The sequence below is a fragment of the Equus przewalskii genome, chromosome 2 (assembly GCF_037783145.1).
Source record: "Equus przewalskii isolate Varuska chromosome 2, EquPr2, whole genome shotgun sequence".
Taxonomy (NCBI): Eukaryota; Metazoa; Chordata; class Mammalia; order Perissodactyla; family Equidae; genus Equus; species Equus przewalskii.
Genome location: NC_091832.1, coordinates 108628085 through 108700173, shown reverse-complemented (window position 1 = coordinate 108700173; position 72089 = coordinate 108628085). Strand labels below are relative to the sequence as shown.

At 37.2% G+C, this 72089-nt stretch overlaps 1 protein-coding gene across 2 annotated transcripts; it reads left to right on the top strand.

The window, feature by feature from the left end:
- The first annotated feature begins 44732 nt into the window (after positions 1–44732).
- On the top strand, positions 44733–71587 carry METTL14 (methyltransferase 14, N6-adenosine-methyltransferase non-catalytic subunit). Of its 2 annotated transcripts, XM_070609234.1 has the most exons (12): positions 44743–45520; positions 48266–48362; positions 48755–48843; positions 49500–49587; positions 50952–51032; positions 51940–52027; positions 56145–56235; positions 57727–57868; positions 61449–61541; positions 63743–63859; positions 64992–65202; positions 70043–71587. In XM_070609234.1, the coding sequence occupies exons 2-12, from the start codon at positions 48321–48323 to the stop codon at positions 70345–70347; spliced, it is 1347 nt and encodes a 448-aa protein (XP_070465335.1). In that variant the 5' UTR covers positions 44743–45520; positions 48266–48320; the 3' UTR covers positions 70348–71587. The 2 variants fall into 2 exon arrangements, with proteins under 2 accessions (XP_008532749.1, XP_070465335.1); XM_008534527.2 differs by lacking the exon at positions 48266–48362 and having other exon boundaries at positions 44733–44972.
- The last annotated feature ends 502 nt before the right edge of the window (positions 71588–72089 follow it).

Genomic DNA, 72089 nt, shown 5'->3' with positions numbered 1-72089 from the left:
AGCGCCGGAGTTCGGCCCGGGCAGCAGACAAAACTCTCTGTCTGCCATTAGCAGAGGGGCCACACCGAGCATTCACGGCTCCGGGAGAGGCCTGGAGAGAATCCCAGAGGGCGGGGTGACCCCCAGCTGCCGTTGCCCGCCCCGTGGGACTAGGGATAGCCGGAGATCTCGGAGAGGACTGGGGCTGGGGGGAGTTCCAGAGACCCAGCTTCGTAGCCTAGGGGGAAACCCTACAGGCTCACAGCAGCCTTAGGGAAAGCCTCTGCACAGCACCAGTAGAAGGCACCCAGCCACCAGCCACAAGGCTGGAAGACCCCAGGGCAAAAGCAGCATAGCTAGGTGTACTAACCACAGACTGTAGAAGATGCCAATAGCTCTCCTGCGACCCATAGAGGACAAGTGAGATTTTGTGGGTGCCGACAGCAACGGAGCGACAAATGTAAGTGATCCCACCCCTGGCCACTGGAAAAGCCCATAATACCGTTGCAGACCCCAAGGAGAGAGAACATCTAGGTGGGCTGCAACAGTAGGCACCAGCAGCCTGAAGCCCCCCTGTGACGGCCCCCACAGCAGAGGAGGGAATCCAAAGGGCCACTGTGGCTACGAGGAGGGGCCCAGGCCCAGTTAGCAACTGCGGACAGGGTTCCTGGTTGGTGCAGTATAAACAGCTGCTTCCCCACCGCAGCACTGAAACAAGTGAAAGGAGCAACTAAACTCTATCTCCATGCGGAGGCACAAATCAACAACATCAAGCAATATGAAAAAATACATTAAATCTCCAGAACAGAAAGAAAGTAACAAATACACAGAAAACAATCCCAAAGAAAATGAGATATATAACCTAAATGATGACTTCAAAACAGCCATCATTAAAATTCTCAATGAGTTAAGAGAGAGTTCTGACCGTCAACTCAACGAGTTCAGGAGCTATGTCACAAAAGAGTTTGATACGATAAAGAAGAACCAAACAGAAATATTGGAAATGAAGAACACAATAGAGGAGATTAAGAAAAATCTAGATGCTCTGAACAGTAGGGCCGATAACATGGAGGAAAGAATTAGCAATTTGGAAGATGGCAATATAGAATTGCTGCAGGCAGAGGAGGAGAGAGAAGCAAGGCTAAAAAGAAATGAAGAAACTCTCCGAGAATTATCAGACACAATTAGGAGATGCAACGTAAGGATTACAGGTATACCAGAGGGAGAAGAGAAGGAGAAAGGGGCAGAAAGCCTATTCAAAGAAATAATGGCTGAGAACTTCCCAAATCTGGTGAGGGAGATGGATCTTCAGGTGACAGAAGCTAATAGATCTCCAAACTTTATCAATGCAGGAAGACCAACTCCACGCCATATAGTAGTGAAGCTAGCAAAAGTCAACGACAAGGAGAAAATACTAAGGACAGCCAGGCAAAAGAAACTAACCTACAAAGGAACCCCCATCAGGCTATCAGCAGATTTCTCAGCAGAAACTTTACAGGCTAGAAGAGAGTGGAATGATATATTCAAAAATCTGAAGGACAAAAATCTACAGCTGAGAATTCTCTACCCCGCAAAAATATCCTTCAAATACGATGGAGAAATAAAAACTTTCGCAGATAGACAAAAATTAAGGGAGTTCATTGCCACAAAACCTCCTCTTCAGGAAATCCTCAAGAAAACCCTCATTCCTGAAAAATCCAAAAAAGGAAAGGGGCTACAAAACCAAGAGCAGAGGAGATAAGTAGAAGGACAACAACAGAGAGTAGCAGCTCTACATCAGAACAGATTAAACCATGGGACGAGAAACAAAGGAAACTGAAGAAAAGCGGAAAACAAGACACAAAATGGTAGTGGTAGGCCCCCACATCTCAATAATCACTCTAAATGTAAATGGATTGAACTCCCCAATCAAAAGACACAGAGTGGCAGGATGGATCAAAGAACAAGATCCAACAATATGCTGCCTCCAGGAAACACACCTCAGCCCCAAAGACAAACACAGACTCAGAGTGAAGGGATGGAGAACAATACTCCAAGCTAATAATGAACAAAAGAAAGCAGGTGTCGCTATACTAATATCAGACAAGGTAGATTTTAAAGCAAAACAGATAAAGAAAGATAAAGAGGGACAGTACATAATGATAAAAGGGACTCTCCACCAAGAAGACATAACACTTATAAATATATACGCACCCAACACAGGAGCACCAAAATTTGTAAAGCAACTCTTAATAGAACTAAAAGAAGACATCAACAACAATACAATAATAGTAGGGGACCTCAACACACCATTAACACCAATGGACAGAACATCCAGACAGAAAATCAACAAGGAAATAATAGAATTAAATGAAAAATTAGACCAGATGGACTTAATAGATATATATAGAACACGTCATCCAAAAACAGCAGGTTACACATTCTTCTCAAGTGCACATGGAACATTCTCAAGGATTGACCATATTTTGGGAACCAAAGCAAACATCAATAAATACAAGAGAGTTGAAATAATATCAAGCATCTTTTCTGATCATAATGCTATTAAACTAGAAATCAACTACAAGAAAAAAGCAGAGAAAGGTGCAAAAATGTGGAGACTAAACAACACGCTTCTCAACAAACAATGGATCATTGAAGAAATTAAAGAAGAAATCAAATTTTATCTGGAGACTAATGAAAATGAGAACACGACATACCAAAACATTTGGGATGCAGCAAAAGCAGTCCTAAGAGGGAAATTCATCGCAATACAGGCCCACCTCACTAAACAAGAAAAAGCTCACATAAGCAACCTCAAACGACACCTAACAGAACTAGAAAAAGAAGAACAAACAAAGCCCAGAGTCAGTAGAAGGAGGGAAATAATAAAAATAAGAGCAGAAATAAACGATATTGAAACAAAAAAGACAATAGAAAGGATCAATGAAACAAAGAGTTGGTTCTTCAAAAGAATTAACAAAATTGACAAACCCCTAGCCAGACTCACCAAGAAAAGAAGAGAGAAATCGCAAATTAATAAAATTAGGAATGATAGAGGAGAAATCACAACAGATACCAATGAAATACAAGAGATCATAAGAGAATACTATGAAAAACTATATGCCAACAAATTGAACAACCTGGAAGAAATGGACAAATTCCTAGACTCCTACAATCTCCCCAAACTGAATCAGGAAGAAATGGAGAATCTGAATAGGCCAATCACAAGTAAGGAAATAGAAACGGTAATCAAAAACCTCCCCAAAAATAAGAGTCCAGGACCAGACGGCTTCTCTGGAGAATTCTACCAAACACTCAAAGAAGACTTAATACCTATTCTCCTCAAACTGTTCCAGAAAATTGAGAAAGATGGAGAACTCCCTAACACATTCTATGAAGCCAACATCACCCTGATCCCCAAACCTGACAAGGACAACACAAAGAAGGAGAACTACAGGCCGATATCACTGATGAACATAGATGCAAAAATCCTCAACAAAATTTTGGCAAACCGATTACAGCAATACATCAAAAAGATTATACACCATGATCAAGTGGGATTTATACCAGGGACACAGGGATGGTTCAACATCCGCAAGTCAATCAACATGATACACTACATCAACAAAATGAAAAGCAAAAACCACATGATCATCTCAATAGATGCAGAGAAAGCATTCGACAAGATCCAACACCCATTTATGATAAAAACCCTCAGTAAAATGGGTATAGAAGGAAAGTACCTCAACATAATAAAGGCCATATATGATAGACCCACAGCCAACATCATACTCAATGGACAAAAACTGAAAGCCATCCCTCTGAGGACAGGAACAAGACAAGGGTGCCCACTTTCACCACTCCTATTCAACATAGTACTGGAGGTGCTGGCCAGAGCAATTCGGCAGGAAAAAGAAATAAAAGGAATCCAAATAGGTAACGAAGAAGTAAAACTCTCGTTGTTTGCAGACGACATGATCTTATATATAGAAAACCCCAAAGAATCCACAGAAAAACTATTAGAAATAATCAACAACTACAGCAAAGTAGCAGGGTATAAAATTAACGTGCATAAATCAGTAGCATTTCTATACACTAACAATGAACTAACAGAAAAAGAACTCAAGAACTCAATCCCATTCACAATCACAACGAAAATAATAAAATACCTTGGGATAAACTTAACCAAGGAAGTGAAGGATCTATACAATGAAAACTACAAGACTTTCTTGAAAGAAATTGACGATGACAGAAAGAGATGGAAAGACATCCTTGCACATGGATTGGAAGAATAAACATAGTTAAAATGTCCATACTACCTAAAGCAATCTACAGATTCAATGCTATCCCAATCAGAATCCTAAGAACATTCTTCACAGATATTGAACAAACAATCCTAAAATTCATATGGGGCAACAAAAGACCGCGAATTGCTAAAGCAATCCTGAGCAAGAAAAACAAAGCCGGCGGAATCACAATCCCCGATTTCAAAACATACTACAAAGCTACAGTGATCAAAACAGCATGGAACTGGTACAAAAACAGGTCCACAGATCAATGGAACAAAATTGAAAGCCCAGAGATAAAACCACACATCTATGGACAGCTAATCTTCGACAAAGGAGCAGAGGGCCTACAATGGAGAAAAGAAAGTCTCTTCAACAAATGGTGCTGGGAAAACTGGACAGCCACATGCAAAAGATTGAAAATTGACCAGTCTTTTTCACCACACACCAAAATAAACTCAAAATGGATCAAAGACCTAAAGATTAGGCCTGAGACAATAAGTCTTTTGGAAGAGAATATAGGCAGTACACTCTTTGACATCAGTTTCAAAAGAATCTTTTCGGACACTGTAACTCCTCAGTTGAGGGAAACAATAGAAAGAATAAACAAATGGGACTTCATCAGACTAAAGAGCTTCTTCAAGGCAAGGGAAAACAGGATTGAAACAAAAAAAACAGCTCACTAATTGGGAAAAAATATTTACAAGCCACTTATCCGACAAAGGGTTAATCTCCATAATATACAAAGAACTCACACGGCTTAACAACAAAAAAACAAACAACCCGATCAAAAAATGGGCAGAGGACATGAACAGACATTTCTCAAAAGAAGATATGAATATGGCCAATAGGCACATGAAAAGATGTTCATCATCGCTAATCATCAGGGAAATGCAAATCAAAACTACACTAAGATATCACCTTACACCCATTAGATTGGCAAAAACATCCAAAGCCAAGAGTGACAAATGTTGGAGAGGTTGTGGAGAAAAAGGAACCCTCATACACTGTTGGTGGGAATGCAAACTGGTACAGCCACTATGGAAAACAGTATGGAGATTTCTCAAAAAGTTAAAAATAGAAATACCCTATGACCCAGCCATCCCATTACTGGGTATCTATCCTAAGAACCTGATATCAGAAATCTCAAGAGTCTGTTGCACCCCTATGTTCATCGCAGCATTATTTACAATAGCCAAGATGTGGAACCAGCCTACATGCCCAGAAACTGATGACTGGATAAAGAAGATGTGGTATATATACACAATGGAATACTACTCAGCCATAAAAAAAGACAAAATTGGCCCATTCACAACAACGTGGATGGACCTCGAGGGTATTATGTTAAGCGAAATAAGCCAGTCAGAGAAAGACGAACTCTATATGACTCCACTCACAGGTGGAATTTAGTATATTGATAAGGAGATCTGATCGGTGGTTACCAGGGAAAAGGGGGGGTGGGGGGAGGGCACAGAGGGGGAAGTGGTGTACCCACAACATGACTAACAAAAATGTACAACTGAAATCTCACAAGGTTGTAATCTATCATAACATTAATTAAAAAAAAAAAAAAGAGGAGGATTGGCAGCAGACGTTAGCTCAGGGGTAATCTTCCTCAAAAAAATAAATAAATAAATAAATTTTAAAAATGAGTGAAGATTATGGAGGTCAACTTCCATTTGTTGTAATACGTCACACTATGACCTTAAAACCTTCGTGCTACAAAACATTAAGACATTCTGGTTAAATGTCTTTTAACTCTTTTAAATGCATAGATAAGCTCAGAAGAATTTTTTAAAAATCTCCAAGGATCAAAAATTAAAGAAGAAATTGCAAATCAGAGGGATAAACACATGAATTTTTGAAACTGCTGCTTTGAAGGCTTTGCTGGATTTAGTAATGAAAGGGCTTGAGTTTTAACATCCAAGTGGGATCATAAGACAAGATTTTGGGTAAATGTTGTAATTCCTGCCCATAACTAAGGCTAAACTTCAATAAAAGGATAAACTAGGAAAAGCCACCCTGCCAGGTAAGGAAGAACAAAACCTACCCAGGGAATTCATAAAAACTCATGAAAAGGAAATCAGGTTGTGTGGAGAAAGTGGAGAAAGGGCAGCAACAACCCCCCTTTGTCTTGGTAACTGTCGGTGTGATTATGGGCTAACTTCATGAGAACAGCTTCAGGGTTATAAAAATTCTTCCAAGGAAACGTGTCATAATTTACGTAATTTCTTACCACTACTTAGGTTGCTTCTACTTTCTTATTAGGATAAATAACAATACGGCAACAAATGACTTTGTATCAGCTGACTATTGCTGCATAACAAACCAGCCCAAAATTATTGGTTAAAACAAAAACCACTTAATTAAATTACAATTGTTGATCAGGTGGGTGGTTCTCTTAGCCTGGGCCAGACTCAACTGATCTTAGCCGGGACACTCATGGGTCTGTGGTCAGCAGCAGTTTGGGTAGATAGCTTTGCTGATCTCTTGAATATCAGCTGAGCAAACTTGCCTCTGGTCCATGTGGTCACATTTTCTAGCAGACTAACCCATTTGTTTACATGGCACCTAGACAGGGTTGCACAGCCAGCAAAGAAGTGTGCAAGGGCTCTTGAGGCCTATGCTCAGAACTGGCTAGCACAGCGTCGCTTTCTTTGCATTGGTCAAAAGCTTATCACAAATACAGCCCTAATTCAAGGAGGGGTAAAGCAGACTCTGTTTCTTACTGAAAGGAGCTGCAATTTCACAGGGTGAAGGGTGTAGACACGGGGAGATGAAAAGTTATGGGAATTTGCAATATAGCACAGCTATCTCCATGTTTGTAAGGAACATTTATTTTTTTCAGGCCATTTATTTTTTTACCATATATTCATCCTACTTTCATCAGTAGTATTCCACTTCCTTTTGGGGGAAATATTTCTTACCCAATGTGTGTATTCTTGGTAGGACTATAAATTAAGGTGTCCTGTGCTCCTAATAATCTAAACTAGATGTGGCAGAGACCGCTAACTGTCCCGGCAGGACTAGAGCTAAGGTGAGGCAATGAGGTGCTTAGGGTACAAAATGTAAGGAGCACATGCATTTGCATAATCCCACGAGTGACTGCCTCCTGAAACTCTGCACCCTAGGCAACTTACTTGTCTCATTGTAATCTCTACTCTGGTCTCCAGCATCCATTCTCTTCTTCCTTCTTTTAACAATAGAATATTCCCAAATTTTACTTTGGCACAAGAGACAACATTTCCTAACCTCACTTCCAGCTCTGTGTATTTGTGGCTAACTTCTACTAAATGGGAAATGAACACAAGTGTAATGTGCAACTTCAGGGTCCTGTCCTTTCAAAAAGGAAGCTGCTGGTCCCCTTTGCTCTCTATCCCCCTTTCTGCAGGCTTGGATGTGGTGGTGTGACCCACCTATGATCACGCGGTTAAGGTCCATACCTCCTAGGGGATGGTGGCACAATAAAACAAAGGGAACCGGGGTCCTTGCATGACATGGAACAGACGGCCCATCTGCCTTGAGTTGTAATCTGGCCCGTTAGATGAGAGAGAAATAAATTTCTCTTTATTTTTGATCCACTGTGTTTTGGGGTGTTGGTTGCTCTAACTACCACACAAAACCAATCAGAAATTCTCTCTCTTAATCTCTCTCTGGATTTTGAATCTTAAGCAGACTGAAACTGAGACAGGAAAAGCAGCTGGAGCTGACCAATTCCAGTAGTAGCACAATGACAAGAGAGTCTAGGAATTCCTATAGCTGGGACCACCCACTCTAGGGCTGTTTTTTAGCTCCTTTCTATTCTTGAACCTATTTTACAAATGTGCCATTAATTCTGTGACTTGTCTGTTATCTTTCCAACAAATTTCTCTATTTGCTTAATTTTGCCAGAGTTAATTTTATGTGCAGAGTTTATTTATGTTACTTGTTACTTGCATCCATACTTTTCTGTATTTTAGAATACTTTCTTAGAATAGATTTGATATCATTGGGATTACTGAGTAAAATTTCTTGATGGTTTTTGTGGCCTTTGATATAAATGTCTTTCTATGTGATTCCAGAGGCCAAACAAAACAGAAAAATTCTTCTTCCTGCTCCTTCAGTAATAGGAACATTCCCATCCCTGCAGGAAATGGCGAAAGTACTTGCTTTCTTTACAAGGTAGGCATTTTAGAAAAGAAAAGGGAATTATTTTTTATTCAAATGCCCTTCTGTGGTTATGAGCAGCTACTTTTGTAATTGTCCTAATGAAATAATTGTCACTAGGACCTTTAGTAAAGATACCTTGTCAACAGTAAACTTAAGAGAATAGCTTATACCAAAGACAGACCTGTGCATGTGCAAGAGGCGTGGTGTGGCAGTGTTGGGGGAGGTGGGAAGGGGTCTGGAAAGGGAAGGCTAGAGGGAAAAAGAGATGGAAGAAAAGAGATACAATGAGAACGTGCAGGGCATTGGGATATGAACTGGTTCCCCTCTCAGAGATGCATAAAGCAAACCCCTCAGTTGTAAGGCTGATCAATCTTGATGATTCCTTTTCTATTGTTTCCAACCTAATTTGTAGTTCCTTTTATAAATTAACAAAAAATTACCCTGTTATTGTGTATTTAAATTCATTACTCTGCTTTGAAGGCCCAGTTACCAACAATGAACACAGTTATGGATTTCAATAAACATTTGTTTAAAATCTATTCTAATTCCATTCCCTCATTTAATTTTGGGAACTTCTGTTAAACACTGTGACAAATGCATGCCTATGCCCAAGAGTTGTTGGAAAATAAAGCCAGACTAGGCTTGACCCTGGCCATCTTATTAATTCTTTGTAGCCTTGTCTCTCCAAAAAAAAAGACTAAACAGTTTGTCTTTGTATTGTTGAGAATTCTTACTTTCAGGAGATTTGAATTACATATTATTCATTGTCTAGGGGTAATTTTTTATGGTGTGGGAGGTTTAACTTACTTATTAAGAATATAGCAAATGAAGTCTGTATTAAATGGAAAACATACTTGTGACTTTCCATGAAGGTCAGGGCAACCACATTCTAAAGTCATTAGCAATGCTACTTGGTTTAAAGAGTTATGTCTCTTTCATAGTTTTTAAGACAAAACTCTCTAATTCACTTGGAAAGAAAAAATACATATTATTTTTTTCTGTAGGCTTTGAGATTCATATTTCTTTCCTATACGGATTTAGCTAAAGATTTGACACTTTCAATTTTTTAAGAGATAATAAAAATATGACACTTGCAAGTTTTAAACTCGGGCTTATTTACAGAATTTTCAATACTTTGTTACACATTTTTTCTATTATATCAAATCCGTAAACAAAGACTCTTTACTATTTATTCACTCAATAGTCATTCATTCACACAAGACATTTCTTGAGCTCCTACTATGTGAATAGGCAGTGAATATAGCAGAGAATGAAAGAAATGTTCTGTTCTCATGGTGCTTCCAGTCTAGTGAAAGATGGCATACAATAAACATAAAAACATATAAATATATTATAAGCCAGATGGGGATAAATGTTATGAAAAAAACTTAAGCAGGACATGGGGACAGAGGTGACTATGCTATTTTAGCTTGCTCACGATCTTCATTATTACAGTTTCTAATCTCTTCTTGGAGATCAACATAATTTAAGGGTCATGCTAATAATTCCAATGCCCACATCCTTCAAAGAATCTACCATATCTAATATCTAATACGCACATACACATATCTCTTAGAAAAGACACTTATTCATGTCTGACCTGATGATGAACTACATATCTAAGTACAACATTATCTGGTAATATATGGATTATGAAATATGTGGTTAATTAAATATGGTTTACTTTTTGAAATACTGGAAGTCCTTTATTTATAAGCAAATTGTGTTGTTAAAAGTTCGTTTGTAAATATGCATTTGGATCTCTGAATACATTTTCCCACAGAAACAATATTAAGTATAAGGATTTTATCCAAGTTTATTATTTAGCTGAACTGCAATTTATTAAAATTGAAGAAACAGTACAAAATAATATTGTCTCTAAATAAAGTATTAAATAAAGTGGAAAATCTATACAAAAAGATCAGATATTTTTTCTTAAAGGATCATATTGTAGAAAATAAGGTTCATTGAAAGGAAAGCAAAAAGAGAAAATGAAGACAACATTGAGGGGACTAATGGGCATTTTCAAGGTCTTTAGAGGTTGCTGGAATTGATTATTTGTTATATATAAATGTATTTTAAAGTTATAATTTTCCTTTTTATTATTATTATTATTATTATTTACTTGAGGAAGATTCGCCCTGAGCTAGCATCTGTGCCAATCTTCCTCTATTTTGTATGTGGGTCACTGCCACAGCATGGCTGCTGACGAGTGGTGCAGGTCTGTGCCTGGGAACTGAGCCTGGGCTGCTGAAGCAGAGTACACGAAACTTAACTGCTAGGCCATGGGGCCAGCCCAAATTTTCCTTTACTTTTAAGAAGCCATGCCATTTAGCACTACTAACACTAAGTCATGAATAGAGCCGATTTTTTCCTCTCACAAATCTAATTAAGAAGAGACAAAAAGAGGCTAAGACTTTTCTTAGGTTTGGAAATAATCAAAGAGGCAGAAAAAAAAGCCTATTTATAAGGATATTACATGTTAGCTTTATTTGAAATAACATAGTTTGAAATAAACTCAATGTCCAGTAGTAGGAAAATAGGAAAGAAATTTAGACTTGTAGGGCTGGCCTGGTGGTGCAGCGGTTAAGTTCACACCTTCTGCTTAGGTGGCCTGGGGTCCACCAGTTCAGATCCCAGGGTGCAGACCTAGCACCACTTGTCAAACCATGCTGTGGCAGGTGTCCTACATAAAACAGAGGAAGATGAGCATGGATGTTAGCTCAGGCCAGTCTTCCTCAGCAAAAAGAGGAGGATTGGTGGCAGCTGTTAGCTCAGGGCTAATCTTCCTCAAAAAGAAAAAAAAAAGGAAGAAAGAAATTTAGATTTGAAATATACTGAAGCCACCAAAGGAAAAGTTTCTGAAGAATATTTAATGAAGTCAGAAGAAAACAAAATAAGTTCACTGGAAAAAAAATAAAAAGCTAGTAAGAAGACTGTATGATCTTAGACAGATTTTTCTATAACTTTTTCAACCAAAACTTGGAAAGTATTATCTCTGGGTGGTAGAATAACTGGTATTTTAAGTTTTTTTTCTTTACATTTTTTATCTCTGAAATGTGCATTATTGATTTTTATAATTTTAAAGGTATTTTTTGGAGTATGAGTTGCATAATAGGAAAAATAAATAAGGAAAGGGTTTTAGAATAATTGTTAAATGTATTTTGAAAAATTTATGTGGAAAATGATATTCCTAAGAAAGAAACAACTGAAAAACATCTGTGTTTACTTCATTCTTCCCTAAATGAAAGAAACAGCCTGATGGCAAGGACACTGTGGACAGAAACTCACGATGGCCCCAGATTTCAGGACCTTCGTAACAGGTTCCTATATTAAACTCCTTCTATTGAACTACCTGGTGTGGGCTCTATTTTCCTGACTGGATCATGATGAATAGTGGTACTTTTCTTCTAAGAAGCAGTCCTCCCTGAATAAGAAAACTTAGATGTGCACACATCCACAATGACTTATTGAGCATTTTTCTGTCTCTCTCTTCCTTTGCACCCAAACAGCTTGCACCCTCCTTTGTGCAATGCTGTCTCCCTTGCATCTGCTACCAGCTTTCTTCAGCTAGCAACCATGGCCCTGCGCCAAGGGTGAAATCTGGTCTGGGATCAAAAAAGATTTGAATCTGTCTCAGAAAGAAGGTTATGGAGAAAGAACCCTCACTTAAAAATTGTCCAGGGGCTGGCCCGGTGGCATGGCAGTTAAGTTCGCACGTTCTGCTTCTCGGCGGCCCCAGGTTCACCAGTTCAGATCCCAGGTGCGGACATGGCACCGCTTGGCAAAAGCCATGCTGTGGTAGGAGTCCCACATATGAAGTAGAGGAAGAAGGGCATGGATGTTAGCTCAGGGCCAGTCTTCCTCAGCAAAAAGAGGAGGATTGGCAGTAGTTAGCTCAGGGCTAATCTTCCTCAAAAAAAAAAAAAAAAATTGCCCAAAAATTCAAAATAGGAGCAGTTTGTTCCAGATGTGGTGCCTGTTCCCACATGCTGTTGCCAGTGTTATAGGCAATCAGGACCTTCTGATTTAGGTTCTGTCATTTCTGCTGGGTGGCAAAAATTTTTAATGGCACTCTCACCTTAAATGAGTCCTACCAAATTGCAGGAATCATAGGATAATTGTCATGCATTTCCTGGTATTTTGAAGTTTCTTTAAATGAGCCTTAAGAAGCAGCAGACTTTTTTTTTTAATCATGTGGGTGGTTTCTAAAAAATGTCAAAGATTCAACAGATTGCCTTGTTCAAAATATCAACAGAAACAGTTTCCCCTGTAATTCTTTCTCTTATTATCTTTCTAAATTGAAAAGAAAGGCAATTTAATAGTAAAACTTAGTTACAGTAAAGATAAAAGTTTTAAAGCACTGTCCTTCTTTTTGTTCCTCCAGCACACAGAGAACTAAATGTTTCACTTGGTGCACCAGCATAAGAGAGGCGGGGATCAAAGCTACTCTTGCATCTAAAACGTTGCTGCCTCAAGGTTGTATATTTTCTTTTATGCCCTGGTGGTGGAACTTCAACAATAATAATGATCTTAAAATGGTGTAGAAGCAGATAGGATAATTTCTGAAACCAAAAGCAAAAAAGCAACCTTGTATTTTGAACTTAAGTGGAACAATAGTAGGCCTTGTCTCGGTGGACACAAGCAGTAGAACTTCCATCGTCCCAGATTGTTGATCTATGTAAAATGCAGACACACATCAGAAAGAGGCAGACCTGACATCCATTGTCTTATCAGAGATCCTGTGGATTATTTCACAATTTTCACTCTTTACAGTTTCCCTCAAGATTTCCCAAATTTTAATTCACTGAAGATTGAACTGACTGTATTAGAAGCAAAACATGGCTTTATTTGTATAATTATGTTACCATAAATTTGGAGATTTTCAAAGAACGTTACTTTTCCTGTAGACGGTCACATCTTTAGTTTAGCCATCCAGAAAGCAGTATTTTCCTATTTTAAATTCCTGTGAGGTAGGCACATTACTGTTCCAGTCTTATGGAAGAGTCTGGAGTGGGTGAGTGACTTGTCTAAGGTCCCCGAGTAGGTGATGGGATCTACGGACTGTAGGACCTGTGGGGACTCACCATCTAGGCTTTGCTGCCTCACTTTGGATGCTTACCAGTTGTTCACCACTGTAATCCAGGTGGCAATAAAAATCATTTTAGAATAAATTCCTGAAAACGGAAGTATGATTCAGAGGGCCCTCACCTCTGACTACACAGAGAGACAGATGAAAGCTCACATAGGGGTGCATTTAAAGCCTCATTCTGCTTCTCACTGATGCACGTTCTTGGACGAGTTACTTCAGCTCACAGCTCCCCATCTGTATGATGGAGTCAATGTTACTACCAAACCCTGGACCACTGAGAGAAGAAAATGAGCGAATTCATTTAAAGACTGGCACATAGCTGGTTATTAGCACAGGACCAAATTACTCTTGAGACAGTGTGTGTGAATTTGCACTCCCTAGAAGCAAGTATTTTTATTATGTTAAGTCACTAAAATTTTGAGTTTGAATTTACTTTTCTGACTCAGATAACCTCATGGATGCATACCTAATTCCTGACCTGTTTCTGGTTGTCAGGTCCCTAACTGTCCCCTCTTTTAAGGTTCTCAGAGCAAAACTGTCACCTCCACCCACAGTAGTCCACCACAGTTGTACATATTATCTGCACTAAGGACACAAATGATTTGCAGACTTTTGATCAGTTCTCACCCTCCAAAGCACTTAAAGCAATCTGCTTCCTCAAATCAGAGATAACCTCTGAATGTTCCACACGTGACCGAGTACACGAGGCTTCATTTGGCATTTATTTAGCGTGTGTTCACTGAGCACCTGCTGTGTGCAGCACTATGCTGTGCTGTGATAGAAGATGACACAGGTACAGTCCCAGCTTCCAGGAGCTTGCAAGGCAGTCTTCTAACCAGGCCCCCAACATTGTCTCAAATACATCAATGAATTCTGCGGGAGGGAGTAGTCTTTGAAGCACATAGACAATGCACTAGGCTATCATGTTCTTCCACAAGCCCCCAAAATGTACCTGGGTGCCTTCAAGCCATTCCGGTCCGGAGGTGGAACAACAGGTTCACAATAACATTCCTCAATACTCAATTGTGGGGCCTGCTGTCCCCCTTTAAAAGCCCCAAACATTTCTGCACATTCCCAGAGGTCATCTCACGTGTGTTCAAGAACACAGATTTTACTGTATCTTAATCAGTCCTCTCATTGACCAATTCTTGCCTTCTCCTATTCCTCCCTCCATGTGTTACCGTCCTAGGAAGCTGTTCCCATGTCCTTAACGTAGAAGTCCCACTGAATTCATTGCTGAAGTTGCAGGAATCACTCTTCTCTCACTTTAGCGATAAACTTTGATACCCGGGTCTCACACAGTAATGAGATTGGGTTTTCATTGGCTTGTTGGTTGGTTGGTGACAGGGGTTTTTATATTTATTCACAGCCCTTTCTCCCTAGCACTCATCAGTGGCTCAGCGGGGCTGGAGGGAATCCCATCTGACAGTCCCACCTCCTCATGCTCTCCTGGCAGGTCTCGGCAGGACCTAGAAGTGTGCCCAGATGCGTCTGAGTTCCGCTGTGAGCACAGTTTATTCTGAAGCTGGGAACTTATAAAAACAACTATACATACAAAATTTTACAGGAATAATTATACCAAACTTCTTAAGAAGATTGTGTTGGGGTAGTGGTATTGTATAAAAAATTTGTCCTTATTTTCTATGGTTCTGTCATGTAATTATATGGCTTTTATAATGAAAAAGCAAAGTTCATAGCCATACTGAAGAAAGGCGTGGTGGTTCTGGATTACCATGTGTGATCCTCAGTTACCCAGTGTTGCTGGTATGTTTATTGGCTAGCTTATGTTGAGTTTGTAGTCATTATGTATTATTTATATCAATTTTGTTAATTATATCCTTTGTTATTTAAGCCTTTGTTATTGTTATCAATTTTATATGTGTCACTTCACTTATTTCTTTTCTGTTTGTTCATAACTTTCATAGTCTATGGAGATTGAAGATTCAGAAAGATTAATTATTTTCATACCCTCCATGGCATGATTTCGCCTGTCCTGGACATATCTGAATCAGTGTCCTGGGGTTGGTGCTGGCATGATCCAGCCTATCTGTGCCAGGCTCTGGGTAAAACTCTAATTACAGTTAGGAAAAGGAGTGCTAGACAAGGAAACTGAGGCAGAAAGCCAATTTTCCATGGGCCTGGCACATATCCCTGGCATGCCTAGTACTGGATCAGTCGTCAGAAGAACTAATTCCAAGTCTCCAGCTAGTGGGGTGGACTTTTTCTTGTTTAGGAGTGGCTCAGGACTTGCAGCTGGGGGCTTTCAGTGACCCTGGCCTGCAGGCAGAGTCTGGCTGGTGCATCTTGAGAAGCCTTGCCTGGTGATTTCCCAGTCCCTTCACAACTCAACCTGCTATAGAGACAGAAGCACGAGAAAGCTCAGTGTGTGCGGAGTTCATCCCTGTCCACTGAACAATATCTTAAGCCATCTTTCATCAGTTTCTTTATAATTCTTATTTACTTGGTCAAATTTTTAAAGTTATTTTAGTGTCTTCTTATGGTACACTTACCTGTACTAGAAATTCAGAAAAGAAATTGGATGCTACTAACAACTTGTGCCACATGTGGTAGTAGGATGACTTGATAATTTTACCATGTGTGATCCTCAGTTACCCAGTGTTGCTGGTATGTTTATTGGCTAGCTTATGTTGAGTTTGTAGTCATTATGTATTATTTATATCAATTTTGTTAATTATATCCTTTGTTATTTAAGCCTTTGTTATTGTTATCAATTTTATATGTGTCACTTCACTTATTTCTTTTCTGTTTGTTCATAACTTTCATAGTCTATGGAGATTGAAGATTCTGAAAGATTAATTATTTTCATTATAAAAGCAAAACCTGCCTATTGTAGAAAACTTAGTAAATGCAGAAAAGTATGAAAATTAAAATTTAAATAACCCACAATCCTACCACAAGGGACAACCATTTTAATATATTCATGCATCATTTAGTTTAGTAGTGTTTTAAAAAATCACAATGCAATTACTGAGTTTACTGGAAAAGCAAGACTAGGCACGCTTGCCACGTTCATAACATCCTTCTAAGCAGTTTCTTTCACCTAAATTACTCTCCTGCCACCAGATGATCTTGGCCCCTAGCTGGATCTGACAGGTCAGAATGGGTACTACTTTAATGTCCACATCTTAATCCCTGGAACTTGCTGATGTTTTATGTTACACGGCAAATGGGAATTAAGGTTGCAGATAGAATTAATATTGCTTATTAACTGACTGATTACTCTGTATTATCCAGGTGGGCCCAATGTAATCACAGGGTCCTTAAAAGGGAAAGAAGTAAGCCAAAAAGGAGAGTCAGAGAAAGAGGCGTGACAACGAAAGCAGAGTCAGAGAGATGCTATGTTGCTGGCTTTGAAGATGGAGACAGGAGCCACGAGCCAAGCAGTGCTTGTGACCCCAGGCAGCTGGAAAAGGCAGGCAAACAGGTTCCCTCCTAAAGCCTCCAGGAAGCAACACAGCTCTACTGACGCCTCAGTTTTAGACCAGTGAGACCCAGGTTGAACTTCTGAAATACAGAATCAAGATAATAAATTTGTGTTGTTTTAAACCACTGAGTTTGGGGTAATTTGTTATGGTAGTTTGTTATGGTAATTTGTTAAGGTAGGAAACTGAATTCCTTCCTTCCTTTACTCTTTCAAAAAATAAGGGCTTTCTATGTGCCAGGCACTGTATTAGGTGCTGGGGCATCATGCTAGATGCAGGAAACAGTAGTGAAGGAACACACGAAAAGAAACAGAAATAGAAAAAAAAAAAAAAAAAGAATTGACACTACTCTTAATTCCAGAGTTTAGCAGTCAATTTATCAGAAGAGCTGCAGCCTCTCGGCCTCTTGCCTTATTATTGGGAGACAATTCTCCATGGGTCTCTCATTCTTCATATCTTTTGAGAAGAGGCACTGAGTAACTCTGTTCAAGATTAGTTTTCAAATAATCAAATAAAATTTAGGCCAGAAAAAATGGCATTGATATAACAGGTACAAAAAGGAAACCTCACAATAAAATTTTGGCTTATTTTATATGGAGAAAAGCAGATTAGGCGAATTAAAAATATTGACTATATCTCTTCAACAAATGGTGCTGGGAAAACTGGACAGCCACATGCAAAAGATTGAAAATTGACCATTCTTTTTCACCACACACCAAAATAAACTCAAAATGGATCAAAGACCTAAAGATTAGGCCTGAAACAATAAGTCTTCTGGAAGAGAATATAGGCAGTACACTCTTTGACATCAGTTTCAAAAGAATCTTTTCAGACACTATAACTCCTCAGTTGAGGGAAACAATAGAAAGAATAAACAAATGGGACTTCATCAGACTAAAGAGCTTCTTTAAGGCAAGGGAAAACAGGATTGAAACAAAAAACAGCTCACTAATTGGGAAAAAATATTTACAAGCCACTTATCCGACAAAGGGTTAATCTCCATAATATACAAAGAACTCACACGGCTTAACAACAAAAAAACAAACAACCCGATCAAAAAATGGGCAGAGGACATGAACAGACATTTCTCAAAAGAAGATATGAATATGGCCAATAGGCACATGAAAAGATGTTCATCATCGCTAATCATCAGGGAAATGCAAATCAAAACTACACTAAGATATCACCTTACACCCGTTAGATTGGCAAAAACATCCAAAACCAAGAGCGACAAATGTTGGAGAGGTTGTGGAGAAAAAGGAACCCTCATACACTGTTGGTGGGAATGCAAACTGGTACAGCCACTATGGAAAACAGTATGGAGATTTCTCAAAAAGTTAAAAATAGAAATACCCTATGACCCAGCCATCCCATTACTGGGTATCTATCCTAAGAACCTGAAATCAGAAATCCCAAGAGTCCCTTGCACCCCTATATTCATCGCAGCATTATTTACAATAGCCAAGATGTGGAACCAACCTACATGCCCAGAAACTGATGATTAGATAAAGAAGATATGGTATATATACACAATGGAATACTACTCAGCCATAAAAAAGACAAAATTGGCCCATTCACAGCAACGTGGATGGACCTCAAGGGTATTATGTTAAGCGAAATAAGCCAGTCAGAGAAAGACGAACTCTATATGACTCCACTCATAGGTGGAAGTTAGTATATTGACAAGGAGATCTGATCGGTGGTTACCAGGGAAAAGGGGGGGTGGGGGGAGGGCACAAAGGGGAAAGTGGTGTACCCACAACATGACTAACAAAAATGTACAACTAAAATCTCACAAGGTTGTAATCTGTCATAACATTAATAAAAAAAATTATTGATTATAAAGTGTCAGAATAATTTCAGTAAAAATAAAAGTAGAAAAACTGGAATTGTTAACTAAGCTATACAGAAAATTGATGAAGGAACTAACTGGCTTATGGCATTTGCTCTGGAAATATTTATTGGTTGGAAAATTGTCTGGGTTTGTATGCAAGTTGGTATACTCTGATTATACTACTTGTATTCAAGATTTCCTCAGAGCCAAAACATTGGGGTCAAAATGATGTGATATTTCTTACATCAATAACTACCTAATTAGACGGAACTTTTGAAATGTCATACCGAAATTATGACTTCTCATGCATTTGATAAATTACTTTTAAACAAGCTAATTCCCAAAGCACTGCAAGATGCAACGCCAACATGAAAATGCCTTTGGTCTTTGCCTATGTGTATTTATCTACTCTCAGGAGTGAAATCTGTGAGCCTTCAGCAAAATAATTTCAAAAAGATATCAAGTAATCAACTGCAACATCCACCAGATAAAGCAGAAAAGAATTTGAGTGTTTTTTGTTTCTTTATCTTGATTCCACATGTGTGATCTTCATCTGATTTCCTTGTGAATGCTTCTATACCAGTAAGTGAAATAAAACAGTTCAGGATATTTCCTCTGATTATTTACAGAAAAGATTTGCAAATATAAAATTAAATTAAAAAGGCACTTCCTCCTTATTTATGCATTCTTAAAATCTTTCTTGTTTTCATTATAGAAAAAAACAGAAAAATAGAATAAAATCACATAAAGTCTCACCACTCTCAAGATAATCATAGTTACATTTTGCACATTTCCTTCCAGTTTTTCAGGACCTTGTATTTTATATAATATCAAATAGCAAAATATAATAAACAGTCTGATTTTTCACTCCAAAGTAATATATTCTTACTATAGAAAATTTAGAAAAACTGTACATATAATGAACAAATTATCAAAAATATAAAACAATTGGGTTAATGGCTTTAATCAAATTTACTATAAACTAGAGCCAGCCCTGATGGCCTGGTGGTTAAAGTTTGGCGCGCTCTGCTACGGCAGCCCAGGTTCGGTTCCGGGGTGTGGAACCACACCACTTGTCTGTCAGTAGCTGTGCTGTGGTGGCAGCTCACATAGAAGAACTGGAAGAACTCACAACTAAAATATACAACTGTGTACTGGGGTTTTGGGGAGGAAAAAAAGAGGGAGATTGGCAACAGATGTTAGCCTCCAGCGAATCTTTCCCAGTCAAAAAAAGAAAAAAGCATTTACTATAAACTACGAAAAGTTCACCAAGTAAATGAATCAGTTTTACTAATTTCTAATTCACTACATTTTTAAAAACATATTAAAAAAATTAAACGTTGCACATAAAAGTAACACTGGAAGGCTACAAAAGCTGTATATAGTTTCCAATCAACTTCTTCCCAGAGTGAGGAAAAATTGCAACTACTACAAAGATTAATTGGATTGTCAAAAATGTATGTAATCAACCACATAAATTGAGAAATGTGCCACAGACCAATTTGTATTACAACAGTGTGCATTAAAAGATATTGACGAGAGATAGAAGACAAAATAAAGGTAAACAAAGAAAAAACACCTCTACTGAACCAGCTTAAGGACAAGCTACTACCACCAGTTTGTAGTCCTCAAAGTTGGTATATATTGTTCCTAATAATACACCTAAAGGCAGTAAAGTAGGTCTACTCTTATCTTAGGAAAAACCTTAGTGTCCTGGCAGAGGTTAAGAGGTGTTCTGAGAAAAAATATAGCGTACATGGCCAAACACGTTTGAGAAAGGGTGCATATTATCATTTCCTCCTAGAAACGCACAAAGAATGCGAGCATATTAAAGACCCTCAGAAGTCAAGCTTCAAGTGTAACTTGGTTATTTCAGAATTTCTCACATTTATTTGATAAAGAGGTTCATCTTTTTCCCCCTCCAAACACCTATGAATATCTCACAAAGATGTCCTGCAGAACCCAATTTGGGAAATGCAGACAGTCCAGTCGATACCTACTCAGGGTCTCATCCAATAACCTTGGATGTTAAAAGTTTGAGCAGTTTGTGGTTCATTGCTCTCAAATAATCTCTTGTTTCACCTCCAATCTAGTCTCCTATTGCCTCCCCTCAAAGTTACTTCCAAGTATCCTCTCCTGCTTACCTGTCACCTTCCTATGTCTGCTGGACTACTAGAATCTCTCAAACACTAATAAGTCCAGACCAACACTGATTTCATGATTCCAAATATAAATCATGCCTACGACTACTCCTACTAGTAAGTGGTGAGCAGATCTCCCGAGATCTTCCATGAGTTTTCCCCACTCTTGGAAGAGCCATACTACTTTACCACCTTTTATTCCTTCTAAATCCTTTACGAAAGAAGAAGTCTCACTATATTCTAGAATTAATCTTACCTCTAGAAACTTGAAAAAGGCTCTTTCTTTTGAAAAATTCCAAAGCATAATTCAGAGCTTTCCAGTCGGGTTGCTGTCAGGTGTGTAGGAGACAGCACCCTCCTCAGCTCTAGGACGGTGGGGTAGGACCTCCAGGGCAGGGCAGTTGTCTCCAGCCACAAGCAGCTTTACAGGGTTTTCTCTGGGTGCCTTAAAAATATTATCATATTTCATGTTGTCAGGGCATGAAAAATGTTGAAAAGAAGAACATTAATATGCTCAGAACATTTGTACACTGACCTACTTTTCCGTAAGTTCAAAAAGAACATGAAATATTGAATTAAAAATTCAACAAAATTCAGAATATATAATAACAATAAGAAATATATATATAGTTAAATAACATTATTAGGAACACTCTGACAAACTCCAAGACATTTTAGTAGAGCTATTTAACTATGATTTAAAGGATATTGTTTAAAATATTAATAATGAAAATCATGTTATTCCTAAAATATGAAAGAGTCATAGGAAAACATGGTTATATTGAACACTTTCTTTTTAAACCAAGAGAAACATCCATGAAAACTTCTAAATGAGGTTAGGCTATCAAAACGTAGTGCCCTTTGAATATTATAGCCCATAGAATTCAACCTTCATTTGATTATATAGTTCACATTGCTATGATTTATTAAGTACAATATGGACAGAAATGACATAATACCTTAGAAGTAGACATTATTAAACAGCCTGAGATTAATACCAAGGACACCAAAGCTATTGAATAATGCAATATGTTAAGCATGACATAGCAGCATCTACAAACTATAATTTGTAATACATTGTTCACACAAGAATTAATGATAGGGAAAATTTTATTGATGAATAAAAGGTTTAGTCAGCGAGTACATGCAATGACATAATACTATCAGAACAAAACAAACTGATGCTTTTTTAACTACTGCCTGGTAGATTACATGAAACTCAACAAAAGGCAAACTTTTGACAGAGCATCTTTGTATTTTCCAGATTTACAGAGCAATTCTCTTTGAATATTAAATAACCACATTTTCAAATTTCCACTCTTTTCCTAGACTGGTTGCTGGAGGCAAATTTCAGATTAATTTCTAACACTTTTGATGAAAGAATGTATTTAAAGCAAGAATTCATATTAGTCAAATATCCATCTGTCTTCTACATAAGGCCATTCAATTCCTCCCAGAATCTGTTTTCAAACGTGCATCTTTTTGCTGGGAACATTACTTATTCTTCCCCAAAACTAGGACAAACATGTAAATTATCCATGAGTCATATGGCTCTCAAATACACAGATTTCATATTACACTATCATTATAAGCCCATGCAATGCCCCTCTCATTTTATTTCATTATTCTCTCCCCTTCGTCCTACCCATTCTCATTTACATTGTCCTTCCCACTAGTATACGTTCACACTAGTATATTCAATATATGTTCTTAGGCATCTGAAAACAAAGGGCTGAGAAATAATACATCATTGTTTTCTCTGTGTGTGTATGTTGAATGTACATAAGTAGTTTTGCCCTATAGAAATAATTCTATATTTCTAAGATCTATCCACATGGCTACACATAAAAATGGTTAACTACTTCTTATTGCTGTATTGTATTCCATTGTATGTACACAACACACATTCTGATTATCCATTTCCTAGGGACAAATATCAAGGCTCCTGTAACTTTCTGTTAACACAAATAATGCTATGATATTATCCTCACAAATGCTCCCTTAAAGACCTGTGCACAGTATAAACTCATACGTGGGAATGATATGTATATAGAATATATGGATAATCAATTTCACTAAGTATTATGAGTTTTCTCTACCACCAATAATGCATGAGGTTTCTCATTTCTCCTCATTCTAGCCAGCAGTTGGTATTAGTTGACTTTTTACATTTTTACCAATTCTATGTTTACTTAATTTGCGTTTCTCTGATTTCAAGTGCGGTTGAACATCTCTTCATGTACATATTGGCTATTTAGGATTCCTCTTCCATGAATTGTCTAATTTTTATTCCTTGTCCAACTTTTGTTTGTTTCCTTATAGATTTTATAAGGAAGTGTTAATCACTTTTTCATTTTAAATTTTGAAAACATCTTTTAATCTGCCACCTGTCTTTTTTGTATAGAAATATTTCACTTTAATATGATCACATCTATCGATTTCCACCACCCACCCTTAAGGTTTGTACTTTTGTAGTCGTGTTTAATCATTCTTTCCTATCCCAAGTTCACAAAGATAGCCTCATATATTTTATTAACTTTATATGTTGCCAGGTATAGTTAGGTTTTTAATCCATTTGGAATTTATTTTTGTATCTGAAGTGAAGTAAGGATCTGAATTTACTTCTCCCTATATATTGAGCCATATCCTAATAATCCCTCTTTTCCCTTCTGCTTTATGATGCTAATTTCTCCCACATTCCACCTTCTCATATATAACATGGGCTTGTTCATTGGTTTCCTATTCTGCTGCATAATTTTTTTATCTGTTCCTGTACCAGTACCATATGTTTTTATTGCCATGGTTTTGTAAGATGTTTTAATATATTCAATAAGACAAGTTCCCTCTCTTTGGTCCATTTTTATTCTTCTATGTACATTTTATAAATTATTTGTCTAGTTCCTCCCAATGCCCTGATGAAATTTTGATTCAAACTGCATTGAGGGTTGGCCTGGTGACATAATGGTTAAGTTCCTGCACTCTGATTTGATGGCCTAGGGTTTACGGGTTTAGATCCTGGGCATGGACCTACATACCACTCATCAAGCCATGCTGTGGCAGCATCCCACATACAAAATAGAAGAAGATTGGCGCAGATGTTAGCTCAGGGACAGTCTTCCTCATCAACAAAACAAAACAAAACAAACAAACCTGTGTTGAATTTATAGATTAATTTATGGAGAATGATATTTTTATAGAGTTAATTTTTGCCATCCATGAACTTGGTACTTTTCTCCTTTTACCTAGGTCTTATTTTATGTCGTTTAATACAATTTGAAAAGTTCTTTGTAAAGGATTGGTACATTCTTCATTAGGTTATACCCTATGTACTTGGTAGTTTTTGTTGCTATCATGTTGCTATCACATTTTCCATACTAATTTCTAGTTGGTTGCTGCTGATACAGAAGTGTGTTTTGATGTTTACATGAAACTTGAATTAATATATGTAAATATTTGTAAAATTTCTTATATAGTACTTAGTGAGCGCTCATACAGTCCTTAGTATTTGCTATGATTGTTGCTGCTGTTGCGCATTATCGATCTTGCATCTGCACAAGCTTTCTGAATTCTCCTATAAATTCTAATAGTTTGTCCATTGAGTCAATCAGGTCTTCCAGCACAACATCTAACAGTCTACAAACAGGGACAGAGTTATGCATTCCATCCAATCCTCATACCTCCTATTTGTTCTTGTCTTATTGTATTGACTAAGTCCTCCTCACTGTATTGAACGGGAGCTGTGATAAGAAGCCTCACTTTCTTGTTCCTAATCATAAAGACAATGTGTCACAATTTTTTCCCAGTACATTTCCTAGTAGGGTTTTGCTAAAAACTTTCATAAATTAAAGAAATTATTTTTCATTCCTTTTTAACACTTAAAAAATATCATAAGTAGATGTAAAACTTTATCAAATGTTCTTTCTGCACATGTTGAGGTAAATTTTTCCCATTTAGACCATTAATGTCCAAAATTATATTGATATCTTTTCTGGTGATGAACCTCCTTACATTTCTGGAATGAAACTCACAACACCATGTTTTGTTTACTAAAACACCATTGAATTCAGCTACTATTTATTTAGGATTTCACATTTTGTTCATAAGTGAAATAGGCTAATAGATTTCTTTTCTTTGTACTGTTCTCACCGAGTATTGGTCTGAAGATTATAACTGAGTTATTAATTCATTTGAACTGAGACTTAAAATTAGTTGTGCAGCTTTCCCTTATTTTCTTTTTTCTGGAACACTTTTTATCAGTTGGACTGATCTTTATCTTAAAAGTGTTGAAGAACTCAAAACTTTGAAACTACCTGTTCCTGTGAATTAAGTTTTTGGTCTCATTCTAACCCCTTTTTAACATGCAGAGACTGAAAGTAAAATCTGCATATTTCTGATTCCCTGGCAGTTAGGATTCTTAAAGTGATTTAAGTTCTGTCAATGGGATTCACTTGTGAGAGGTTTTTTTTTTTTGTGAGGAAGATTGGCCCTGAGCTAATATCTGTTGCCAATATTCCTTTTTGCTTGAGGAAGATTGTTGCTAAGCTAACATCTGTGCCAATCTTCCTCTGTTTTACGTGGGATGTGCCTCCACAGCATGAATTGACCAGCGGTGCTATGTCCACGCCCGGGATCCAAACCTGCAAACCCAGGGCTGCCAAAGCACAGCACGCTGAACTTAGCCACTATGCCACCGGGCTGGCCCCTCACTTGTGGGAGATTTTGATTCAAGATGGAGTCACGTGGAGACAGGGTACAGTCCGTTTGTTTTTATGCTACACATTGTAGTAGTGGCAGTGTTAGACTAACGCCAGTAGTGCTGGCAAAAATTCCTGATCATCATAGTGACCCCAGCTACCTTGGTTACCCAGTTCTACTGGGTTATGGAAATCATTTTTGAAAGCTCAGAGTCTATTTCTTCAGTCTTTCCAATAATTCTGTGATTTATATACATTCCTTAAAAAACTCTCTTCAGATTATACTAGCTAGAGTATATTTGCTTAACTAACACTAAGAACCTTAACTATAACAAATTTTACTTAGACTGGAGGCCTGGAGAATGATTAGAAATTTCTTTCACGGTTAATGGGCAATCCAAGTTTTCTATTTCTTCCCAGGCAAATTTTTCCTAGAAATTTATTTTTTCATTTAGATTTTCAATTTTACTACTGTATAGTTCAGTTTTTGTTATTTTTAAAATCTCTATTATTTCTATAGTTGATTCTCTTTCGGGGGATAAATTTTAATTTATAGTGTCTTATTTGGTTGATCAGCTTTGTGAGATATTTGTACTTTTAAAAAATCTTTTAAAAGAAATATAATTTGTATTGTTTGTCATCTCTATTGATTTCTTTCTTTCCTATTGATTTTTCCTTATTTTTATTATCTCCTCCCTCTTGTTTCTATATGTTTAGTCTGTTGTTTACCTTTCTAACTCTGAGTTTAATGCTTGTTTTATTTTTTCAATCTTTCTTGTTTTCTGATAAATGTATGTAAAATCATCATTCAGCTTAAAGAATTTCTTAATTTCCCCTAAAATTTTCTCTTCTTTTTAATCCAAGGGCTATTGATTATTTTTAGTTTCTAGACTTACGGAATTTTTTTCCAGCCACCTTTTTGGTGCTTATTTTTAATTAAATTGTTAAATGATGAAAGAATGTAATTTAAATTCATAATTCTTTGAAATACACAAGGTTTTCTTTATGACTTAATTCCTGTTTAATTTTTGTGGGTTTTCCATATGTGTTTCAAATAATATGTATTTTCTGTTGAATGTAAGATTCTATATCTTCATTTCTTCATTTCAGTTTATTAATCATAATTTTGATCTTTTTTTGTTGGCTTGTTCTGTCAGTTTTTTAGGATAACTTAAATCTCCAGCTTCAATTGACTTATTGATTTCTTCCAATATTCTTTCTGCTTCCTTATACCTTTCAAAGCTATAATGTTTCTTGCTAATATGTTCTCATCATTATAGTTTATTGGTATATAATTATTTAAAGACTATTTTTAACCCTAAATTCTATTTTGCTATCATGGCTTTTTTTTTTTAAAGGGGATTGGTTCATATATGCCTGACATACCTTTTTCTATACCTTAACATATGACCTCTGTAAACATATTTGAGGCAGGTTATTGATTTTTTTCCCACATAAAGCCACAGGGCATCTTGCTTACAGACACTTTAAGGTCTACATTGTAAGTACATAGCTTCACAGAGACAGGTGAGATTATATAATGATTCTGAGCCAGTCACACAATCTACATTCTTCCAACATGTTCCAGATGCAAGTTCAGTTTCTGATTCAGCAGTTCTAATGAATCATTGAGAATATCAAAGGTAAATGGGCAAAAGAGGAAGTTAATACTATCTTGAGCTGCCTGCTTTTTGAATGGGAGCAGAGGTCTTACTCAGCTCTGTAATGCTTGTCATGAGAAGCCTTGGTTTCTCTGTTGTCTGGTTGTACTTGGCCAAGCACTTAGATTGGAATAAGGACAGTCTTGCTTTGTATGTTGACATGAAAATACCTCAGTATCAATAAAATAATGGGAAACCATGAGAATCTACCTTTTGGACTGAACCAAATAATACACCTGGAAAGACTCAGTCACAGAGCCGATCTGGTTCTGTGAGCAGAAGGCAATGGCATGACTTCTCCTCATAGCCTTGGAAATTTGCTTAGGGTTGGTCACTGTGAGGTCAACTCCCACCACCTGGAAAACTGCACTCTGGGGAACTTCTTTCAAGTTTCCCATTCATCTTCATCAAAAGGATGTTAAATAGACAACACCACTACACTATCAAGTCATCCTTGATGAGAAATTTGTACAGGTCTAATAGCTAGTCAGATGTGAAATATTAGCTGGAGTTAACAGAAGAATTGAAATCCAGGTCACGTTTACAACCCTGGAAGAATCAGAGATACTTTCACCTATGTCAGCAGTGTTATCCATGTACACAGTCTTTCCAATAATATTCTTTAGCAGCTCCAGGGCTTTCATCATTCTCTAGGATGTTTAGAGGAAAACCCCTCCTGCCCTGCATTAGTAGCATTTCCTTATTCCTCCATGATGCCATTCTTTTGGTGGTGGTAGACCTCAGCTCCATTGCATATGGCTTCCTTGAAGTTTGCAGCAATGACAGGCAAGGATTATGAAATGCTGCGTTGTGAGCTTGTTGCTGGTGTAAGACCCATCCCTGATCACACCGAAAACTGGAACTGACCAGATGACACCTGAATGGCCAGATTAGTCAGTAATGAGATGGGAGAGGGAGCCCCCTTTTCAGCAGTTTTGGCACTGACAGCAAGGGGCATACCTAGTCTGACAATTATTTAAATTTCTTCTTAGTGCCAGTTTGTCATCAGTTTGCCAATCTCCTATTCATAACACTCAGTCTCTTGTTTATCAGGCAGTCCCAAAAGTTTTATTGATGTGTTCAATAGCCTTTGAGGTGCTTTTCTCCATATAAATCATCGTTTCCCGGAGCTTGAGGGCCTTACATATACCAAGTGAGATGCCGCTAGGAGTGGGGGCTCTGAAGAGAACTTTTCCGTCGTACAGCTCAATGTCACCACAGAGGTTTCTAGGAAGTTTTGCAATGCTCTTGACAACAGATGTGGTGAAGATCTGGCTGTAGGTTCTCGATGCCCAGTAAAGAAGCAAGGCAGTTCTACAGACTCCAGTGGGGATACAAAGCTCGCCCATGTCTCTCTGAGAAAAAGAGTCTCTTTCAGGAAACATATTTCTTATTTCTGAAATTGTTGTATTTTTAATCCAATCTGAAAATTTCTGTCTTGTAATTTGTGATGAATTTAACCCACTGACATTAATTGAAATTACTGTAATATTCGGAATCTTTTCTGACACCTTACTAGAGTTTTGCAATTGTCATATTCTTTTCTTCCTTTTCTACTCCTCATAAAATAATGCAAATTATCTTCTGCTGATTTGGAAGTTGTGTGTCCCTTAGCGACAGGGATATGTTCTGAGAAACACGCTGTTAGGTGATTTCAGCACTGTGAGAACATCACAGAGTGTATTTACACAAACCTAGATGGTAGAGCCTACTACACGCCTAAGCTGTATGGTACTAATCTTATGGGACCGCTGTCGTATATGTGGTCCACCGTTGACTGAGACATCGTCATGCGGCACATGACTGTATACTGTGTTATTATTGTTCTTTATTATCTCTTCCTACAACCCATAGAGTTAAACACAATTTTCTCTACAAAGCAGTCAAGCTTATCAATAAGTATGTCTTGCGCCAAACAAGATAAGGACCTTAGCACCTACCCATTTCTTTCTCTTCTGCCTCAGCCCTTTACCCAGCCATGTTGGTGTCATCCAGCATTTTCGTTCAGAACTAATACGAATATATTTTTCTTTTCCTTGAATCGATGCTCAATTAACTTATTGCCCACCTTTTTTAAAAAAACACACATAAATATAGTTTACTCAGATGTAAAGATCTAGGCTAAAAGTTGTTTTGCTAAAATCCTTTGAAAATATTACTCCATTATCTTCTTGCTTCTAGAGTTGCTAATGAAAGGCTGATATCAATCTGAATCTTGCTTCTTTGTAGGTGATACGTGTTGTCTCTCAGAAATCTTCTAAAGTATGTTCGTCTTTAACGTTGCAATGTGGACTGGTCACTCCCCATCCCCTTCTCCACTATCCACCAGGCAGTCCTATCCCTTAGGAAACCTCCCAGCACCTTCACCAACCCGGGCACTGCTCTTTCCAGCAACTGTTTCCTTCAGCCATAATTATCTGGCCAAAGAGTTGGGGTGAAGGAAATGGAGGGGAAGGATAAGTACTCAGGGCATGGCCAGCTTGCCTGCATTTGTTCTTATATGCTGCCATATCATTACCCTGGGCTGGCACTGAGCTGATGCCACTGTGTTCTGCCCTGCAGAAGCAATGGGATTGGTAATGATTGCCCATAACAATGTGGGAGAGAGAAAAGGGCAACTTTTCCTCCAACCAAACCTCCATTCCTGATGCCTAGCCCTCTCCACTTGTAGGCTGCCATTCCTGCTATCACCTCCTTCCTGTCACTCCCTCTTCCCTTCCTCCAGACACACTCAGCTTTTGTATCTCAAAAGAAGTAGGCACAGCTTTAGAATAAAACTTTTATAAATATCCTCAGATAATTCTGAGACACTGAGAAGTATTTAAATCTTTGGAGCATAGATCAAATTTATTTTCTCATGATTGGCAGGTAAGGGGCTAGAGAAAATGAGCAAAAGTAGGCACAGGAGTACCTGAGACTGAAAGAGAAAGAAATCAAGAGAGAGCAAGGTAAACCAAAATTCTGGGTAGGAAGTTTCCCAGGATGAGGTCCACCTCTTCCACATTCATCATCTACCTTGATAGTGAAAGCAGGTGGACTTGCTGGATCTCTTTCCACGAAGAACTGTAAAATCCATTGGAAGGGGAAGGAGTGGGCTAGTGGCTTTTTTTGTTTTTTTCCGGGGTTTTTTTTGGCTGAGGGAGATTCAGCCTGAGCTAACATCTATTGCCAATCTTCTTCTTTTTTTTTTTGCTTGAGGAAAATTAGCCCTGAGCTAACATCTGTGGGAAATTTCTTCTACTTTTTATATGTGGGATATGACCACAGCATGGCTGGTGAGTGTAGTAGGTCCACATCCAGGATCTGAACCTGTGAACCTGGGCCGCTGAAGTGGAGAGTGAGGAACTTTAACTACTCAGCCATGGGGCCGGGCCCTGGGCCAGTTACTTCTGACAGCTGTTCCCTGGCTCAAGTGTAAGGTCCCTGAATCATCAGAGAACTAGATCCAATCCTTAACCTCTCAGCCAGAGTGTTAGATTGAAAAGAAACTCTCAAAATAAAATGAAGAATGGAATACAAGCCATTTTGAGGAGAGTTACAATATGTCTGTCCTAATGGCAAAGACAGATGAGGAGCAGGTGTGTCTTTAATTCAGGGAAGAAGAGATAATCAGAGATCTGGTAATATAGGACCCAGGAAGCCATTGTTAGCAGCAGCAGAGGACGGAGGCTGCCAAGAGGGAGCTAAGAAGACTTAAGAGACGTAAGAGACACCTTGGGAACTTCTTAATCCTGAAAGAAAGAATTAGAGGCTAGGTTCCCACGATTCTGCTAGTAGAATTGAACCAGAGCATTATCCTATTATTACTACTACTGTGACTGTATTTAACCACTATCGTTGTTCTGCCCTCTCTCCTCTCCCAACAATCTACTTATATCTTTCGTTTTGGAGAGACTTACAGAATTTCAGATTAAATTAATGATATTCAGTATTCCTCATTTTACTGTGATATCTGTCTATCTATCTATCTAACTAACTATCCATCTATATAGAGAGATTATCTTACTATTGTCTAACCTTGAGAAAACTCACCACAAAAACCATTTGTTAAAGTAATAACAGAATATTCATTGATAAAAAGTAGCCAAATAAAGATAAAGAAAAAGAAAGCCCTCATCACATCACTCTGCAGTAGTATACTAAAGGGTGGCATAAACTCTGTTAGTTTTTTCAAGCCACTCCCCAAAAAGTCATTATTCTTTGATACGAAAAATTCATTGCTATGGCTTTAGATTTCACAATTAGGCTTCAAGAAATTACCACATCGTTTCCATGCAGTATAAAAAAGAGTATCCACAATTATCTGAAAAGAATATTAAAGTTTTTTTTTTAATACTGACTGCTGGAGGGGACAAGAGACCCTCACAAGTGTGAGGACAAGAGACCCTCACAAGTGTGAAGCTTCTTTTGCTGGGAAAGATTTGCCTTGAGCTAACATCTGTTTCCAATCTTCCTCTTTTTTTTTTTCCCCTCCCCAAAGCCCCCCAGTGCATGATTGTATATCCTAGTTGTAAATCCTTTTAGTTCTTCTATGTGGGCTGCTGCCACAGCATGGCTACTGACAGCCATGGTGTGGTTCTGTGCCTGGGAACAGGGCCCAGGCTGCCAAAGTGGAGCCAGGCTTTAATCACTAGGCCATCAGGGCTGGCTCAAGAATATTAAAGTTTTAAAGGCTTAAACCCCTTTCCAAATATCTGCAAGAGGCTAAATTTTCTTCATACACTTCAACCAAAACAACATATCACAGCAAAATGAATGCAGAAAAAAATACGAGAATCCAGCCATCCTTTTTTAAGCCAGACATTAAACAGATTTGAAAAAAATGTAAAACAATGCCACTCTTGTCAAAAAAATTTTTTTTGACAAGACATTGACAAAACATTATTTTTCATAAAATATATTGTTTATGCTAACATATAATGGGATAGTTATTTTTAAATGAATTAATAAATATCTCAAATTTTTCTCATATTTAATTTCTCATATTGTAAGTAATGATTGATACAATCCTCACAAACATAAATTGAGCTCTCTGAGGCCCCAGTTTTTAAGAGATTAAAGGGGTCCTTGACCGAAATGTTTGAAACCCCTGAATCATTTCTTGCCCTTTGAATTGCAATCGAGGAACCTGTGATACAAAATGGTTAGATGACTAGATCCAAGTCATAAAGCTAGTTCATTTTAATGGCTCCAGAATTCAAAAAGCCTACTTTATATTGATAAGTAAAAATTCTAATTTTATAAATTAAATAATACTTTTTATTTTACTGAATTCTGTCTATTACAATATTACTCCTCATTACATTAAGGTAACTATAAGCCTCTTTTGAACTTTTAAAATCCTTTAAAAAACTCTACACAATGAATCTTATGAAGCTATATATATTTCAAGTTCCAGTTTCTTTGAGAAAGATGAATAGTATCATCCTTTCAGAATCAGAGTTACGTCTTGGATAAGGTGATAATTTTTTCCCAGTTCTATTATTTTGTTGAATTCCACAGGGTCTCAAGTAAATGAATACTAATAATATCAGAAAGTTTTTTCATTTCAAAATATAGAAAGTGTCTGCAATGTTCTATTTATATTATACATACACACACAAGCTTTACAAATTTATATGTATAAGATATATTTCACTAATTTTCTACTGAACTTTTGAGGCTATCCTGAGATATCTAAGAGTCTCATTCTAAAAACACAATTAAAAATGATATGGGACAATTGTTCAGTCTATCTAAATTCCAAATTTATCTTTAACACCATCCCCAAAATTAATTTGACACATGCAATATAATCCCTCTAGTGTCTCCAAGAATATGACATACTTCATGGCATGAAGTCTTTTGTGGCCATGATGTAATAAATGTGCTGTTCCATACGAATATAGACACAAAAGTCATACAGTACTTACAATAAATAGAAACTGTTTTACATTGCATCTTGATGAGGTAAGCTTGTGTTATATCCTTTTAACAGAACAAGAAACTAAGCTGTAAGACCTGTTCAGACTTGCCTAGGGTAAATCACAGAATTACTAGTGAAGACAAAGGATAAGAATTTCCACAGTTTTTGGAGCTTGTGACAACACCATTAACAGTACCCTCTCTTGCAGTTAGACTCAAGATATGTTTGTGATATATTTTGTTCTGCATTATGTTTGTGTACTTCAGGGAACATGAATAAAGGATATGGCTTAGTAGTAGCATGAATTGAACTTATCAGAAATCAGAACTCACTTTTCTTTGTTCCTCTAACTAACTAGCAATATTATAAATAGTCCCTTTTGAGGACTATACTGACTCTACCAGTAGTTGAATCTGAAAAGGAAATTTGCTTTTTGAAAAAGAAATGGAAGTGATCAATTTTTAATAAATATTAACTGAGTGACCCCTAGCTGCTGGGTATTGGAGATGTGATGAATACGACAGGCAAGGCCACTGCTCGATGGGTTACCTTTGAGTGGGGCCAGACGAAGTAAACAAATAATTTCAGCTAGTGAAGTGCAATAAGAAAATAATAAAACAGAGTAATGGCACAAAGTGATGAGAGAAAGGCAGGCTTCTTTAAATGGGGTCATAAGTGAAGGCACCTTTGAGCAAATGACATATGAACCGTGGAGAGACCTGAATGAGGAGAAGCGAGCCCTACAAACGCTGAGGGAGGGACCTGCAAATGCAAGGGCCGAAAGGGTGCTCATTGTGTTAGAGGCACAAACAGAAAGGAGCAGGGCTGTAGTTTAGTGCACCAAAGTGAGATGGAGGGAGGTCAGAGGTTAGAGCATCATGGTGAGATGGAGGAGGTCACAGGTCAGTGCACCAGGGTGAGATGGAGGGAGGTCAGAGGTTAATATACCAAGGTGAGGTGAGAGATAGGCAGGCCAGATGCAGCAGGTTCTTGTAGCCTGTGACAGAGTTTAGATTCTAGTCTAAGCCTAATGGGAAACTTTTGGAGGATTTCAAGTTAAGGAGCCACATGATATAATTCACAATTTTAAAGTAGGGGAGGAAAGGAAGAAGAGAAACAAATTAAGTGAGTGATGATGGTGATTTGAACCTGAGAAATAGCTGTAAAAACGAAGAAACGTAGACATATTTAGGTTATATGTTGGAAGTGTTTCTTATAGGACCTGCCAATGATTTGCACATGGGACATGAGGGAAAGAGAGGATATATTTCACAACATAAAATGTTAACTATTACTTTACACCAAAAGTATAACCCATAAGAATAAAACTTAGGGGGCTGGCCCTGTGGCCGAGTGGCTAAGTTCGCACGCTCTGCTTCGACGGCCCAGGGTTTCGCCAGTTGGGGTCCTGGGCACGGACATGACACTGCTCATCTAAGCCATGCTGAGGCGACGTCCCACATACCACAACTAGAGGGACTCACAACTAAAAATACACAACTATGTACTGGGGGGCTTTGGGAGAAAAAGGAAAAATAAAATCTTTAAAAAAAAAATAAAACAGACTTCATAAAAATTAATGCTTTCACTCTGTGAGAGACTCTGTTAAGAGTACAAAAGAAAAGTTACAGATTGGGAGAAAATAATTGAAACTCTCGTATCCAACAAGGCCAAATATCTAGAACATATAAAGAACTCTCAAAACTCAACAGTAAAAAATAAAGCATCCAATTACTACACGGGTAAGTGACATGAAAAGACATTTCACAAAAAAAGATATATAGATGGCAAATAAACACATGAAATAATATTCAAAATCATTATTCATTAGGGAAATGCAAATTAAAACCACAATAAGATGGTTTTAGTAATATCAGCAGGTTTCTTCATTTTAACATGAGGAATGTGTCTGCAATGTTCTATACCCAAGATGCTATTTAAACCACACTATACATATATCACAATGGGTAAAATAATAAATAGTGACGCTATCAAATGCTGCCAAGGACGTGGAGAAAGAGGATCACTCATACATTGCTGGTGGGAATATAAAATGATACAGATGCTCTGGAAAACAGTTGGCAGTTTCTTTAAAAACTAAACAAGCAACCATGAGACACAGTAATTGCACTCCAGGCATTTATTCCAAAGAAATGAAGACTTACATTTACACAAAATGTGAATGACAGCACAGGAATGTTTATAGTAGCCCTATTCATAATAGCAAAAACTGGAAACAAACTATATGTCCTTCATCTGCCATATCATTGGACATGTCATTGGAGAGGAATGGTAAACAAATTATGATACATCCATACCATGGAATACTGCTCAGTAATAAAAGGGAATGAACTATTGATACATGCAACGATCTGGATAAATCTCCCAGAGAATCATGCTGAGTGTAAAAAGATAATCCCAAAAGGTTAAACACTGTGTTATTCAATTTATATAATATTCTTGAAATGACAAAATTACAGAAATAGAGAACAGATTAGTGGCTTCCAGGATTAAGGAGGAGGTGGGAGTGGGAGGGAACTAGGTGTGGCTATAAAAGGGCAACATGAGGGACCCTTGTGGTGACTGAAATGGTCTATCAATGTCAATACCCTAGTTGTAATTTTGTATTATAGTTTTGCAAAATGTTACCATTGGGGGAAATGGATAAAGGGTATGTGAGATCTCTCTGTATTATTTCTTACAACTGCATGAGAATCTACAATGATCTCAAAAGTTTAATTTAAGAAATTTAACTATTTCACGAGGTTTCTATCTATCTGTCTATTTATCTATCTATCTGTCTATCTATCTATCTATCTATCTAAAAGGACATCTTTCACTTAAATGTAAAACAGGACTTGTGGAAGTTTTGGCTAGGACCCCAAAAGAGTAAATACAACATTCCAAAGTGAAGATCATGACCACCCTGTAGGACTTGTACAAGAAGTAGAGGATAATTGGCTGTAAGACTCTAAACTACCCACTTCAAAGGTCTCAAGTGATTGCGAATTGAAGATTGGAGAAAATTTTCAGAGATCACTGTTGTTATGCTGCGATACCACCCTTCCCCTCAAGGAAGAGAAGCAGAGGGTAGTCCCTCTTCACTGCAGAGAGGAGACCACTGGAAGAACTTAAGGTCTGAGAGACAGGGGAGTGTTTAATTCCATTTGGAAAATGGGAAGAGCTAGAAAATTGCTGGCTAGTTGCTCAGAGGGCAGAGACAAGAAGGGGTAATGTGGCTGTGTAGAGTGGCCACTCTGTAATAGGATTTCCGGTTTTCCTGAATTCCAGCAGTAAAATACTGCTCCCAGAGTCTGCTGGGACAAACAAATGTGGTTTTCCCATGAACCAAATGTGAGCCACTCACTTAAGAAAGCCAGCAAAGGGTCTTCTTAAGTTATGCCTAAAAGGATGGCCAAGAGGGTTAAACAGCCCTCTGCAGAAAGAAGCCAAGTAAACAAATAAAGCCAAGGACCAGTAGGAACAGAGGTGCATTAGCTCGTGTCATGGGAACCCACAGGGAGGGTGGAGTGGGTCTTGGAAGAACCCATGAAAATACTCATGAGAGAAAGAGTCAATTTAAACATCTTCCAAGTCCAGACAGTGCCAATGCTACATCATGAAGACATCCTAGTCAGTAAGAACTTTTCCTGCAAGCTGCTTCCATTAAATCCTCTCTTTCCCCACACTCCAACCCTGGGAAGGCCTGTAGGCCTCACCAAAATGGAGTTGGAGCATCCCTGTGGGGAAAGAGAGAAGCAGCAGACTGTACTGTCCTTTCTCTACCTCCCAGACTACTAGCTTCATGCCTCAACTGACCTGGAGATGGGGCAAGGACACAAGCCTTAACTCAAAAGCCAGAATTAAATTTGACCTCATATTTTGATTGTGAAAGTGAGATTGAAGCTTAAACAACCAAATAACTGTTCCTAATATCTAAGAATGCCATGAAAAAGCACAAAGTCTGCTTAAGTTTTCATCCAGGGACGGGGAAGAACAAGCCACTATAGAAGGGGTAGTGGGACAAAATAATTAATTTGCTTTACAAATGTACACTGCAAGTCCTGCTTGTTCAATATTCTAAATACAAAGGTAATCTTCCTAAACATTTTAACAAAATTTATCCAAGTTATACTATTTCCATATGTACATATGTGCATGTGTGTATATACACATACATACAGAATTATGTGCTTTTCCCCCCAGTACAAATATAATATCTGTCTTCAGCAACTACCAATCTAGATTAAATATAGACGTGGGAGAGTTGCTTCTTTATAATTCAATTTCCAGTTTTCCTAAATTAGTTTACTTACTGAGCAGTAATACAGTATTGCAAATGTGAAACTGCCTTATTTTGGCTTGAGATAAGTCTTACCATATGCAAAGTTCAGCCTTTAGAGGAACTGCGACACTACTACACTTGGAAATTTAAGTTAGAATCCAGATCCTATACAGCATGAGAAAATGTCCAATTTTTTCCCTTCAGTAAAGCTTCTCAAGTTTCTGTGGCCACTGGCCAGAGCTGTTTTTCTCTGCTAAATTTCACCAGGATCAACATGCTTTGATTTACTGTACATTTGACCCAGAGATGGATGGAAGAAAAAAACAGTAGAGATAATTCAAATCAGAGGAAATTCTGAATTACCAACAACTGGCCAGTGAATACTAATTCTGCACATTCCTAAGTCATCTGACATAAAAGCCCAGAGGATAATGCTGGGAATGGAGAATGGAGGGCGACTCCAGCGATTTCTTTTGGATGCACTCATTTATAATCTGAAACAGATTTAGCATGTTAGCCATAATTTGGTTTTAATATCTTTATTTTGAGCATATATACAACGTTTGCCATTTCATTTAAAAGTTAATTCTTTGGAATTGAGAAATTTAATTCTAAATATTGTAAAAATTACATTATTTACATTGGCTACCATAATATATCACACATTTTAAAGAATGTATACAACTAAATCCATATTTATGATAGTTGGTATAGAGTTACAAATAATTTTTAGCATTTTTCTGATCCAAATTTCTAGAATAGTGGCTTTCTTTGTCATAATAATTTTTTTTAAATGGTTCAAAGTCCACCACTACTTTGTAAATTTTAAGAACAGACTTTCTACTTTTTTTTTGGTTATAAAATGATATAAATATTTTAAATCTCAAACACATCATTAAAAAACTAAGAGCACTTGGGGCTGGCCCCGTGGCCGAGTGGTTAAGTCCGTGCGCTCCGCTGCAGGCGGCCCAGTGTTTCGTTGGTTTGAATCCTGGGCACGGACATGGCACTGCTCATCAAGCCACGCTGAGGCAGCGTCCCACATGCTACAACTAGAAGGACCCACAACGAAGAATATACAACTATGTACTGGGGGGCTTTGGGGAGAAAAAGGAAAAAATAAAATCTTTAAAAAAAAAAAAAACTAAGAGCACTTAATGATGCTATTATACCATCAATCTCTCTTTGAATGTAGGTTTTATTTTTGATTCATCACAGAATGCACTTTCTTCTGCTAATTGTTTTTACCATTTCAAATTCTGGAGAGAGAGAATACTCAACTTCAAAGTAAGTATTAAGCTGTAAAAACAAACAAATTAAAAAACAGTGTAAAGCACTAAGGCTCTTAGTTTGAAGGAGCTACATCACAAAATTTCATATTCTTTTAAAAACCATAGAGTCAGCTCCAAGAAATATTTCCTTCATAAACAATTTCATTTCTTATGTAAGTATGGTAAATTTCTTAGAGAAAACCCTCTATGCTCCTCTATACACAGGTATTTCACTTACCTTGACAAGTTTTTAACTCAACATTTTTTGTAATACATAGAGATACAGTGACCTGTTAAAGAAAATAAATTATAAAAGAGATAAATTAGGGATAAACTGCTTTCATTTCAAAGGGATATTTCATTTTTAAATCTTTTATCCCATAGATCTTCAAAATAGTTACATTATTAGTGTTTTTAAAATAGGAATTAATTTACAGGGAATGTTTCAGGAATTGTATAGAAACAATAAAACTTTTATAGAAAGTAGCACTATATATGCATTTCTTCCTAATTATCTAACTATATTTAAAACCTTCTTACTTTTCTCTCTTCTTGATAGTTTAAATGCTTTAAAAATGTAATAAATGTTAAAAAAAATAACATTGCAATGCTATGTAGAGTGAATTAAAAAGAAATTCTGGGATTAGTCTGCTTGTTGGAAGAGCATTTCCCTTCATTTGGATTTTGTTGTGTTTACCTCTGAAACAGTTATTTTGGTATCAGCGATAAAGTATAATTGGTATCAATGACATTTATGCAACACAGTCAAAAACCTTAAGAATCTTTCCTTCCTGTCTTCTTCCCTTTTCTATTAATCAATTTAGAAGAAAGAAATCTTTCTCACATTTTATCTTTTGGTTTGCCCATTACTTGCCTATTTTTGTCTTTCAGTCTACTAACAGATACAATTTGTGACCGTCTTCCTTTCCCCTCCTCATATTACTTTAGCTTGTGCTATACAACTCTATGTCTTATTTTCCTAAGTTTCCTCTAGTTGACGTGGAAAATTACCTTGATGCAATGGTGGGGCAGCCACGCTATCCCAGAAGTCACAGAACAGACAGGCTCACAGACCAAATGGAGATTCTCAAATCACACACCCCTTTAAAGCAAGAGGAAAGAGATGGGGTAAGTTACCACACTTAAGATAGGATGCAAGTGGGAAGGACCACACTACATGAATCCCTAGTTATCCAATGTGCACATGTTCTCGCTCTCTCTCCCCTTTCTCTCTTTCTCTGCTGCAGCAGCCTTCCTCACTGATGATGGGGGGACGGATTGACATCTGGGAGAGGAGATCAACAGACAGAAGGTGCCTGGGGCCAATGATACACACTTGCTTTATTAAAAAGAAGCAGTGGCAAATATGCCTGGCCACAGATGTACTGCCTGCCAACAGCTATAGATACTATCAGCAATTTTTAGGCAAAGCACATTTGGGTCCAGAACACATCTAGGGGTGGCTAGTGTAAGGGTGATGCGTTTGTCAGCCCAGAGGTGGTATGATCATGATATGGTCTTTCCACCTACAAATAACACTCCTGTTTGTTCCATCATTCACTTCGTTTGGTCTATCTAGCTTTACATCTTTCAGTTACAGGGTTACCTAGTCTCTGTATTTAGCACATCTTATGAACTCTGCCTGTCTCACAAGCTACCTGCTTACTCACTATCTGTACTTAACACATCCTATGGGATTCATCAATCCCATTCTGTACTCTCTAGCAGCATTGATTGCTCAATTAATACAGCAAACTAACATTACACTAACCAACATTTAATTATTTTTTCTTCATCTATTCAGTTAAATGTATTGATATTACTTATAATGTCTTTGTATTATTTTATTCTTTTCATCTCGCCTTTTCTCATTTTCTTCTCAATTTTGGATACTTTGAAAAGACATTACAGATGTTTTGTGCAAATTCCCCAAATAAATCAAACTTATCCAATTCTCCACACAGTTCCATTTGATACTGACATGCAGTCTGTAAAATATAGCTCCTCTTACTTTATATTCCAGGAAACCAATGCTTTAAAAATATTATTATGTAATCACAATACCCTTAAAAAATCTATTAAGTGATGAGAAAAACAATCTTCAACCCTGCTTCTTACGTAGTTCATTTACTTGACCATGAGGCTTGTTAAATACTCCCTTGTGCCACAGCCGCACTAGATCTGAGCAGTTGTCCTGTTGAGCACAATAAAATGCCCAGACTGGGAAACCTTGTGCACCTAAAGGCTACAAATGATCTTCCAAGGATGATGGAGAGGATGTGGAATGCTAACTGGCCGTGTCCTATCCCTCCCCAATGCAGCTACTCACAACCAATCTTTCCAACAAAGCTCAGAGAAGGTACAGTTAGCCTCAATCAACAAGTTCATTAATAAGCATCTATTGAGCGTCTGTCCTTTACAAGGCACCGAGAGAAAGCAGAAGTTATCAGCAGATTCTGACATTCATTCTATCTTAAGTGCTTTCCCAAAAAATTCTGCTTACTAAATGTTGTATGTTTTAAAAAGTCATTTTGGAGTCTCTCTGTTTATTTTAGGAGAATTTTCTCTTACCTAATTATAAAAATACCAAGAAAGAAGTCATGCTTGGGGGAAAACAGACAAAAACTTGAATATGGCTGGAAGATTGAATAAATAAAGGAAAACAGGGGGCCGGCACCTTGGTCGAAGGGTTAAGTTTGCGCGCTCTGCTTCAGTGGCCCAGGGTTTCACCAGTTCGGATCCTGGGTGCGGACCTAGCACCTCTCATCAAGCCGTGCTGAGGTGGCATCCCACACAGCACAACTAGAAGGACCTACAACTAGAATATACACCTATGTACTGGAGGGCTTTGGAGAGAAGAAGAAAAAAAAATAAAGGAGAACAGAATGAGGCTGGGCAGGGCAGCAGAGGACTGTAGACAATGCTAAGTAGTTTAGATTTTTATCCCTCTGAACCTAGACCGGTGCTGTCCAATGTGGTAGCTCTAGCCAAATATGGTTAATTAAATTTAACTAAAATCAAATAAAAAATTAGTTCCTGAGTACAGTAGCCACATCTCAAGTGTTCAGTGGATACATATGGCTAGTGGCTACCATACTGGTTAGTGCAGGTAGCACATTTCTATCATTATAGAAAGTTCTATTGGACATCAGTGCCCTAGACATTGAGGAAATACGAAAAAATTTTGAGTTGGAAATGATATTTCCACAAATCTCTAGGAAGAATTTGATAAACCAGAAAGTGGTAGGCCAATTAGCCTATGAATCAGTATACATATTACCCACAGCTTGTGGTTGCAGAAATGAAGAATGGGTGTGTGTGTTTGTGTCAGTGTTGGGGACAGGGACAGAGCCACAGTCAGAGTAGGTATGGAGGTTGAAGAAGTGGAGTGTTCCTTATTTAGGAAAATGGGTGGATATTGATCCTATTTTCTAAAACAGGAAAACTAAAGGAATGGAGTTGATTTTTTATTTTGAGAGGATGGGGTTAGAATATGAATTTTGGTTTTATCTATTTTAAGTTTGAGATTGTGAGGGACATTCTAGGATGTTACACTAGGCAGTTGGATATATAGCCTTGGAGGAGTCATTCTCAAGGAGCTTAGGGGGAGATGCAGAAATTCTTATGTGGATCTCTCATTACTTCCTTAAAATAAGTGTCTAGAAGTGAAATTGGTTTTTCAAAGAGTATGAATTGTATGTGGGTGCTTTCCACATTTCTTCTCTCCCCTCTCCCTGTCACACACACATACTCCCTGGTGGCTCTTATGTTGCCATGATGAACAGATGTTACTGATAGGCATGTACAGTACTCTACAGGTGTGCTGATGTGCTCCGGTGTTTTAAAATTCATTGGCTGGGAGATAGATTTCAGAGTGATATCCCTTTCTTTGTGAAAACTTTGACAACTCTCTGCTGGATTCCAATGGCTTTGTAAACAGTATAAGGTAGTACCTATTTGCACCTTTATCAGTCCACGTTTCAGGGAGGAAAACAGAAATCAATTAAAGAATTCTAAGTAGATAGGATTTACTTTGGAGAAATGTTTACACAGGTGTTGAAGGCCAGGAGAGCAAAAAGGGGAAAGTCAGATTAAACCAGAAATTCCTAGTTGCAGGAAGCAGCTACCAGTCCTAGGGCTGGTAGAACAGAGGGCAAAGGTAGTACTATCCAAGCTCAAGAACAAACTCACTACTGGGGTGCCACATGCGGATGGGAAAAAGGAAGATAGGACTACCAGGCAAGGGCTGCTGCAACTGGCTCTGGGACTTTGTGAAGGATGCAGCCATTCCCCTGGATGCCAGAAGCAGAGAGTAAAAGAATGAAGAATCGTTTTTCCATGTTCCACCTTCTGATTTCCTGCCTGTGCCTTCTGTTGGCAGAATCTTACAGAAAGCCATCAGACAAGGAAGGCTGGGAAATGTAGTTTGCAGACTCTCAGCCCAATCATCACCACAGACCAGAGTTTAAGTGACTATGGGGCTCAAAGACCACAGGCAAATAAACTGCACTGCATTTTACCAGGAAAGAAAATGTTTCCTCCTTTAGGCAGTAAACTTCAGAAAGAAAAACTGACTTATTTGGTGTCTGATCTCTTACAGACTTGATAGACTTGAGGGTCTATCACAGTGACTACCATATAAAATGCTCCATGAATATCACTAAATATTTGAGTGAACAAACGCCTATCTCATAGTTAATAAATAGTTCAAATCATTATTCAACTTTCATGATTGGCAGGTAATGTAACTGATTTTTAAAGAAACACACTAACTCATAGGTACAAATTAGTATTGTCTTTAATAGTAGAGGCCCCTTGAAGTTAACATACTTCTTCAAACAGTGCTGCCATTACTCAGGAGACTTTTAGAACCCCTCTTTTGAAACTGCCTTTTAGAGCTAGTTCCTGAGAAATACATGACAATTAGTAAAATCTAGCCCTGCCCACTTTTGGCCTAGCCTGACTCACCTGGTTTTCACTGGAAGATTTTATACTATTTTCAAAACTTAAGTCCACTCTCAAAGAATAAAGACTTGTTACTAACGTCAGTAAGCAGTTGCCCCAATTTCCAAGTAAACTTGAGGCCACGTGATGTCTTAATCTACTTCTGCCACTTTGAATGTGGAATAAGATGACAAACGTGGTGGATAACAATGGTAGTAACTTAAGACTTTGGTGTTTGTTGCCTTCTTATGAAGATGAGGAGAATCGCCACCTGCAACCCGCACCCCCAAAGACCTAGCAATTCAGTGGCTGTTTCTACTTTCCAGGGTTATTTCCAGCTAAGACAAATGTACAAGCACAATAGCCTCTGTCCTCTAGGACATGAACCAAGACACTTTTTACTATCACCCACCCACTTCCCTAAAGAATTCATAAAACGCATTATGGTAAAATAGGCAACTTCTCAAGGTCTGGTGAGGTGTGGAGAAGGGCACGGGCAGGTGCAGTGGCTGTCCCCTACCTGAAGGGAAAAGTAAGTAATAAAAATCTTAATAATAATAAACACTTCCATGGAGCTACATGCCAGGCTTTGTTCATTCTCTCAATCTTCACAACTCTGGGAGGCACTCTTATCACTCCCACTTTGCAAACGAGAAAACGGAGGCTTACGAGGTGCTTAAGCAGCCACGGCCACGCAGCTAGTAAACAGCAGCCCAGGGCTCAAACCTGGCAATCGAGCGCGAGTTTGTGCTTTCAGTAAAAAACCGGAATCCGGCAATTTTCAAAACGTCAGAGCTGCCAACTGGGGAGTTAATGGGAAAGGGAATTGACAAGACAGTCCACACCTTGGAAACAGCGCTGATACACCTAGGGAGGCTGACGTCCAGGAAAGAAAGGGCAAGCGAGAGGCCAGACGACGGGCACCCCGCCGGCGCGGCTGTGACAGCGCGGCTATAGCGGCCCAGGGACTTCCGAGAGCCCGGCAGCGCCGCCTCCTCCCTCATTGGGCCCCGTCCAGGCGCCGTCACGCCGCCGGCGTCCAGGAGGAGGCGGGACTTCCGGGCTCGGTCAGGCAGGCCACTTCCGGCCGCGCCGGAAATACCCATTGAGGAAAGGAGAAGGGATGCCCGCCGTCTCAGTCTCCTGACGAATCTTGTATTCCATAGACTCGGAAGAAAAATTGGGCGGGGATTCATCCGCTCATTGCCAAGTTTTCGGGGTAGGGGAAAACGGGAGTTGGGACATGGACAGCCGCTTGCAGGAGATCCGGGAGCGGCAGAAGCTACGGCGACAGCTCCTCGCGCAGCAGGTCCGCGGCAGGGAGGGATCCCGAATGCGCGTGCGCGGCCGCCCTCTTTCCTCCGCCTGCATTCTCTGTCGCCTTCCTACCTGCTGCGGTGCAGTCCTTTCTGGTCCCGAGACCGTGATCCGTGGACCTACCAAACCTGTTTGTTCTCAACTCCCGCGGTGCCCTATTTTCCATTTTGTGTGGCGATCACTGTGGTGTTGCGAAACTGAACGCCACTGTTGGTCTTTAGCCCCCTTTTTGGAATGTCCGCCAAGTGTCTGGCACAGCTCAATGATGGGGATACAGAGCTTTGGTCTTTGTGAATAAATTACCGCAGTTCACGCAAGGAAAAATGACTCCTTATCCCCTAAATTTCTCTTCATTGTTTAAATGGTCTTCTCTGTCCTACCTGTCCTTTCTTGCCTTTCCTCGTAGTCCGCAACTCGAGATTGTGGCTTATTGTGAAATAGGTTTACAGTATTTTCTTTCGGATCATGTTTAAAGACTGCATTGGAAGTAGCTTGAGTGTAAATTTTAGATTCTGCATCTTGTGTATTTCATCCGCTATGGTATGTACAGTATCCTCGTCATCGCCCCCAGCTAATATTTAATTCACGCTCTGTATCAGTCAGGATAAACCCCTGATACAAGTAGCATTCTCTTCGCTTATGAAATAATGAAACAGAGACTCTAGAAGTTAAGTCATTTTTGCCCCGGGTCACTCACTGCTGTGCCGGAAAATTGAACCCAGGTTTGTTTCTCCAAACCAAAGCTTGTGTTCACTGCATCTTCTGTGTGAGTACGTTAACACTTGCTGATTAGTAGAGTACACACGCAGAAAATACAGATGGTGCATACCTCTACTTAAAATCAGAGGTTGCATTTTCCATTCTACCATTCTTTCAGATCAGTAAAAGTAATGGAAATGCTCATAGGCTTTAATGAGGCATCTTACTGTTATTTTTTCAGTAATAAATATTGATTATAGTAAATGGAGGTCTGAAGCCTGTCGTCTTCTATGATCTGATGAAAAGATTTATGGTATAGTGTTACAAATGTAGGAATTTAGAATCAGATCTGTTGCTGTCTGCGCGGCTTTGTGATCTTGGATAAATCAGGTATCTTTTCTAAGCCGCCTGTTCCCCAACTTCTTTTATCATGTTATCTTCAGATAGGTTCAGTAGCTCCTTGTTGTCACCAAGGAAAGTTCTTATGCTTTAGTGTTGAAACCTATTTAACTCAAAATATATTCATAGAACAGTTATTTGTTGAGGGTTTTACTGTGTGCCAGGGGCTCTAGTAAGCATTGGCAATTCAGCTATGGATAATTAGTCCCTTCCCTCAGAGAGCTTCCAAAGTGCATAAAATTTAATAATGGCTGCCATTTCAGTCCTTCGTATGTGTCAAGACTGCTAAGCTTTTTACATACATTATCTTCGATTATACAAGTCAGATGCTATATTCATCTTATCGAGGAAGAAAATAAAACTTAAAGAATTTAAGGTACATGCTGAAGGCCACAAAGCTGGTAAGTTTGCAAGCTGCAGTTTAGGCCTTTCCATGCTCTTTCCAGTACACCTAGCTGCCTCCTAGTCTTCAGGTTGGCTAGGAAGCGTTCCACCTAAGTAAAGATGTCCGATATAATCAGTGACAGACTTCACTTTACCAACTGATTTCAGCTTTTCTTTCACTTACTTTTCTCTGTATGAACAAGACAGACTGGTTTATTATTGGTTTGTGCAATATATACTTTACTATTTTTTTAAAGATTGTTCTCCTTCTTTCTGATTTCCTTCTATCCCCTGTGGCATAGCTCAGGTCAAAACTTCATGATGAAACCTATCCCAGTCTCCCTGGCTCAGGCTCTTCTTCCTTTGAGTTTTCAGTGTCCTTATTATTGAGTCTACTGCTATATATTACCTGTTGTCACACAGAGTGTAAACAGTTGGAGTGCAAAATCTGCATTTAATTTCGGTTAGGTTAATCTTTTATCCTAACTGTTTCTTGCCCAGAGTAAGGTTTTAATAAATGTTTGTTGACTGACAAGCTCTTAGAGTAGAGCACAACTCAATGTGTATGATTTGCTTTTGTCTTCTGGAAGAAGACACTGGATGCAGACCATAATGGTGGCAGTTGATGCTACCACCAGCAATTTACATCTGCTTTTCATGTAACTTATGGCTTTGTTTCAGAAAATCATATATGCTTTCAAATAATACCAAATTGACATAATTATTCAAATAATGTGTTTGGTGGTACTGTGATGGAAAATCTATTATTCACTTACTCCAATCATTCCACAACTTTTAAAAAATGTTTGAGCATGAGAAGAAAATTATATATGTAAGCAGAATTTTGATTTAAAGCAGTTCTCTTGTAATACATTGAGTTCTAATTTAGGCCCTAGTAGGAAATCTCATTGGTTCATTCACATATTTATTGACCATCTACTGTGAGTCAGACATTATAGTAGCTGCCAAACATATAGATATCAACAGGACAGACAGAGTTCTTCCCTTCAGGGGGCTTGCATTTCAGTGGGGGATAGGTAAACAAAAGTAAGTTGATAAAATAATTGAAGTATGCAAATAACATAATTGGGAGTTGTGATAGAGACTGTGAAACAATAAAAATAGGGAGTAAACAAAAGTAAAACATGAAATTATTGAAAATTGTATTAAGTGCTATCATCTGATTAAGGAAATGGGGAGATACAAAGGAGAATAATGGTAGGAGGCTACCTGTTATCTATAGGTACAGTGTTCATGAAAGAAACTTCTTTGAGGAAGTAACTTATACTCATCTGAGAGAGGAGTCAGTCATGGGAAGAAGATTAGATAGCGTTCCAACTATGGGAAGCAGATGTGTCTTCCGACTAAAGAGAGTAGGGATCAGGAAGATTTTTATGGAGGAGTTAACATTTCAGGAACAGTTGATGAGTTGGAAGAGATTTATCATTGGAAAAACTTTGGGGCAGTCATGAAGTGGGTAGTCTAAAAAGGCAGTGGCAGTTGTTGAAGATCAAGACTGGGGACTTGCAGCTTTGATACTTAGTATGCCTTGTCCCCTTTCCTGAGCAAAAGGGACTGTTTAACACAGATTTCCTCATGCCCTTCTTGTGCTTAAAAATATTAAGTGCTTCCTCATGGCCTATAAATTGCATTCTCCGCTTCTTGGTTTGGCTTTTAAAGTTTTCCATGAACTGAGCCCACTCTGTGCAGGCAGCCTTATCTCAACTAGTAATTTGTTTATATTTGTTGTATTTTGCAAAATTTCCCCAATTGCCAACCAGAATTTGCATTATCATTTTTTAGGTATTAGTAAAGTTCAATATTGTGCCTACAATAATTATATAAAGACTTGGCTTGAATGAAAATGGATGGATTTTTATTACAGCATGGGATAAATAAGGTATAATATGTGAGCTGATGGATGCAGCATGTTTAACATGATGCCTGCCACACAATAAACACTGGAGTTAGCTGCTTTTTTGTTGTTATTGCTGCTACTACTAAATAGTGTTTTATTATTTACTTTAAAAGTAGGCGATTGGCTGAAGTTGTGTCTTAATTTCAAATATAACTAAGAGCTTAAAATGCTTTTCAGCTGTCACAAATCATTCTTAATTAACATGGTTTTGTTCCAAGTATTTCCAGTTTTTCCTGTGAAGTAATTAATCCATTTGCCTGCTGAAGTTGTTACAGGTTTATTTTTTTAAACTTGGTATATTAAATGCTGCTGCAAATGGCTGGAAAGGTGGTTCAATGCATTGTGATCTAATTTTTCATTTTCGCCCTTTCTAGTTGGGAGCTGAAAGTGCCGACAGCATTGGTGCTGTGTTAAATAGCAAAGATGAGCAGCGAGAAATCGCTGAAACAAGAGAAACTTGCAGGTCAGTTGAATAATTTATTTTTAGTGACATGTTCATAGTGTGAAAGGATCATTGTTTTAATAAATAATCCTAGGTATGAAGTATATTTTATCACAAGCATCAAAATAAAGATTTCATAAATATTGGTTTTTATGGTTAGTTTGTGGATAATGAAATAATTATTTTCTGAATATAATATGTTCTCATCTATAAACTAGTTAGAAATGGAATGTTAGACTAAGAATTAGCTTATATACCACAAATAAATAATTATATTTAAAAAATTCTTATAAAAGAAAACATACTTTACACAAAAAGTGGTATTCATTTGATAGTTTGTAAAGCATTTCAGGATTTTTCAGTATTCTAGTTATCAATTTGAATATCAGTTTTGCTCAAGACCAATTAGAATGATACATAATGTAGAAGTTTCTTTTTGCTGTACATCCCTTATAAAAACTTATTTTCTTATTTGGTTGCTTTCTCATAAAAATAAAGTACAGAACTATGAGTCAGGTTGTGTGACTTTTTAGATTTATAAACTGGGTGAATAGATACTGTTTAATCAGGGAAAATTTGCCTTGTTCTGTTTTATAGCCTCTTGTTTAATATTGTTAATAGATGCGTTTATATATCTAGTGTATGCTTGTGTGTGATACTTCAGTTTTAATTTTCAGGGCTTCCTATGATACCTCTGCTCCAAATGCAAAACGTAAGTATCAGGATGAAGGAGAAACAGATGAAGACAAAATGGAGGAATATAAGGTAAGTAGAGAATGGGGCAGTTTTATGGTCAAGAAAAAATAAATCCTTACAATAATAGATTCTTATCCCGGAAAACAAATCTGATGGAAAGCTGAATTTTAAAGTGTCTAAAATAATTGTTAGTAGCACATGTATAATCAGTTAAAGTAAGACCTTTATATCAGTTTCCTCGTTTTAACGCAAGAGGCGTGTGGATTGTTAGGTGACATATTTAAAGCAGTTAGCATAATGCCTAGTAAGCACTAGACAATGATATTCTTAAGTAACAGTAAGGAGGTGGGTGTATCAGAAACTTTGGATAATTGGGTCAAATTTTGAGAGGCTATAATACTATCTTGTTTGAGTGGTGTTATTCTATGTTAACAATATAGGATAGTACAGTTAAAATATTTTGGAAACTCATGGGCTAGACAGCAGCGTAGAACCATTTCTGAAAGAAACCCAGGAAAAAAGCACAACTTCTAAACTTGTAATTGCAATATTTAGTTGAAAAGAAAGTATTATGGATGAAAAGCCTATCTCCATTTTTTCAAATTAATTATTGTACAACTGTATTTAGTGGAGAAGAGAATGCATAGTTTCAATAAATCTCTAGAAGTTCAATGATATAATTACCTAATCTCATGAATATAGTCTTGTGTGGTGCATTTTGATATATGCTAATATGTAACTTAAATATTTGTGATTGTTTTAGGTCAAACCATATACAATGCCTAATATCTTAATATTTTTGATCTATAAAAATACTGGTTACATATGGTTTGATCTAATTTACATAAAATTACCTCATTGGTGGTCGTATCTTTCATGATTTGAGCTAAATTCTAATATTTATAGTATTACATATGAGATAATTCTAGACATTTCAGTCAACAGAATTGGTAGTTACAGATGATTATTATTGATGAGAATGAAAAGGAAATTTTTATTTTTTTTATTTTTTATTTTTTTAAAGATTTTATTTTTTTCCTCTTTCTCCCCAAAGCCCCCCGGTACATAGTTGTATATTCTTCGTTGTGGGTCCTTCTAGTTGTGGCATGTGGGACGCTGCCTCAGCGTGGTTTGATGAGCAGTGCCATGTCCACGCCCAGGATTCGAACCAACGAAACACTGGGCCGCCTGCAGTGGAACGCGCGAACTTAACCACTCAGCCACGGGGCCAGCCCCAAGAAATTTTTATTTTATTGTAAATATAACTAGTATGATGAGAAAGCAAAGACTTCAATGTTTGAGTTTAATGGTAATTCAAAAAATTTATTGTTAGGGAAATAAAATATTTATATTGAGTTTTAATACTCAAGATATCATAATACATAAAATATTCCTCCTGTACATAAAATGTCTTCTTAATTTTCTTTTCTAAGGATGAACTAGAAATGCAACAGGAAGAAGAGAATTTGCCATATGAAGAAGAGATTTACAAAGATTCTAGTACTTTTCTCAAGGTAAATAAATAATTTTCAGATCTTTTAGCTTTTCACATTTTAGCTCTGTGCCTGAAAAGATTTTAAATACTTATTTGTTTTCAAGATTTTTTTGAGTTATTGAGGGATCATTATTAAAAAGATGATTTAAAATTATGAAATATTCTTCTAAAACTTAGCTTTTTAGGATGAGATAATGCTATATTAATGTTTATAGCTACTGAAGAGTAATACTATCACTTTAGTTGTAGTGTTTTCAAATATTACTAATTTTTTTATCTATCTATCAGTCAGCTTATATTTTGTATGGCCTTATAATAGAAAACAAAATACAGTAGTCCCCTTTTATCTTTGGGTTTGCTTTCCACCGTTTCAGTTACCTGTGATCAACCACGTTCCAAAAATATTAAATGGAAAATTCCAGAAATAAACAATTCGTAAGTTTTAAATTGTATAGTATTCTGAGTAGTGTGATGAAATCTCGAGCCATCCTGCTCCATCCCACCTGGGACGTGAATTGTCCCTTTGTCCAGAGGCTCCACACTGTATAGGCTGCCCACCCGTCGGTCACTTAGTAACTATGTTGCTTATCAGATCGACTGTCTCAGTATCACAGTGCTTGTGTTCAAGTAACCCTTATTTTATTCAATAATGACCCCAAAGCGCAAGAGCAGTGATGCTGGCAATTCGGATATGCCAAAGAGAAGTTATTGTTGTTAATCTTTTATTTTGTCTAATTTATAAATTAAACTTTATCATGGGTATGTATGTATAGAAAAAACATAGGGTTTGGTACTACCTGTAGTTTCAGGCATCCACTGGGGATATTGGAACGTATCCTCCACTGGTAAGGGGGAGCTCCTGTACAGAGATAGTGTATCTGCCATCAGAGTGAATGCTGTTAATTTAATTTTGATTTTTTCTTTAGGGAACACAGAGTTTAAATCCCCACAATGATTACTGCCAACATTTTGTAGACACTGGACATAGACCTCAGAATTTCATCAGGGATGTAGGTATGTCACATTTGTTGGGAATATGCTATTGCTGACTCTTGATTACATGCATGCAATTTATCCATTTTGTGGAGTATTTCTAATAAAATTATTTTCCCCTTTCCATCCTCAGTATTTCTAGTACGCCCTCTTTTTCCATCCAGCAGTGTTACTGTTTTCCTTCTTTCCTTCCTCCCTCGCTCCCTCCTTCCCTCAAATCAAAAGGAAGAAAGGGAGAGCTGCTTCCGTTTGAGTCTGACCATCCCTGCATTTTTGTTTGACCTTGACTTGTTCCTTCGTCGATGTTCTTCCTTTCCTTATGGAGATCTGATTTCTGACCTATATTTTCCTTCTCTCTAAAGAGCTTCTTTTAACATTTCTTGCAAGGCAGATCTGCTGGCAACAAATCCTCTCAATTTTTATTTGTCTAAGAAAATCTTTATTTCTCCTTTACTTTTTTTTTTTTTTTAAAGATTTTATTTTTTTTCCTTTTTCTCCCCAAAGCCCCCCGGTACATAGTTGTATATTCTTCGTTGTGGGTCCTTCTAGTTGTGGCATGTGGGACGCTGCCTCAGCGTGGTTTGATGAGCAGTGCCATGTCCGCGCCCAGGATTCGAACTAACGAAACACTGGGCCACCTGCAGCGGAGCGCACAAACTTAACCACTTGGCCACGGGGCCAGCCCCATTTCTCCTTTACTTTTGAAGGATAATTTCACAGAGTACAGAATTCTAGGTTGATTTTTTTTTTCTTTCAACACTTTAAATATTTCCCTCCACTCTTCTTGCTTACATGTTTCTGAGCAGAAGTTGGATATACTTCTAATCTTTGTTCCTATATAGGTACAGTGTTTTTTCCCTCTGATTTCTTTCAAGATTTTTTTTATCTTTGATTGTAGTTTGAAAATGATATGCCCAGGTGTAGGATTTTTGGCATTTATCCTGCTTGATGTTTTCTGAGCTTCCTTAATCTGTGGTTTGATATCTGACATTAATTTGGGGAAATTCTCAGTCATTATTGTTTCAAATATTTCTTCTGTGCCTCTCTCTCTTTCTCCTTTTGATATTTCCATTACACCCGTTACACCGTGTGTAGTCCCACAGTCCTTAGATATTCTGGCCCTTTTTTTTCCTTCAGTTTTTGTTCTCTTTGGTTTTCAGTTTTTGGGGTTTCTATTGAGATATCCTCAAGCACAGAGACTCTTTCCTTACCTGTGTCCAGTCTACTAATAAACCCATCAAAGTCATTATCCCTGAATTTTTAAAAATAGCTTTATGGAGATAATTAATGTACCACATAATTCACCCATTTAAGGATATAATTAAATTTTTTTTAGTATATCCACAGATTTGTGCAACCATTACCACAATCTAATTTAAGAACACTCCCCTAAAGAAACCCAGTACTTATTAGCAATGAATTCCCATTCCCTCCCTCTCGTTGGTCCTCCGGCCTTAAGTAACCACTAATTGACTTCCTGTCTATCAATTTGCCTTTTCTAGATATTTCATAAAAATGGAATCATACAATATGTGATATTTTGTGACTGGCTTCTTTTACATAGTATAATGTTTTCAGGGTCATTGATGTTGTAGCATATATCAGTACTTTATTTCTTTTTATTGCCAAATAATACTCCATTGTATGTATATACCACATTTTGTTTATCCATTTTTTTGAATTGTTTCCATTTTTTGGCTGTTATAAACAATGCTGCTGTGAATATTCATATAAAGTTTTTGTGTGAACATATGCTTTTATTTCTCTTGGGTATATATCTAATGGAACTGTTGGGTCACGTGGTAACTCCGTGTTTAACTTTTTGAGGAACCGCTCAATTGTCTTTGAAAGCAGCTGCACCATTTTACATTCCTACCAGCAGTGTATGAGGGTTCCAGTTTCTTCTCGTCCTTGATACTTAGTGTCTTTTCGATTACAGTCATCCTAGTGGATAGGAAGTAGTATTTCATTGTGGTTTTGATTTGTATTTCCCTAGTGACTAATGATATTAAGCATCTTTTCATGTTTATTGGCCATTTAAAAACCTGCATGGAGAAATGTCCAAACCATTTGCTTATTTTTAATTGGTTATTTATCAGACATTTGGGTTGCAAGTATTTTCTCCCATTCTGTGGCTTGTCTTTTCACTTTTTGAAGGTATCATTTGCAGCACAAAAATTTTAATTTTGATGTAATCCAATTTATTTTTTCTTTTGTTGCTTGTAAGCAACATTGCTCTTGAAGTAAAAACTGATTTTAATGTTTTCATGAGCAAAATTTAGATGTAGCTATAAAAAGTTATGATAATGCTAAGTGAAATAAGCCAGTCACAGAAGGACAAATATGCATGTACTTATAGAGGTACCTAAAATAGTATGTGTAATATGATAAATACATACACTTTTATGACGTACCTCATAGAAGCAGAGAATAGAACAGTGGTTATCAGGGGCTGGAGGGAGGGGAAAATAGGGAGTTGTTCAACTGGTATAAGGTTTCAACTATGCGAGATGAATTAGTTCTAGGGATCTGCTCTATAGCATAGTACCTGTAGTTAGCAACTGTTGGCTATAGTCAACAATACTTTACACATTTGTTTAGAGGATAGGTCTCATCCTACGTAAGTGTTCTTACCACTCTCACACACACATACACATACATAGCCCCCAGAGGAACACAAGGATACTTTTGAAGGTGACAAATATGTCTTGTTACCTTGATTATGGTGATGGCTTCACAGGTGTATGCATATGTTCAAACTCATCGAACGGTATACATTAAATATGTGTGTACTTTTTTGTCTATCAGTTATACTTAAACAAGGCTTTTTTAAAAAAAAGTTGTCGTATAACCAGATTTTGTTATCAGCCGTTCCGCTTTTAAGGCATCCTTCCCCAAGGCAAAGAAAATGTCCTTAGGAAACTGTTAAGGGTTGAGAAGTTGCCCTTTAGGTTTTGTAGATAATTGAGAGCTGACTCTACTGTGATTGAAACCTGACTATAATAAAATCTTCAAACTTGTTTTATTTGAAATTAGATCTGTAACCACTGATTGAGGAGGCTTTACAAAATCTTTTACTTTTACTTTTTGATATGAAAATTACTAATATGTACTTTCGGTTTTCAAATTAAGATGTTTACATAATTTATGTTGCTATGAATGTGCTGCTTGTGGGGGGAAAAGAAGAGCTTTTAGGAATATTTGATAGTCAAAGCCCTAGGTACCCCTACAGTTTTTTAAACAGGCATTATGCCCTTTTACCTAAAATCTGTTCTGAGGCACAGAGATCTAAAATATTTTTGAGGACCTGGGAACAATGAATCTCCTGTTCTTAAGTGCCCTTTGTGGGACTTGTAGATGGTTTTCAAGGTCCTAAGCCTAAAAGCATATATATGAGGATTTGGTTTGTAATAATATGGAGATGTGAGATCTTTAAAACTATAAATATTGATGTAGGAAATATTCTTAGAGAAGGCATCTTGTCCTGGAATTGGGAGTTCAGTTTAGATAAGTAATCAGAGTGAGAGCTAATCTACTGTTAGAGACTGGTTATCTTCTTAACTGGATGTGTTCTGGGATTGTATCCACAAGGCATAGCCAATTAATGTAAGATCATTAGCAGTATTTCTCTCACTCTAACTATTCTTTGTCTCTTCCTATACCTAATCATAAAGAAACAAAAGAACTATTCATTTTCTCTGCTTTGGATAACTATCTAATAAGCTAAGTAAAAGTCTCAACAATCACTAGATTCTTTAGGAGGAAGAATCTTTTTAGTTAAAAGAAAGGGGAAAGAAAGCATGATAGAAAGGCAGTTTTTTGAGAACAGAGTGGCTAAACTTGATGCTATGAGCAGATTATTTAACTTAATAATAAATATGAGAAATTAAATGGTTTTCGACTTGAACTGGGCTTTAGGACATCTGGGTTTTTGCCTGCATATGGAATTAGGGTCAGTAAGTATGAACTGTATATATGAAATGTTTAAAAATACTCAAAATTAACTTTTTTCAAAGGATATGAAAATAAAGTGGTGTGTGTGCGTTGTTTTGTTTGCCTGAGAGGCTCATAGCCTCTGAATTCACTGATAGTAACATGAGTTGTATTAAAATTAGAACTTACTGTTTTTCCTCCTCAGGTTTGGCTGACAGATTTGAAGAATACCCTAAACTGAGGGAGCTCATCAGGCTGAAGGATGAGTTAATAGCTAAATCTAACACTCCTCCTATGTAAGTGTTTTTTTCAATTACTCTTTGTTCCCAACACAGGCTCAAAATGTCAATTTTTTTATCCTGTAACCTTTCTGTTTGAAAAAAATTCAGCACGTTTATAAGTTAACACACTCTGTTTCTTCTTTATAGTAAAATATATTAGTTTGAAACTCCAGTATTGAGTACACAGTAGGTTCTCATTTAATTTGTTTTCAATTTTCTAGATAATTTGCTTAAAGTGTCTTTAAATGTGTTTTTCTTAGAAAATCATTCATGTTTGTTGTATTCTTGAATTTCTTAAAATGTTTTTAAATAACTTTTCTTCTCAAAAAGTAATTTATTTATTGGAGAAAGTTTAGGAAACTCAGATAAAGGAAAAGAAGAAAATAAAAACTCATCATAACTCAGCACCCAGGGATACTATTCTTAACATTTTGGAATATGAAAATTCATTTTAACCTTTGGTAAACAGAATAGTGTTTTCCTCAAAAATGGGTGTAATGTCTTTGAAGTTGGAGAATATGTTTATTTCACATTTAGCCTACTTTGAATGTTTTGCACATTGAACAATTTGCTAAAACGTATACTATTAGTGATTAGAAGAACCACGAAGAAGTCTGAGTATGTGGGGAAAAATGTTAGCCAACTCTACTGTTCATCCAATTTAAAAGACTTATATCTGAAGTGTTTTTTTTTTAAACTATATCACTCTAGCATATCAGAGATTTGTTTACATTTTTTTAAAGATTTTATTTTTTCCTTTTTCTCCCAAAGCTCCCCGGTACATAGTTGTATATTTTTAGTTGTGGCATGTGGGATGCCACCTCAGTCTGGCTTCATGAGTGGTGCCGTGTCCGTGCCCAGGATTCGAACTGGCGAAACCCTGGGCCACCGAAGCGGTGCGCACGAACTTAACCACTCAGCCACGGGGCTCGCCCCTGAAGTATTTTATATGTAAAGTACTTTCACACTATGTGGAAATAACCCGTCAGTAGAAGCTATTAGTAATTTATACTAGGTAACTAGAAAAGACTATTAATATGAACAATTTTAATAACAAACTAATGAAAGAAAATTATGCCATTCTTTAGAAGCTGCTTTTCAGAAGGAGGAATTTAAAACTTACAGACGAGTGGTTTTCCTAACCTAACTAAACAGTTGAGAAAAAAGTAATGTGATATTTCTTAGAAAATTCAGATGATAATGGAAAGGGCTCTGAGACTCACATCTGAGTACAGATTTCCAGTGTAAAAATGAGAGACATTTATATTCTGGGTGTAAATGGGGGAATATGATTTTACTTTGTAGTGTGAATATATCCGTCTCCTAGTGGAGAGCATGGGTAGATACTCTCTGTACTGAAGAAAGATGCCCTTCCCTCAAGATATCAACAATTACCCCGTGCTTATGTCCTAAATAGTGTTTAGTAATATTTAAGAAATTTCTTTCATTACCATCTGTAAGATACTGGAAAATCTCTTACTCACTTTTTGTGCTTTAATCAAATAGGTACTTACAAGCAGATATAGAAGCCTTTGACATCAGAGAACTAACACCCAAGTTTGATGTGATTCTTCTGGAACCCCCTTTAGAAGAATATTATAGAGAGACTGGCATCACTGCTAATGAAAAATGCTGGACTTGGGATGATGTATGATGAAACTTTCTACATTGTAATGAATTATTATTTTTCACATAAACATATGTTTATTTGATCAGAAAGTAAGATTATAAATATCACCCCTACGTTTTAGGAATCCTAAATATAGATTTATAGTATATATTGTGGCTGAAGGTCCAAGGTACACTAACAAATATTACAGTATCTTTAGTTTGATTCTTCTTTTTGAGGCGAAAGTTGAGCAGGTAGTGAGTAAATAGTCTCTAGAAGACTCACAATTCCAGTCTTAGAGTGCTTGGATGTACAGCTGGAAAAGTCTAAAGACACAATGGTTGATGCTGCATTTCGTTAGTTTTAGTAACATGAGAGTATAAATACATGTATATATAAAACGTGATTTCTGCTCTTCAAGGAACTTAGAAAGTGGATAAAAAGGATATATCATTTCAGTATAATGTAATTGTGATAAAGTTATATTTTCCTATTCAGTATAATGTAATTGTGATAAAATTTTATTTTCCTAAATAAAATTAAGCAAGCTGATAACTTCAGTTAGTTACATAAAGTTTTTATGTTTTTACTAGTCAATAATAAAAATAAATCATTATTGAGTACCAATCTGTACTAGGCAATGATACTTTGGCGAGATCTTGTGCTGGGGCTTGAGGGGAAGAGTTAGGGATGACTCAAAGATTTGAATCCTGGGCTAAGTGGACTGAGTTATCAGCAGTCGAGAGAGAGTGAATTTAGGAAGAAGAGCAGGATTAGAGGGTTAGATAATAAGATGTTGATTTTGAGGTGTATGTGAGACAGTCAAGTAGAGGTTGTAATAGGAAATGAAACTCGAAGGACAGGCGAATCTGGTCTCAAAATATAGATTTTAGAGGATTAGCACATTAAACCTGTGAGAACAGTTGAATTTGTCCTAAGATAGTGTCTCAATTAAGGTAAAATGTGGATTGACAGTAAAGCCTCAGGAAACTTTACATTTAGGAGGCACATGTCAAAGAGATGTGAAGAGAATGGGTCAGAGATGAATGAGGAGAACCGACAGAGTGTGATGTCAGGGAAGCCAAGGGAGTAGAGAATTTCAAGGAGATTCTCAAGGGGCATTGAGCCCAGAGGAGAGGTAGAGAAAGGAAAGGACTACAGAGCTCTAAGACTGGTGTTGCCCAGGAGACGGCTTTGAATCCCTGCATGTCCTCTGCTGAGTTCATGGTAGTTGCCGTTGTTCAGATTATTTATTCCTCTTCAAGATATACCTCCAGTTCTTCTGCCTTGGAGCTTTTCCTAGCGGCTTCAATACCTCTGGCACTTTTATTTTACATTTGTATGGCTCTTATCACTTTAAAAGCATCCCCCACCCCATGATAAATGTAGTCTGTGCTTATTGTTGAAATTCAGGAAAGTATACAATATATAGTATTTCCAAGACTTAAGGGTAAGGATTTAACTACTCTTGATATATATTGCTGAGAAGTTTTCCAGGTACATTGCACAAATTTATGTTCCTTCCAATAGTGTTTAAGACACATCTATTCCGCCATATCCTCATCACAATTGATTAATAATATAAAAACAATCATGGTCAGTTTAGTCAAAAGAAAAGAAAATTGAAAAAATAAATCTCATTATGTCTTTGATTAGTAGTTAGGTTGTACTTTATTTTCTCTAGCTCATCTCTGAGGTTTGGTCATTGAAGGCACAAGAGCTCCAATTATATGTGACAAACTAAGAGACTTTGAAATAAAGGAATTCCATTTTATATGCATATTCTTGATTTTAGTTTAATTTCACTGAACAGCTCTGGCTGGCATATTGAAAAGTTTTGTCTGGCCCCAGAGCCCTAAGCTCTTTATCTTTATGTGATAATATCCTAAAGAAACTGCCAGTAGTTAATATAATAAATAAATGTAAATAAGACAAATATTTGGCTTTCACAAGTGTTCTTTTTACCTAAGAGAGTCAGTAGTGGTCAGTGTGTTTGGGATAAGGCTATAATCACTTATTTGCAATTCCAACACTAAGCATTTAGAATTGTAGTATTAAGAGAATAATGTGCTTAATGCTTTTCACTAATGTGTGTCATCACTTATCTTTAGCTATACCACATATAAATGTTATGTAGGAATGTGTGTGTGTGTGTTTTACATATTTATCCGTTTGTTTATTCATTTTCCTATAAGAATATCAGATGAGGAGAGATTTCAAGACTTAAATAGTTAGAAGTATGAAACTGAATAGGTTTATACATATTGTAACTTACGTCCATTGTTACTGTCAAATAATGTTTTTCTACCTAGGTAAGTTAGAGATGATATGGTTATAACTTAAATGGATCTGTTATTCAGGTAGATGTTAAGATTTTTCTCAATACATGAAACTAATAATATTTGCTTTATCCATGGTCTCTGAAACTTTTTGACTGTGACAGAAAGCTGGAAGAAACAGAATACCATATAAAATGGTAGCTTTTACAGTCATTTGTATGAGTATATTGTATTCCCCAAATTTAGTGATTTAATTTCCTTTTCCCCCCCAGACCCCCCCAAGACATAGTTGTGTATTCTGGTTGTGTTTGTGTGTGCCCTGGGTTGTGCCATGTGGGACGCTGCCCCAACACGGCCCAGTGAGCACCCAGGACCTGAACCAGCGAAACCCTGGGCTGCAGAAGTGGAGCGTGCGGATTTAACCACCGGGCCGTGGGGCTGGCCCCTAGTGATTTCATTTTTGAAGAACTTTTTTCTTAAGGTGACACACTCAACACGTACAAGGCAAACAGAATTAGAGACTATGTTTTTTTGGCATTTCAGACTTAAAGTAGTCATTATAATAAAATATGTATACTGATTTATTTTATCTAGGACTCTTCTATAGATATTGGAAGCCAAGTCTTCCTCAAACATTTGTTGCTAAATTCATTTTCATTTTGCCCCTAACTTTGGGATAATTTAACCTCTTTTTATTTCAGTTTCTTTTTCTGTAAATGGTAAAAAGTTGCACTCAAAGCTACATCTTATAAAATTCCATAATCCTATAAATAGGGTTTTCTATAACCTCTTTCCATATAAAATCAAGTGTATCTGTGTGTATGCATGCACGTGTGTGTGTGTTGTCTTAATCCAGAATAAGAAAACAACAGTAGGACAAGTCTTGTTTTGTTTTTTAAGAATGTCCTTTATTTATTTTTTGCTGAGGAAGATTCACCCTGAGCTAACATCTGTTGCCAATCTTCCTCTTTTTTTTTTGTTTGAGGAAGGTGAGACCTGAGCTAACACCTGTGCCAGTCTTTCTGTACTTTATATGTGGGCTGCTGCCACAGCATGGCTGACAAATGGTGTAGGTCTGTGCCTGGGATCCAAATCCACAAACCCAGACCACTGAAGTGGAGTGTGCCTAACCCAATCACGATGCCACAGGGCCGGCCCTGACAGTAGGACAAGTTTTAAGGATAAAATTTGTGTTCCATTATATTTCCTAGGGAAAATTAGTACATTTAAAGAACGCATCTACTGAAAGTCCTGATAGACCTCATAATGGTTGTTCTTTTGGATTTAGGGTGAAGGGGAAACAAAATACTCTTATGCAATATTGTTTTGGTTTCTTCTAGATTATGAAGTTAGAAATTGATGAGATTGCAGCTCCTCGGTCATTTATTTTTCTCTGGTGTGGTTCCGGAGAGGGATTGGACCTTGGAAGAGTGGTAAGATGGTGTCTTTTAAAGTGGATTTTTAAATTCATAAGACAAAATAGAATCCAGTATGTTACATAAGAGGTTCAAAGATTAATGTTATTTTGTCCTTCGTTTCTTGAATAGTACTAAAATATTCAGAAGAAAATAAAGTGTTCAGAAAACAACGTACGAATGGTAGTTGCCTGTAGTTAACTAGCACTAGGGAAAAATAAATCAAGCTATAATTTATTACATCTGCAGGAAGACGACAGTGTAGAGATTGGAAACTAAATTAAAGCACAAAAAGAAGCTGCGTAGTATCATTTACTGCTCACTGTGAGTGGCTAAAAAGTATTCTGAATAGCAGTAACTCCTAAATTCCAAATAGAAGCCAAATCAAATTGAACAAATAACACAGCATCTGGAACACATAGCTTGAATGAATGAATGAGAGTGAGAGAAAACTTATAGCATCTCAATTTTTAAGTACCTGATATTTAATTGTATTTCAGAACTTTTTCTTTTTTGACTGGTGTATTTTGGATTTTTAAAGACAAAATAACATGTGCTTTTTTGTTTAAGAGTAATGGGAGCATTGTGGCTTGGTATCAGGAGTCAGTTTTGGTCTCAATTCTGCTGTCCAACAGTGAAACTTTGTGTAAAGAGATATTTACTTTTGTGGGTGTCAGTTTCCTCACTTCTTATTGGATGATACTTTTCATTTTTAGGATATATTACTTGTTATACAGCCAATGATCTCATTTAGTTCTAGTAATTTTAGGAGGTGTCCATTTGACAGGTGAAGAATTAAGGTAGGATTATATTGAGATAAATTTGTGTTCAACTCCTGAAATTCTACAGTTACTTTGTATTGCTTGTATAAATAGCAATTTGAGAATGGTGGATAACATCATTGCTTCTATTATTTATTAACTCCAAGGTAAGACTATAACTGTATTCCAGCTGGGTATCTATTTTTTTGCTGGCTCCTCCCCAAGATGCTATGGAAAAGCTAAGAAAATGGAAGCATACTGCATATTTTTATAGGTATATTGGTGTTTACCTTTATTGTCTCCAATGTGTGACTTTGGGCTTTCCTCCTACCCTGCACATTAGGTTGAAAGTGATTAGGAGGTTTTGTCTTATTTGCTTATGATTGCAATTAATTCAGCATGGGAAATACTCTTGTGCTTTTGGTAAATGGATTAGGGAGGGTGTGTAGGACTTATGCCCTTGTGGCATTTAATGAGCATCCAGTACAAAACAAATATTTGACAACAGGAACAGATGCTGAACTTGATTTTTGAGATTTTAAAATAAAAATCCAAGTTTTATTTTGAGTTGTATCTCACTTGACACAAGAAGAGCATTTCCGAAAAGTGCATGTTTTATGTCCCACTGTATCTTTCTGTGTACTCGATCATAGTACTAGCAACATTGTACTGCACAATTTGCTTAGGTCCCCCTACTTTGCTCTTAAATCGGCTGGTGGAAAAGACTATGCCTTCTTCATGTTTTTATTCCCAGCGGCTAGCCAGCACCTGCATGTGGTAGGCCCTCGAAAAGCCACTCTGATTGACATATTAGCTAGTGTTTGCCGTGTGTTCATATATAACAGATTCTAGGACACTAAGGTTCAGATCTCTCTGTTTTCTAGATTATGTAAAGGTAAAAGTAAAGTGTTACCTAATAAAGAGATATACATATCAATTTTAAATCTTTGAATTTTTTGAGTTGTTGGTATTAAATACATAAAAATAGCATTTTATAAGCCTCTCATTTGAAAAGAAGTTATCAATTAGAACATTTTCAACAATTTTTAGCTTTGTCAAGGATAAGAAATCGAGGTGACAGGAATCAAATTATCTTTTAAATTATTTTATGATTAAAGAGTAGCTGAGTGTTTTCTTAGGATTTAAAACTCACTTTCCATTGATGACAACAGAAAGTCATATTAAAGAATTGAAGTATTATGTAATCTTTTCTGTGTTTTGATATTCAACCATATATGGTATATTAATATCCAAAAAGTGTATATGTATTCTGTATAATCACTATATTTAAAGACAAGTACTAATTTCTTTTTCTCTAATTCTGCACTAAAACAAATTTACTGTTACATCTTGGAATTTAGTGTCTCAAACCTCTAGGAAATGTTTTAATGCTAGTTGGTTAAGTATTGTTTATTTCTTTTAGCTAAGGATTTCTTTTTTTAATTCTTTCATTTCTAGTGTTTACGCAAGTGGGGTTACAGAAGATGTGAAGATATTTGTTGGATTAAAACCAATAAAAACAATCCTGGGAAGACTAAGACTTTAGATCCAAAGGCTGTCTTCCAGAGAACAAAGGTATTGCCTTTATTATTTTGTTTTCTTTGTTTTCATTATTTTCTCTGAAGCTTTTCCACATGACTGTATAGTGTTTAATTAATTTTAGTGGAAAGGTCCTTTTCTTAGACTTGTACAAATGGCATCGAGCTTTGCACTGATACATCCAAGTCAATTTTAAAATATTCACTATGTTCGATCAACTCCACTGTGCTGGAGAAGGTAATCTATATTCCTATGTGCCCTAAACTGCTATTATTCTAAGTCAGATATGGGCTTTTGATACCTCTGACCCCCCCAGAGCGTTTTTTTTTCCTAGGCTCAGAAAAAAGAGATGGCATCAAGACTCACAGCTGCCCAGCTTAGAGGCATATTTCTCTCCTCTTCCCTTCTTTTTCCTACATCAGAACCCTGAGAACCTCTGCTTCATATGACTGCCCTGCTAGTATCAGGCTTTACTAGTTGTCGTCCAGTCTTTCACTCTTCAGAGAGCCACTGGTGGGAGGGTCTTTCTTATTAAGTCTTTCTTGGACTGGAAAATTCTTTTGAAGGTTCTTTTGAAGGGTAACCTATGTCATCCTTGCTACTATTGGTTCATGGAGTCAAGTGATAGATTAAATTTACTTAATCCATACTTCTGCCATCCAGATTAAATAGAGAAGTTCAAAAAACAACAACAAAAAAAAGAAAATTGTTTGATTTTCACATTTACTTATATTATGTAGAAGTCTATATCCATGTTTGAAGTTTCCCTCTCCATATAAAAAGGCTTGCACGTTGTATATAGTTTTGATCTTCGCTCATATGAGGCCCAGTATAACATCATTTTAAGATTCCAATGTCAAGTACCATGTTTCCATAACTGGTGAAAACAAGTTATTATCAAGTGTTGCAGAAGAAAAGACTCCATGGTCATTGACTCAGTTCTAAATCGTGGGCCCTACGTTTAAGACTCTCATGTCAGTCTTCCCTGGCAATCTTCCCACATTCAGAGATCCAGGTTTTCCTGTTGAATTTTTGCCCCTAGAACTATATCCCCAAATTCAGAGAAACGAGGATTGTTTGGGAATTGGGGATATTGGAAATATAAAATCTTGTGAAATATGACTGTTGATGAAAAGATAATAAAGAATCTGCTCTTATTGTTATTTAGGAACACTGCCTTATGGGGATCAAAGGAACTGTGAAGCGTAGCACAGATGGGGACTTCATTCATGCTAATGTTGACATTGACTTGATTATCACAGAAGAACCTGAAATTGGCAATATAGAAAAGCCTGTCGAAATTTTTCATATAATTGAACATTTTTGTCTTGGTAGAAGACGCCTTCATCTATTTGGAAGAGATAGTACAATTCGACCAGGTAGGACCTCAGAAAAATTTTTTAAAAAACTTTATGGTTTCTTGGTATATAAGTGTCAAGAAATAGCACACAGAGCTGTGTAAAATAAAATTCTTATGGGGGCCGGGCCCTTGGCTGAGTGGTTCAGTTCGCGCACTCTGCTTCGGTGGCCAAGGGTTTCGCCAGTTTGGATCCTGGGTGCAGACCCAGCACCGCTCATCAGGCCACGCTGAGGCGGCCTCCCACATAGCACAACCAGAGTGACCTACAACTAGAATACACAACTATGTACTGGGGGACTTTGGGGAGAAGAAGAAGAAGAAAAACTAAAAAAGATTGGTAACAGATGTTAGCTCAGGTGCCAATCTTAAAAAGTAAAGTAAAATAAAATTCTTATGATGTGTTTGCCTCCTCTTGTTGCTGTGCTTCCAATCTGCCAAGCTCATTCTTGTCTCAGTACTCTTCCAGGGCCCTATCTCCTTCCATTCAAGTACCTGACAGACCTTTCCTCACATCCCTGTCTAAACCAGCCAGCTTCGCGCTCCATGCCCCTCCTCCTGCCACTCTTTCGCATTAATCTCTCTTCTTTTTCTTCTTGGCACTTATCTGAATTATAGGTTCATTTGGGCATATATTTATAGTGAGTCTCTCCAGCATGCAGTCTCATCGAAGGCAAAGATTGTCTTTTTCACTCCTTTCTAGCGAGCATTCAGATCATTCAGAAATATTGTGTTGAATGAAGAAATGCATAAATGAATGATTGAAAAAAAATATAAAAGCAATCTGTTTGTCCTTACCATGTTAGAAATATGATTTAAAGATGGAAAGAATCAGAATCTTTTTAGTTTTAAACAGTCTCCATTTTACAAAAAGTAAGAAAAAGTTGAAGAAGTTATAGTAGAATAATTGGCCTTCAGAGTACCTGAGAATTTAGAAGAAACTGACGTTCATTCTAAAAAAAAAATCTTTAAAGTGGCCTTAACTGGTATGTGTAACATAATCCATCCTCCTCACCCTGCCAGCGCAGCAGCTGTTTCCGTGTGGGTGTGCTTTGATGAACACAATAACTTGAAAATATTGCAGTTATAGAAAGTGATGGTCTCAAATTTCATAAAATTATGTGAAATAAAGTAAAATTGAAGTCTCTTTACAAAGAAGTTTTGTGTGTGTGAAATGTATACTCTGTGGTTTGGCTTTAGAGAGAACGTTCATCCTATATTTAAAAATAAATGTCTTTTCTCGTGACAGTTTGTTATTCAGTATTGTGTTGCTTAAGTTATCATTTTGTTACTGCTTTTTGGCTTAATATTGTGGTCAAACAACATACACCAAATTCACAAGAATAAACATATGGTTAGTTTGTCATCCATTTTATCTTCTAACTGAATTGTTTAGCCAATCTATATTTAACATAATTCCTGATATATTTGGGCATAAATTACAGCTTACTGTTTGCTTACCTCTCAGTATCACCTGTTCTGTGTTCCTTTTTCTCTCATTTCTTTTGAATGAAGTATTCTTTTATTATTCCATCTTTCTTTTTATTAGCTTGTCAGATATTCTTTCATTTTTCCTTCAGCAGTTGTCTTGGACATGGCAGCATGCATCCTTGAATTATTAAAGTCTAAATTAAAATAGTCTATTTTAAAGTGTGGGAATGCTATGGTTTCAACTTTATAGGTTCCTTATTTTTTTAACCAATTTTTGTCAATATGTATACAGTTGATTCTAAGTTTTTATGTGCATAGTATATATACAGCTGTAAACAAACTTTGAGTTATTTAGAGTTCCTCTGCACATGTATGTGAACAGCATGTTTGGAAGTTCTGTGCATGATTTTATTCTCATATCGAAGGAAAGATATTTTGGCAGCAGAGCTTCTGACAAGCAAATGTTTCCTCTTCATTGGCTTAAAAGACAGTAACGCCAGTAGATACTCGACTGGAGGGGTGTATTTTTCAGGAAGTGTAGATGTCCCTATATACTGAATATCAAGATTATGGCTTTAGTGTTTGAGGAAATAAGGAACAGATTTTTCTCTTCCATCATTAACCTGTCCTACCCAAAAATAGCTCCCAAATCAGGGAACAATCTCTAGTGGCAACTGCTGTTTAAAGGAAGTAGAAAACTTTAAAGAAAAGGCAAAACTATTTCAAGAGTAAAAAGAAACATCAAACAGATGGTAATCTTTTAATACTAATTGAAAAATCAGTGTAACAACATTAAGGAAAGTTTTGAAGAGAAAAAAAGATTCAATCTCACTACCTCCAAGAATTATTTTCATTTTTTACATAATACTTTCCAGTCCTCTTGTAAATATAAATTTTCACAGAATTGTAGTCATCATTTTGTGTTCTTGGTATTATGTCAAATATATTTCTACATTTTAAATGATTATTTATAATCATTTTAATGGCTTTATAGCATTGCTTTAATTAAAGTGTTTGTTTTTAAACATGAGTAGGAGAACCTAAGGAGTGGAGGGAATAGTTGAGTGTAGTTACAGGTAGAAGCATAAGCAGCAACCAAAATAGAGATTTTGCTTGATGCCAGTTTTTACTTATAACTAATATTTGATGAGGTGGTTCTCCATCCGTTTAGCTGTGGCCACTTTACCCACTTTAGACGATACGTTATATCTTTCATCCTTCTATCTGTATCTGTATCAGTTGAACAAAGTCTTAGAGATACAGATGTTATTTTTTTGCTTGTAAATTATCATCTGATTTCTTTACTCTTGCCCATTCTTGCAAAAATTATTTTAGTATTAGCTACAATAAAACAAAATTAGGAAGGAAAATCTGCTTGGGGAAATTAGAAGTGGTTGGGGGCTAACCAGGTAAATACTACTAGGAGCAACTGAGAGAGGTCTGCTCAAGAGGCCTTAATTTATTTGGGTTGAATCCTCAAATACACTTCTTCCTCGAGGAGTTAGTCTAAGGTATATCACATATACCTCAGGAATCCCATTTACTATTGCTTTAAAAGATTTGAGAATTGCTATATGTGTCAAATATGCTGAAGCTAGGCTATTGTAAATTTACTTGGTTCTTAGTAATACTTTTAGAAATTGTAATAAAATGTTGCAGTGAAGAATTTGTGGGTGGGAGGTGGAATCTGTTGCAGTTTACTCTGCAAAGATTTGCATATTTTATTTATGTAAGAGGCAATATGGCATGAAAGAGACAGTATTAGCTATTTTTATTACATCTTTAAATTTTCTTCTTTCTTACCCCTTGTTTGTGTGTTGTGTTCCACAACACCGCATACATGCCCTAAAACAAACTGGAAGGGAGCCAGTAAGAATATCACAGGTCAGTTGTCAGTGAGACCACATGGATGTGCAACATGCTCTTTATCTCATTGGTACTTCTCTACTGATCAGGGTATCTACTAGATGATACATAAAAGGCACATTATAATTTACCTATTTTTCTCTTCAAATATTACAATCTTATTGTATATGCAGTATTAGATACTGATTTTTTTAAATGATGAACAAAATATTGTACAAAAATGGCTACTACGTTTTAGAAAGTGATCCTCGTAAAATTTTGCATTTTATAGCATTTTATGATGAATCTGTTATTCTAAGAAATAACCTTGAGGATTATGGGAGAGAAATATTGTGAACCTAATTTTTCAGATGAAGAACCTGATTCTTAGAGATTACTTAACCTGCTCTAAAGGAGCCCGTGTCTCTTGTAGCACTACAGGCAATTTCCAGTTTTCTCCCAAAAGACATGTCACCTATAAGAATCACCAGGCATGAGATATCTATTGTGCATTTACAGTTAATTTGTAGTTCTTCCCATTTCAGATATGGTGTAGTCAGTCAGAAATCATCCTCATTATAAGCAAAGTTGTCTAGTAGTGTAGTTAACAAAAATACCTTTTTACCTGTAGAAGTACAGTGTGCACTGGAAATTCTGAGAGTGAAATTATTTCCATGTCATGTAGGATGTATATTTGCATTGGATGTTGGAGGCTGGAATTTTCAGCAGGTTGACAGGATAGAAAAGAAAACAGGCACAGAGGTGGAGATGGGTATGGAAGCAGTTACTATAGTGGTTCGTTGTTCACACCTTTCGTGAAGGTGCCATGAAAAGCATTAATGAGAAATGTGAGTGGAAAGTTAGTTTAAGCCTCATTATAAGAGACCTTAGATTCCATATTTATGAATGTGGGCTTTGTGGAAGGCCCTAGAAGGTTGCACAGAGAAGTGACATGTTTTAAGTTTTGCTTTAGGCTTTCCACTTGTAGAGGGAGGAGAGGTTGGGAGAGCATTACAGCATATATGTATGTCTGTTACATGTGTAGGGGACTGGCCCAGTAGAAAAATAAGGCTTAAATTTGAGGGTGACAGTAGAAATGGAAAGATAGGAATGAATAGGAGCAACATGGTGTAGTGGTTGAATTTCTGGGATCTATCAATCGGGTTAACGTTGCGGTTGGGAATAATCGAGGTAAAAGTTGGTTCCAGGATTTTAATCAGAAAACAATGGTACCACTTCCACAAGTAGGAAGGTTATATAAAATTTATTAAATTTTCACTGAGCCCAAACTCAGTGTAGTGTATAATATTTTTTTTTCTAAGCGCTGTTCTCACAGAATGTGAAACATGGATGGAGACAATGAGGAAACTATATTACAAAGGTTACAATCTAGGGGGAGAAACAAGATGTATGCATATGAAATCTTTATGACCATGATTAAGGACCATGCATTCTATAAAAAAGATCAATATTGGGTGAGTGATAGGGACATGTTTAAGAATGCATTGGAGATTTGAAATAGCTCCTAAAGGATCAATAAGAGAGAACTGAAAAAAAAGGCTAATCCTTTTTTCCCTTCGTTTCAGGCTGGCTTACAGTTGGACCAACTCTGACGAACAGCAACTACAATGCAGAAACATATGCGTCCTACTTCAGCGCCCCCAATTCCTACTTGACGGGATGTACTGAAGAAATCGAGAGACTCCGACCAAAATCCCCTCCTCCCAAATCTAAATCTGATCGGGGAGGCGGAGCTCCCAGGGGTGGAGGAAGAGGTGGGACTTCTGCCGGCCGTGGACGGGAAAGAAATCGATCTAACTTCCGAGGAGAAAGAGGTGGCTTTAGGGGGGGCCGCGGAGGAGCACACAGAGGTGGCTTCCCACCTCGGTAATTTTTTAAGACCCCGATCCTGTTAGTGCCCCTCTGTCTTCTTTATTGTAGTTTGAATTTCAACTGGGAGATTTATTTTAGAACTCACTTCCAGCTTGCACTTTGCTTTAGTTTCTCCAGGCTCCAGGAATATCTTAGCCAACCTCCTTGCATTTGTCACACACGCTGTCTAGTTTTGTCTGGGATAATCGAGTCATCCTGGCTCATGTCATGTGCATGTAACCGAACAGAACGGAACAACACAAATACCTTCTCTTTCAGAGACTGAACTTATTCTGATAGATTCCAACTAATTACAAAGGCTTTTGCCTTTTACAAATAGTTGAAGTGAGCAGTGAAGAAGACCCAATCTGTTGTATCACACTAGTGCTCACCGTAGTTGGTAAAGGCATCCTGCCACTGCTGTCACAGCAAATGGCAGATGTTTGGGCGCCCTGATGGAACGGAGTTGGGACAGATGGTAAACTTCTGTTAGGGTTTTAAAAACATTTTCTTGATGAAATAATAAAAAGAGACATATTTTCTTTCTTTTTAAAAATCTTAAATAAACTTAGATATAATTTGACTACAGAAGGAATTGAGAGACTTTAAACAAAATCATCGCCTCCCAAATCTAAATCTGATAAGGGAGGCGGAGCTCCCAGGGGTGGAGGGAGAGGTGGAGCCTAGTAGGCAGACTTGAAAAAGGGAAAAAAGCTCATCCTCATCTCACTTGTATAGCTACAGGTGACTGAAATCATGCTTCCTGAGAAGCAAATGAAGACAGATATCCAAGTGCTAGAACTTTGCTGTGGACTTGAACTTGGATTGACTTTCAAAGCAGTTTCATATTCCTTAGCAAAATAAAAGAAACGGAGGCAATAACAGAGATACCTGGTTATCAGGTACTTGGTTTAAACATTTGGGGGAATAAAGTACTTGGTGATGAGGAAATGACATACATCTTTCAACTTGTTATGGAGAAAACTTAATGTACAATTAATTACCGAAACCCTCAACTTAAGAAGACAGCTTAGAAAATGGCACTCCAGTTGCCTTTTATTAAAACCATACGGTGTGGTGTTTTTCAGGGACTGGCTTTGCAGATCTGTTACTTGTATAAGACTTTATGCTGTCATTTCTCTTTCTATACTGTAACTCATGTTTTAAATGAATTTGAATGAAATAATATCATCGTTCTTGATAAATGTATTTTTTATTTTGTGTATGATTTTTTCTAATGAAACTTAAAACCTTTGAAATTTGGGAGTCTGTTTTCTGTAAGTGGAGTTGCTGTTGTTACCAATTGAAAAAGGAGTGACCTGAGATCTGGTTCTACTTTTGGTTTGTGATGCATTTTAGTGGCCATTCTGTGCTTCTCATTGGCTCATATTACACCTAAAGTGAGGTTATATTTTACCCACTAAAGACTCAGTTTGCAGATAAGGACTCAGTTATAGAAATAGGCTTGAGATCCTTAAAAGCCTGATGAATTTAAGTTGCACAACCTGTTAGTACTTTCTAGTACAGAGAGCATTTGACTAATGCCTTTCTTGATGTAGATATGATGTGTCAGTTAGAATTTTTACTGAAATGGTGGTGTATTTTCAACTTCAACAATTATAAATTATCTAGAGAGAAAACTGTTTGTCAAAGTTGACCTGAGAATGAGGAGGGTATAGAGATGTTCCAGTTGCCCAGTGTGGGTCCTTAGAAATACCAGCTAGGCAGTGCGTCTGTCCTATAAACAGGACTCTCTAGTAT

Bases quoted from the DNA above. Each gene is read 5' to 3' on its own strand.
- METTL14 (XM_008534527.2), top strand. From the start codon at position 44,907: ATGGACAGCCGCTTGCAGGAGATCCGGGAGCGGCAGAAGCTACGGCGA. The intron at 49,588-50,951 runs GTAAGTAGAGAA...TTCTTTTCTAAG, and splicing joins ACAAAATGGAGGAATATAAG to GATGAACTAGAAATGCAACA. The intron at 61,542-63,742 runs GTAAGATGGTGT...TTTCATTTCTAG, and splicing joins GATTGGACCTTGGAAGAGTG to TGTTTACGCAAGTGGGGTTA.